General features: G+C 44.2%; 1 pseudogene; it reads right to left on the bottom strand.

The window, feature by feature from the left end:
• Positions 1 to 42,398: 42,398 nt before the first annotated feature.
• On the bottom strand, positions 42,399 to 42,454 carry LOC120934135 (annotated as a pseudogene).
• Between the last annotated feature and the right edge of the window lie 29,635 nt (positions 42,455 to 72,089).

The following is a 72,089-nucleotide window of genomic DNA, read 5'->3' as shown; positions in this document are numbered from 1 at the left end:
AAATGAGGGAGAAATGCCGATTCACATGCGTACGATTGTCCGTCGTAGGCTACGCGCGGTGCGCGTAAGCTGCTCGCCTGATCTAAAGTTACCCTTCATAAAAGCAGGGGTAACTTTGCAACGGACTTGCACAGGTCAGCTGGAGAGCAGCAACAGCAGCAGCGTGACAGAGGAGCTGAGCAACAACACTTGCAGGACAACACATCTGTGTGCCAACATGTCAGGGGCAGCCGTGGTCATAGTACTACGGCGTCTACAAGCACGCAGGAGGAGGAGGAGGGCACAGGAGAGGGTACCCCGAGATCGCATGGACCTCTTTGGCATGGTTGAATCGGAGGTGTTTCGCTTGTTGAGATTTGACACTGAAGCCATCATGGAAATAGTACGATCCCTGCAGGATGACCTCACCAGCCCAACACATCGATCACAAGCAGTGCCGCCACTGCTCAAGGTCATGGCAACCCTGCATTTTTTAGCCAGTGGATCATTTCAAAGAACCAGTGGAAATTTGGCTGGGATGTCCCAATCCACAATGAGTAGGTGCGTGCACCAGGTTGTACCCGCTATCCTGAGACGGATGTCCCACCACATTGTGAGACCCACCCAGGAGGTCCAGCAGGCGAAGGCAAGAACCGATTTCTATAAAATAGCCAGATTTCCACGCACTGTGGGGGCCATTGATTGTTCCCATGTGGCACTCCAGCCCCCCCGTGACGCTGAGCATATGTACCGTAACAGGAAGAATTGGCATTCAATTAATGTACAAGTAATAACCGATGCTCAATGCCTCATATGGCACGTCTGTGCTAAACACCCTGGGGCCACCCATGACAGCTTTATCTACCGGCAAAGCGACATCCCAGGACAATTTGAAGAGAACGTGTATGGGGACAGCTGGCTGGTTGGTGAGTGTCATGGGTGTCAGGCATGACTGTCCCCCCCATGATGCAGACATCACGAGGGGCACATGCATGACTAACCTCCTCCTGTCTTTTCCCTTCCAGGTGACTCTGGATATGCCCTGGGACCCCACCTGATGACCCCATTCCGGAACCCACAAACACCAGGAGAAAGAAGCTACAACGAGGCTCATATACGTACCCGGGGAGTGGTGGAGCGCACATTTGGCCTCCTGAAGTCACGGTTCCGATGCCTAGATAGGTCTGGGGGTACACTGTTGTATGCCCCAGACTTTGTGTGCCAGATTATCGGTGCATGTTGCATTCTGCACAATTTCGCCATGAGAAGGGGCCTGCAGGTTGAACTCCGTCATGACCTGAGCCCCGAACCAGAAATTCCCCCCCCAACCGAGGGTCCCCCGTCTGCTGAGGGAAGAGCAGTCAGGAGATGCCTCGTGGTAGGGTTATTTTCACGTGCAACACGCACATGAAACATGTCACAATGAGAAGGCACGCATGCACACCACTGTGGTCCCTAACACACCCCCCCCCAAACCACAATAAATTGGATTAGACCGAAGTACACCGTGCGGTACTTGGGAGCAGCAACGCCACGTCAAGGCTCCAATTATGTTGCTGTATCTTTCTCAGAAAATAATTTCCAAAAAATATATCCCGAATAATAATAATAAAATAAATACAACTCCAATCGAGTATCATAATAACATAATATCACTCAAATCATGAGTATCATAACAAATTAATAAGACTCATGAGATTCAAGATTTCATGAGTATCAGTTAATAACCAAAAATCATATCGAGTATAAAAAGAAAATAATCTAACTGGCACTCATCTGGCCCGACGTGGACTACGCCTAGTGCCAAGGCTCCGTGCCCTCTGTTGCCTGGGGGCAGCCGCGGGTGGGGGGGTGGCTCATTGGGAGGAGGAACATCCCCGGTCTCTCCCTGGCTGCCTGGATACCCTCTAAAGCCAGGGCTATGCGGGTGAGGACCACAGTGGTCTGATTCCCCACCGCCTCAATGGCTGCTGTATTGGCCTGTATGGCCACTCCCAGGCTCCTGACCTCTGCCACAAGGCCTGAATTTGTGTCATCCAGGTCCCTAACGCAGGTCACCAACGCAGTGCTGTTGGCACTGACCCTCCTGCACATTTTCGGTCATGGTGGCAGTGAAAGCAGCCTGGGTCTGCTGCATGGAGGCCAGGCTGGCTGCCACCCGGCGCATATCACATGCCACAGAACCCACATGGTGGGTCTGCCTGGCCAGGGTCCATAGCCAAAGTGGCTTCTAAGGCGTCAGGATCACCCCTCGTCTTCCTAGTTGCCTTCCTGGGTGCAGGTGAGGCTTGGGGACGAATGTATGGGGAGGCCCCTGAGGGCACTTCCCTTAGGGAGGATGGCTTCCCAAAAGGTCGGAGGCCCTTAGGGGGCTTCCCAAAAGGGTGGAGGCCCTTGGGGGGGATCCCACATTTGAGGGCCTTGGGGGGGTTCCCATGAAGTTTGAGTCCCTTGGGGGGGGTATCCCCTATGGAGGTGGAGGTATGGGAGGGTCCAGCGACGGTGGTCTCATCCCCCAGATATATGCCATCATCCAGATGCCCGTGCTCCTCCTCCACTTCCTCTAATGGAGAGGTGTGGACACTGGTATCCTGGGATGGGGTTGGTTGCCCAGCAGCCGAGGATGGGCCTGCTTCATCCTGCACATTTGTGGATGACACAAAACATTCACATGTTGGTGGACCCACACACTTGTCACATATTCACTTCCCCCCCCCCACATGCTAGACACCAGATAAAAGATAAAACACACTCACCTGTCCTCAAGGGCTGATCAACTGACTCGAAGCCCTCCAGGCCCTCCACCTGCTCCTTCTCCAGGCACCTGGCAATGACCTCCTCATCAGGTGTCAGTCTTATCTTCAGGGCTGGTCCACCTCCGGTGCCCCTTCTGTGTTTCTTGATCTTGGCCACCTTCTCCTTCACAAGACGCCGCAGGTCGTTGATCTTCTTGGCTATCTTGTCTGGGGACCGGTTGGCATAGCCAAGGGCACTCACCTCCGCTGCAATCTGTGCCAAGATTTGATCCTTACGGACCTTGCTGGTCGAGCCACTTTCCTTGCCGTGGAGGAACTTATTATATTTTGTCATGGCATCAATAATGACCGCCTTCTCCTCATTACTAAAGTTTTTATCCCTCCTATCTTTAGACGCAGCCTCAGACATCTTTTTGGATAAGAACAAAGCAAAAGTAGCCACACCAAACGACCAAAACCAGCAGGTGTACTTTTGCACTTGACTGGCGCATGTCTGGGCGGATTTATGCCCTGGGCGGAAACGGTGGGCTGGGTTATCGTGGGGGAATACGATAGGCGAATTGGGGCGCATGCGCAGTGGGACGTGGGGCATGCGATCACGTGACGGCGCATGCGCCGTTCGTTCGGACCTTAATTTGCATGGGGTCACGCTTCATTTAAATGGATCACGCCCACCTCCTTTCCACTTTGAATTACGTCGGGTTACGCCGTCTAAATTACGTTACGATGGCGCATCGCAGCGCGCATTTGCTTGCTGAATAGGCTGCTTGCCTCTCTAAGTTTCGACGGTGTAGTGTATCTGCGTTGCGCTACGCCCGCCTAATGATGCGCTGAGCTACGTGAATCTGGCCCTACGTCTCCAAATAGACTTCATCGTCTCGGTGTAACCTTTCCATGCCGGCGCGGCGTTGGCGCAGATTTACGCTGGTCGGATCTGGCGCGGCCATGGTTTTTGTGTTTTAAATATGCAAATGAGGTTTTTGGGCCGATTCATCAACTTAAGCTTGACCGGCGCAGGCTACTCCCGGTGCGCGGAGCTGAAATTTCCGGCGCCAAGTTACACCTCATAAAAGCAGGGGTAACTTTGCACCAAACTTGCAGAGGTCAGCTGGAGAGCAGCTAAAGCAGCAGCGTTACAAACGAACTGAGCAACAACACTTGCTGGACAACACATCTGTGTGCCAACATTCCAGGGGCAGCCACTCTGTGGCCCATAGAGGCGGTCCCCATGTTGGGAGAGGCCCTCAATAATTACAGCCCTCTCCTCTGGGCTGAAATTGGTCATCCGCCCACCTGAGGATTACTCATCAGCCATAACTGCCCCACCACAATGCAAACGACCTAGCTTGGAAAAAAAAAGCTTCAGTACATTTGCACCTGCAGGGCGGAAGTCTGGGCTGATTTATGGACTGGGCGTTGGTAGTGGGCCGGCGTAGCTCAGGGGTCACGCCAGGGCGCAGTTCTGAGCATGTGCAGATTGGGGCATTTACCCCTGGATGTCACTGAGCATGTGCGGTCTAAGATGCGCCCCGGCGTGACCCCTGCACCACGGTCGGCACTTCATTAGCATAAGGTGACTCCCATTTGGCCTTACCCCGCCTTACGCCGTCTAAAATCCCCCCCGCTGGGGCATCGTAGACAAAAAAAGTTTCTTGAATCACCTAACTGCCGCTCCGCGCTGGACCGGTGTAGTCTAAAAATGATGCACCACGCCGGTGCAAATCTGCACCATTGTACATGAATCTGGCCCAGTGTGTTTAGGATTAGGGGGGCCAAATCCTCAAAAAAACGTGCTGAACTTAACATTTCCGAGTTAAGTTACACTGCCGCAAATCTCCCAAGTTAGATGCCGATCCTCAAAGCACTTACCTGGAAATTTTCGGCAGTGCAACTTAACTCCGTTCGGCGCAGGCGTTTCCTAATACAAATGGGCGATTCCCATTTAAATTAGGCGCGCTCCCGGCGCCGAACGTACTGCGCATGCCCGTGACGTCATTTTTCCCGACGTGCATCGCATGTTTTTACGATACGCCGAGTTTTGAGGACCGCGCCTGGTTAAAAGTTGCGATTCGAAAAAAGGTATGTTTTTACAAGGTGTAAACAGTTTACACCTTGTAAAAGCAGCCCTTATTTTACGCATTCAAATGTAATACTTACGGAGAAAAAACAAAGCTGAAAGCTTTGTGGATCTTCGTAAGTCCTCATTTGCATACACGAAGCGGCATTTCGACGTGAAATGCCCCCAGCGGCGGATGCGGGTACTGCATCCATAGATCCGACAGTATAAGGCCTCGTACACACGGCCAGAGGAACTCGACGTGCCAAACACGTCGAGTTCCTCGGCGAGTTCAGCCCTGAAGCCGCCGAGGAGCTCGGCGGGCCGAGTTCTCCCATAGAACAACGAGAAAATAGAGAACATGTTCTCTATTTTCTCGACGAGTTCCTCGGCGGCTCCATCGGGCCGAAAATGTACACACGACAGAGTTTCTCGACAGAATCCGGCTCTGACCGAGTTTCTCGCTGAATTCTGCCGAGAAACTCTGTCGTGTGTACGAGGCCTGAGTCTCTTACAGATGTCGGATCTTCTTCCTATCTTTGGAAAACTGCTTCTGAGGATCAGTTCCAAAGATAGGCAACAGGGATACGCAGGTGGAACAGCAGATCCGCCTGCGTATCCCTTTTGAGGATTTGGCCCAGGGAGTCTGTGGTTATAGTTTAAATAATTATCTGAAGGAACAGGGAAATAGGGGGGGGGGAGGGATTTAAGAAATAAAATTAAGATTTCAGTAAGATAGGGACTGAAAGGTATAAGTAATACTTGGTATTTAAAAGTATTGAGAGAAGCTCTGTAACAATACCCCCCCCAAAAAAATAAAAAAATAAAAAGTGAAAAGAAAAATAGTAGCTCCTAAGTGGAGCGTGTATCCAAAGGATGGTTTAAAAAAAAATCACCAGCCAATGGATACCTAAAGTCCAAAGAGTATCCGAATACAATGTCGGGTTACTCGAGGATCAAATTGGAGGCACAGTGGGCTGTCACCGGGACTTACAACAGCCATGACTAATGTTATGTTAAACAAAAAAATAAACAAAAAAAAAAGTTATGTTAACAATATAGCAAGCGAGTCATTAGTAGTGCTATAGTTAAGAAAAAAGAGCAACAAAACAATCTAACAATTTTAAGTAAGGCAAAGAACAAATGTTACAAACTTAGTGGTTGCCCTGCAAGTGAGTTGTTAATGTTAATGTTGTAATGATCAATGCAAAGGGGCAGGGAACTGGTGGGTTGAAATAAGTGAGGCGCAATGACCAAACTCACAGCAGGAGGTTGTAGAAAGGGTTATGAGTGAAGGTTGTAATCCCTTAGTCGCAAACTTCATCCTTCCCATGCATGCAGACCAGGGTAGTAAAACCCTGCTCTGCAGGCACAGGCGAGGGCAATGAAACATATAAAAAAGGGAAGAAAAAAATAAAAGAAAAAAGAAAAACATGTAATTGTAACTAGATTTTGTGACAACTGGTAAGAGCCGGTTCCACAGGGGCGACCTGGGATCCGACTTGAAGTTGCCCAAGTAGTCCCAAGTCGTGTGGTTGAGAAAATCAATGGAAGTGAATGGAGTTGTCTTAATACACACTACTGAAGTCGCTCCGACTTCAGAAAAGGTTCCTGTACTACTTCAATCCGACTTGTAGGCAACTTGTAGGCAACTTGTACCATTGATTTCAATGGAAGTTGCCTCAGAAGTCGGATCACTGTCTTAACTGAAGCAACAATACAGGAAGATAACATACATTTCTCAGGCAAACCCCTCCCTCCCACAGAGCTGATTGTTGTTTGATTGGCCACTGAAAGCCTCCTGTCCTGGAGGCGACTTGAAGTTGCCTTGTACTGTCCTCGAGGCAACTTGAATTTGCTTGTAAGTTGCCTGATGATTCATACTCAAGTTGTGTCCAAGTTGCCTCCAAAGTTGTGCTGGAAGTCGTGTTGCCCCTGTGTGAACCGGCTCTAATGCCGCGTACACACCATACTTTATGTGATGAAAAAAAAACGACACTTTATGTGAAGTAAAAAAATGACGTTTTTGAAACTTCAATTTTCAAAGACGAGTTGCCTACACACCATTGTTTTCTCACAATGATCTTGCAAAGTGAGGTTTACGTTCCACCACGTTTTACCATTGAAGCTTGCTTCATAAGTAGCTTCTGGGCATGCGTGGATGAAAAAACGTTTTTTGCTACACACGGTCAATTTCTATGAAGTAAAAGTGCACTTTTGAAAATGACACATAAATTGAAGCATGCTTCAATTTTTTTTGGTCGTTTTTTACAAGACATAAAACGACGTTTTCCCCCACACACAGTCAATTAAAGTGACGTTTTTAAAAACGTCATTTTTTTTCATCACATAAAGTGATGGTGTGTACGCGGCATTAGGCTTGTCATTGTGTAAATATTTTCACAGTAGGTGTGAAAATAAAGAAGAGAACTAAGACTGTAGGGTCAGACATCACCTAGAAGTAAACATCAGTCCATCACTTCTTCTGGGGCTGGTGGTGGAGAGGCAAACCGACTCCTCTTGTAGGTATTTGAATGTCTTTGTGGATCAGAAATGTTCTGGTAATTCTTGGGAGAACCCAAATTTGCTTGGCGTTTGGATCCATCCATAGTTGTTTCAGGTGCTGACAAATGAAGATCCTGTATCACTTCAATAAGGTCATCTACAGTTTTTCAGTTATAAGAGGTGCCTTATAGGCAAAGTGAAGGGAATGCTCCAACGATAAGGAATGTGATGGTGGTTGAAGACTTACAGACGTAAGTGGGGTTTCATCACTTTTCTTTTCAATAGGGTTTGCTGTGAGAGATCCTTACTGGAAGGATCCTTATTGTGGTTGGCTTCCATTAACTGTTCTTTAGTGCGAAAGTAATGTACTTTTATTACTATATCCTGGGGGGGGGGGGGGGCGGGGGGGCATCATCTCTTCGGGGAGCCAGAGTTCTAAGAATCCTGTCCATTTCTAGGCGTTCTATGGGTATTGAAGGAGCCAGTTCCTGAAAAGAGCGCCTTAATGGTAGATTGGAGGTCTTCTATTGATTCGGGTATGCCACGGACCCAGAGGTTAGACCTCCTGGCCCAGTTCTCAAAGTCTTCACGACGGGAATAGAGGGTAGAATTTTCCTCCCTGAGGGCTTCCAATTCATCATTATGATTATTTGTGATAACATCAAGTTCATCCATTTTCTGTTCCAAAACAGAAGTGCAGCGTCCCACCTCACAAATCTCTTGTGAGCTTTTCAGTAATAGTGTCTGAGGCGTTTTGTAATGCTTTTTGTAGTACCTTCTCAAACTGACAGAGAAGGTCAGAGCCAGGGGGAGAATTCTGTAATGTAATAGGAGTCAACCCAAAGTCAAATTCTAGCTCACCTCTTTGTGAGGAAGGAGAAATCCTTGCTTGTGACTGTTTTCTGTCACAGGGCTGAGCAGGTGGCTGATGCTGCCGCTATTTTAATTGCAGTTTCTAGTCAGGGGGCCAGATCCCGTACAGTCTGCGCATATTTAGACAGGCGTTAGCACATCTCATTTCCGCTACGCCGGCTCAACTCAGAGAGGCAAGTACCGTATCCTCAGAGCATTTCCTGCCAACGTTGTGCCGGCGCGACGTAAATTACTAGGCGTAAGCCGGCGTAATTCAAAGAAAGAAGGGAGTGGTCATGTTCCATTGAAATGAACCGTGACCCCATGCAAAATGAAGGGCCGAACGAATGGCGCATGCGCCGTACGCTGACTATGTCCCGCGCCTCTCTGCGCATGCTCAAAACTAGGCCCGGCGTAATCCCTGAGTTACGCCCAGGGCATAAATCGCCCAGACATGTGCCCTTCGAGTGCAAAAGTACATCCGCTTGTTTCCCCCCTGAAGCAAGGTACTTTTTGCTGGTTGGTTTGGTGCTGTTTTTTTTGAGCCATGTCTGCTCCAAGTTCAGAGAAGAGGAGGAAGCTGAACTATTCTTGCCAGGAGAAGGAGGTGATCATCAGGGCCATGTCCCAGTTTGATGTCTTCCTCCATGGTGCAGAGAGTGCCAACACCACAAAGGCCAGGAGGACGGAGATCCTGGCGTAGATTGCGGCTGATGTGAATGCATTAGGATATGAGGTCAGGACCACCAATGACATTCGAAAAAAAATTAATGATCTGCATCGCCTGGTCAAAGGTAAGATGGCGAAGATGAGGGCTCATGCCAGGGGCACTGGAGGGGGACCAGCAACTACCTTGACGCTCACTCCTGAGGAGCAGGTGGTTGCCCAGTGTCTCCAGAGGCATCAAGTGGAGGGAGTGGAGGCTTTGACCTCCGTTGAGGATGCCTTGAGGACAGGTAAGTGTGTTTTATCTCCTATCTGGTGTGTAGCATGTGTGGGGGTGGAAGGGAACATGTGACAAGTGTGTGGCTCCCCAACATTGTGAATGTTTTGTGTCATCCACAGATGTGCGGAGGGTGCTGGGCCCATCTGCTGCCGGTGGCTCTTCACACCATCCCCCGGGCATCAGTCCGAGTCAGACCCCCTGGCAAGCCATGACTCATCAGTGGATGGGAGTGGCCACACCTCTCCTCAGGAGGTGGTTGAGGAGGAGGTGACCAGTGGAAACAAGGTCTGCCTCTATTTGGAGGAGTCTCCCCCTTTGGCTGGGACCAGTCAGCCCTCCATCAGGTGTAGCCCCTCCGGGTCCTCCCCCAACAGGGCTTCCCCCTCAAAGGTTCTCCCCTTCTCCACGGCCCCAAGCCTCTTCTGGCCACAGGAAGGTGTCCAGGAAGACTAGGGGGGTGTCTGATGTCCTCCCGGAACACCTCAGGAGGGACCAGGCCCGCCAGACCTGCCATCTAGGTGAGGTTGCCATGCAGATGGAGTGTGTGGCAGACATCATGGCCTCCTATGCCACCATGACGGAAGCTGTCCAGGATGTTGGCTCCAATTCTGCTGCTGTGGTCACCTGCCTGGGGGATCTGCAGGCCACCACAGCAGGCCTTGTGGATGAGGTCCACGCCCTGACAGAGGCTGTCAGGGAAAATACAGCTGCCATGCAGGCGGAGGGGAGGCAGTCAAGGCTGCTGCAGGCCGACACCAATGCGGTCCTCACCCGCATCGCCCTGGCATTGGAGGGCAGTCCGCCAGCCGTGGAGAGACCAGGGGATGCTCCTCCTCCTCCTGATTTCCCCCCCCCCCCATGAGGCTCCCATGAGGAGCCGGGGCCGTGGCAGGCGTGGGCCACGACAGCGCCGCTGATGTTTTTTTTTTGTGTTTATTTTTTATACTCAGGTTATGAGTTTTTTGTGTTTATTTTTTATACTCAGGTTATGAGTTTTTTTTTTTTTGTAGACCAAGCACACGGTCAGTAGTGCAGGCTACAGTGTGACTGGTGTTTGAATGTGGGGGTGACATTCCTGAAATGGTGAAATGGGGGTGAAATGGTTTAAGTCGTTTTTAGAGGAGAGGGAGTATAGGGTGAAACTGGGGGACTTCTACTCGGAGCCTATTAAGGTGACTTGTGGGGTGCCTAGGGGTCCCGCTTTCCCCTCTTCTCTTTAACATCTATCTTCGCCCTCTGCTGGCGGGGATCGCAAATCTGGACTTCGATTTCAGTCCTATGCGGATGACACCCAGTTGTTCTCCAGAATCTTGACCAATGAGCAGAGGCGGAGGCCAAGTTGGTTTAGAGATCATAAAAGCTGGATGGCAGCTAATCTACCTGCAGCTAAACCAGGCCAAAACCGAGGTCTGAGATCAGGCAATATTCCTGGGGACAATGGGTGTTAGCATGGCCTGATGGGGCAGGGGTGTGCCCGCGGACGGCCGACACAGGTGGGGACACTAGGGGTCCTAATTGACAGCGACTTGACGCTAATCCCCTATGTCGGTCAGGTTGTCAAGACCTGCCATTTAAGATGCGCTTCTTTACCGCATTTTGCCTTTTCTGTCAGACCTGGAAAGGATCTCGGTAGTGCGCGCTCTGGTCCTTCCACTTCTGGACTATTGTAATGGTCTCCTGGCTGGACTGCCTCAAGTCCAGATAGAGACTTCAAAAAGTCCAGAATCAGGCGGTAATGCCGCGTACACACCATCACTTTCTGCGATGAAAAAAAACGACGTTTTGAAAAACGTCAATTTAATTGATCGTGTGTGGGCAAAAACGTAGTTTTATGTCTTCTAAAAAACGACCAAAAAAAATTGAAGCATGCTTCAATTTATGTGTCGTTTTTGGCCGACGTCGCTTTCTGTGTTCTACTAGAGCGATGGGGCTTTGGCCCGAGATTCCTGGGGGTGATACAAGCTCTCTATTCCAACCCCAAGGCCCTAATCCGAATCCAAGGGTACTATTCTTCCCAATAGGACATAGCTAGGGGTACCAGCAGGGATGCCCTCTCTCCCCAATCATTTTTGCAATGGCAATTGAAACCCTGGCAATAGCTATCCGACAGAACCCTGACATTTTGGGTGTATCATGCGGAGATCAAACTCATAAATGTGGGCTCTTTGCCGATGATTTACTATTATTTCTAACCTCTCCATTACTTCCTTACCAAACCTCTACAGGGTAATTTCAGAATTCTCTAAAATCTCTGGGCTACAGGTTAATTATGCCAAATCACAAGCCTTGAATGTGTCCCTCCCACCTTCCACAGTTCCCTCCTCCAACAGTCATTCAAATTTGAATGGTGTCCCTCATCCATCAAATATCTAGGGATTTCTTAACAGCGCGTACAGAATCCCTATACACAAACAATTATCCTCCCCTATACGAAAACTTACAGCCAGACATGAATAACTGGGCCAAATATGAAACTTTCCTGGCTAGGCAGAATTAACTCGATAAGATGACTTGCTTCCTAGAATCTTATATCTATTTCGCTCCCTTCCCATCCCCATCAGAAAAGACCAGTTGCAGTCTTTACAAAGCAAAATACTCAAATTCATCTGGGCAAGTCAGGTTACAGAATCCCCAAAACACCCTATATAACCATTGGAAAAGAGGGGGGCTGGAATTACCGCATCTATATAAGTACTTCTTAGCCGCCAGGCTGGCTAACTATCAGTAGTTTACTCCAAATTTGATAAACCGGACTGGGTCCACATAGAAGAAACAGGCTGTCCCCCATCTTTTCCCTAGACTACTTACTTTGGTGCCCCCCCAAAGAGAGACCACCCATTTTGTCCCCCTCCCTCTCTCAAATCTTATGCCCTTTGGGATAGATTCCGTCACCTTCCAGCCCTGGTTTCGAAAGCGCAACTCTAGCCAATATATTTCAAAACCCAAATTTTCCACCTGGAATGGACAATAAGGCCTTCAGTTGGTGGTTGGACAAGGGCCTGTACGCATAGGACACTATTTCACAACCTAGGGCACTCTTACCTAGACCAGTGTTTAACCAAGTTGGATCTCCTGACACTGAAAAATTCAGATTCAGTCAGATATCACAATTTCTACACACTCTATGGATGGAGAGACCTCTACCTCCCAAATTCACAGACTACGAGCTCTGGTGCGGGCAGGCCATGGGACAAGGGGAGGGATATCTGTCATCTAACTCTTCCTCACTCGCCCGACCGAAAGTCTTCCTACATGATGGCATGGGAGGCCGACCTCCAACTTGAATGGACCTGGAGACCTGGCAAGCGGCTTGCTTTGATTTCATTTCTGGGTATCTTAAATACTTCCTTGATGGAAGCAAACTTAAAAGTTCTCATGAGGTGGTATATGACTCCCGCCAGACTTGCGGCCATCTACCCCATCATCAGATCCCAGTTGTTTTAGAGGATGCCAACTCCTGGGTTCGATGGTGCATGTCTGGTGGGAATGCCCCCGAATTAGACCAGTCTGAAAGAAGATTTTTAACCTCATCCTACACAGTCACTAAAGCTCGGTCCCAGGTCAGCATCTGTTGCTCTCCTAAACGCTCGGATTCCGGTATATCCAAGCCCAATCAGAAGCTGATCCGATTTATGCTCCGGGGCTAAAATACCATCGCTAGGGCTTGGAAACAACCCAGGGTTTCCATTAAGCGGTAAACCGCAAGATTTTGTGGATCATGATGCAGGAAAAGCTGGCCAGCATCCTATCTAACACGAACAAAAATTTGAAGCTGTATGGGAACCATGGGCGTTCCCACTGTGGTTTATCTCTAGATACTGGGGTACACCCTGGGCAACCTGCATCCTCCAGCTCTAGTTAGGCACATGCTCCCTTCCCTTTCTTTTTCTCTTCCCCCCACTTCTCTTTCTCTTTCCTACTCTTATCCTTTTTAAGATAGTTGTTTGACTTAAGGGTAATGTTTTATATTTGTTTTTTTTATAAAAAAAACTATTTGGCAACACTATAGGCCTAATTGAATTCGTAAGTACGAGCTAGAAGTGCACTGAAGTCAAATTCGAACCCACAAATTTTCTTACGTATGCTTTTATTGGAGGGGGTGGATTGGGGGGGGGCCTGGCCGGGGCACAGAATGATCCCATTAGGGGTGACCGGGACAGGTAGGACTCCCCTGAGCGAGTGACTACTATATTCATTTTTTTTCCTCCCCTTCCCCTGTTAGCAAGCTCGTATATTTCCTTTAATCAGCCTACAATCGGGCAATATGAAGTCGGTGAGGCCTTGTTGCTGACATTTTGCCTTATTTGTGTTTGTTTTGATGGTGTAGACACGGCCTTTGGTCATACTGTAATTGTATTCTATATTTGGAAAAATAAAAATCTATTGAAAGTAAAAACGTCAGTTTTAAGCACGCGCATGCTCAGAAGCAAGTTAGAGACGGCAGCGCTCATTCATGTAAAACGACTGTTCAGAAGAATAAGCACATTCGTTAGGTCTTTTACAGCTTATATACAAGAAAAGAAGCGCTTCTTTAACCCCGCTTTTAACTGCTACCCAAAAATGGACGTTTGTTGCGGCTGAATCTTGTTACATAGTTATGACAAGCTTTTAAGTAGTTTCTTTCTTGTTTGATAATGTTTATGATTGTGTTCTGTTATTTAGTTATATATTGGGCAACCTTTTTTTTTTTGGATTTTTATTTTGTCACCAATTTTATTGGAAATCTCTATTTTGGTTGATTTGGGAGTGTGTGAGTGGCTGCAAACAACATAATTTTTTTGTGGAACTCACCCACAAGCATGTTTTTTGACCTTTTTAATGTTTCCAAGAACTTTTCGGGGAATGGGTCTGCCCACTCACTAATGATCTCTCAAATCTACAAAAAAGAAACATGGTCAAATTTGGATGAAAACTTAAAAGTGCATTTATTCTGCACAAAAATTAACAAAAAAAATGGTGACAACCCAAAAACACAACATAATAAAAACAAAGATGCCAAGGAAGGCAGCACTTTAGAGCGTACTTGAACTTTGCTGAAAACAAGGGTCCCCGAAGCCACCAATTCAGCCTGTGAGTCAACATTAAAATTCCATCAGGGGCACCGTTTTATTTTTTGGGCTTTTTCTTCCCAGCAGCCTTCCCTGCAGTCTTCTCTGCAGTCTTCCCTGCAGCCTTCCCTGTAGCCCGAGTCCTTGGGGGCTGGGTTCCTGGAGGCGATGTAGTGCCAGGAGCCAGAGCAGCCTCATGAAGAGGAGGAGCAGGAGTAGGAGGAGCAGCAAGGACAGGAGGAGCAATCCGCACAATGTCGGTGTCGTCATCGAGCTGCCCCAGGGATGCCATGCTTATGGCTTTGAAGATGAGTTGTTCGCAGCGCACACGCTGGCTCTGCTCCAGATTGTGGAGCTTGGCTGCAATGAGCGCTGCGAACCCCTCAACTTCACTGGGTGGCTCTCGGATGGCCGCAGTAGCTTGGCGAAGCAGGCCCTGGGTCTCCTCCTCCATTTGGCGCAGACTCCTGACCCGTTTAGCGGGATTGCGGAATGGAGGGATCCGGGAGATGGTATCCCGCCGGCGTGTCTCCTGGGTCCCACTGGGGCCTGCCACCTCCTGGCTCCCAGTGGGTTCTGCCACCTCCTGCCTTGCAGTTGGCCCTGGCTCCTCCTGGCTCCCTGTGGGCCCTGGCTCCCCCTGGCTCCCTGTGGGCCCTGGCTCTTCCTGGCTCACTGTGGGCCCTGGCTCTTCCTGGCTTTGGTCTGCCTGTGTATCAAAAAAAGGAACATAGTTTATTTGTGTTTGTAATTAATCACACACATTTTTAAAATCATGAGTGATGCAAATTGAATGTCAATATATATTACACACAGGGTCGCCATCCCTAATTATGTGGCCCCTTACACACCTTCAGACATGGTCCCCCTGGAATTATGTGGGCTGTTGCAGGCCTAATTTTGGAAATAAGTGGCCTTTTCCCCAAAAAATTAAGTAGTAAATTTCGTGTCAACTAGATTGTACTCAAAAAGGGTGTTTTCCATCTGGGCCCCCTTGCAGGTGTATTGCGTTCCCCCCCCCCCCCCCTACTGGCCTCTCCGAAAATGCCACCCACTCCTTCAGAAACATTATTAATTGGCCAATTTTGGCCCCATCCTGTTTTGCCACTACTGACTATTGATCTTATCCCAAAACTTTGGAGATTCACTTAGAATTTCGAACAATAGTAACAGAAATTTAACATTATTACTAGACTTGTCATATACTAACTAAATTCATACAAAAAACACATACCATGCTCCATGGGTCACAATTGGGGTCCTCCAGGAACTCGTGCTCTTCCTCCGAGCTTGCCTGCTCTTGTCTGCAGAGAAGACTGGAGGATTGGCTGCTGGGAAGCTGGGAGCTACCTCTTGGGGGAAGGGTAGACAGGGATGCCCTGGTCTCAATGTGGTCGTCCAGGAACTGCAGCTGACTGTAGTACCACAGGGTTGGTTTGTAGATGGAGTCAGCTGCAGCCCCAGACCTCATTGAGGCCAGGACTTGGACCCGTTGGGCCCTGTAGGTGCCCCTGATGGAATTAATTTTGCTCTTCACTGTGGCTTTTGTGGCGTTGGGGACCCTTGTTTTCAGAAATTCAAGCATGCTCTCTTTTGCTTTTTCCCTGGCATCTTTGTTTTTATTGATGGTATTTTTGGTTTGCCACAGAACAGGATGTTCCTTTAATTTTTGGATAAATTCTGTCAGGAACTCTGCATCCTTGAAGGGATCCATTCTTTCTGCACATGAAACAGAAGCCAAAACCTAATGTAATTAAAGCCACTAGCTTACTTCCCCTAACTAGCCCACAAACTCATTCCCTCTTCACTATAATAAAGTCGTAAAAAAGAACTTACGTATCGTCGTTAGCAAAGATCGTGACTTCCGCCTTCTTCAACAGACTATGCACACCGTTTACAAACACGTCCGATCCCTTTTTACACTACGCACGCGTGACGCTCCGCACGACACCCCGCCCCTGACGTTCGGTATCGTCCTTTCCACGCCCCTTCTCTGTCGTTTGGTGAGGGAGAAAAGATGGACAACATGGAGGTCTATTCCAGCTCAAGCCAGGAGGCAAGCCAGGCCCAACCACGCCGCAGATTCAGATGCAGAGCCTCCAACATGTCATTCAATGAAATGGTGGAGATGGTCACCATATTGAGGAGGGAGGACTATGATGCCAAGCATGGCCCCTACATGCATCCAAATAAAGTGAAGGCAACAATAATGGAGAAGGTTATTCGTAGGCTCCAGCGGAAGTTTGGAAGACGCAGGAGCAGAGAGCACCTGCGCAAAAGGTGGTCAGATTTAAAGAAGAGGGAACCCCACCAACTTGCCAAAATAAATAGGGTGATTCGAAGATGAAGTAAGTTTTTTCCATGTGTATTAATTATTTGGGTGTGTTCTTTGTGCCATGTGTTTTTTTGCAGGTTGACCAGAATTAATATTATGAATGTGGACGCATGATTCAGTCGTCGTAGTCGTCGTTCATTCGCTGACTTTCAATAATCCAATACCATATTAGTGCGAAATGGCATCATGCTTGGTTTGCATGTGCAAAGGGGAGTTGAAGCACTGTATCATAAATAAAAACGTAATTGTAGGAATTGGGGGCGAATGAACGACGACTCCTAGGACCAATTATTCGACACAAATATGAAAGTTGTGACATTTTTTGGGCTTAAAGGTGTCTTCAATTCTGGTATTGATGTAAATGTGTTTCTGCTTATTTTTGCACAAACTTAAATACCTTGAGATACCGAAAAAGGAGCGTTTGCTCATCATTTTTTTATTGAACATGTGTACTCAGTAGCACAATTGTTTGTCACAATCACAACCTATGTTGGGTGACACACAGGGGTGAGCAGATCCAGGGGATACTTGGTTAGCTTACATATAGAAAAATACACCAATTGTACCCAGATTTTAAATTACTTTGTGAATGGATTAAATAATGGTCTATCTTCTTTGAACGCTTTTTAAAAACAACAATATTGCCCTCTTTTATTTTCTTTAAAATATTTTTGGGGCCTTTCAGGCCGCTCTAATGTTTTAGCCTCCTGTTTTCCCTTTCTTCAATCTTGTAGGGCACAATGAAGCAGCAAGGCAGGAGGCACAAGCCAACCAAGCCACACCCCCGAGGGATGTAGATGAAGGGGAACCTGCCACAACATCCGGTAAAGTAACATATACCACATTTTCAGGGAATATAGATATAGGCATACAATCTTTTAACACATGTTTTGGTTCCACATTTCAGGAGGAAATCGGGCTGGTCAGGGACTGGACACGTATAGTGCCCAGCTCCTCATCGCCGAGGTTCTGACATGCAGGGCCCAAGTCGAGGACATACGTCTGGCCTGCCGGGAAATTCGCCACAAAGCGAAGACGCTGGAACGTCAGCTCAAAAATGTTATTAATGTTTTGGGGAGGGTTTAATTGTTTGTGGTCCTTTTATTTTGTTTGGGAAAAAAAGGCTTTTAGATGTTAAAAAAAAAAAATTCTATTTTGTACTAATTTAAAAAAAGACAAAAAAATAATAAAAAGATTCTATTTTGTAATAATTAAAAAAAAGACAAAAAATTTATAAAAAGATTCTATTTTGTACTAATTAAAAAAAAGACAAAAAAATAATAAAAAGATTCTATTTTGTACTAATTAAAAAAAATTTGTACTCCAAAAAATGTGTGTGTAGTTATTGGTATCAATTCTGACTCATTAAATTACTCAGGCATATTTGTAGAGTTATTAAGATTTACACTCATGGGAATTTAGGACATCCCAAACACATGGCTGGATGAGAACCTAGGAAAAAGAAACAATACACAACATAAAAAAAAAAAAAAAAGATACAAAATAAATTTACACTGTTTAATCAAGAAAAAATAATATTTTATTATTTAATGAAGATCGGGCATTGCAATGGCCCCCCTCCCCATAAAATAGTCCACATAGGATTGACGCACTGCACGTGCGGTTTGGGGGGCCAAGCCTCTATGGCTAGCCTCACGTCCCGGCTCCGGAGCCACAACATCTGCCTCATCAGGCAATACCGTGAGGCAATTGTGGGAATGTCTTTTTAAAAAATTGTGGAGAATGCAACAACATAAAATAACGTGATTCCACTTGTATTCCGCAAGGTTGATTGCTGTTAAAAACAATCGGAATCGGCTGGCCATGATTCCAAAGGCATTCTCTACCACACGTCTTGCTCTGGCCAGCCGATAATTATAAACCCTCCTCTCATGGGTGAGGGTGCGTAGGGGAAATGGCCTCATGAGGTGGGGACCCAAAGCAAAAGCCTCATCTGCAACAAACACGAAGGGCAGACCCTCTTCGTTCTCCTCCGCAGGTGGCAAGGCAAGGTCCTCCGACTGAAGCCGTTGGGCGAACTCCGTCTCCGCAAAGACACCGCCGTCCGTCATCCGGCCATTTTTCCCAACATCCACATACATAAACTCATAGTTGGCAGAGACCACCGCCATCAAAACAACGCTGTGGAACCCCTTGTAGTTGTAGAAATGGGATCCACTATGGGGTGGGGGCACAATGCGGATGTGCTTGCCATCAATGGCTCCTCCGCAGTTCGGAAAGTTCCAACGCTGGGAGAAGTCCGCTGCCACAGTCTGCCATTCCTGTGGCGTGGTGGGGAACTGGATAGAAAGATAATAAAAAATCCATTCAAACAAACATTGTGAACAGAATATATCTACAATTTCAAGGGATCCCCCCCAAAAAATGAAAAAAAAGGTTAAGATTAAAAAATAACATGTGAACACTAAGCATATTAATCACCCCCTCTGATGTTCAAAAACTATAATTAGGGGGAGGGGGGGCCCAAGATGAGTTTGTCACCTGAGAAACCACCCCCCAAAAAAATAACCAAAAAATAATAAAACTAAATATTAGTATGTAGTCAAACAATCTGGGGGGGGGGGGGGGTTGGACAATGGAGGCCACAAATAAACGGGGATATAGGGACACACAAAATGCAGCACTACAATGGAGGCCACAAATAAACGGGGATATAGGGACACACAAAATGCAGCACTACAATGGAGGCCACAAATAAACGGGGATATAGGGACTATGCTAGGTGGGTTTGGCCACAAAATAGAATGATGGACAGGTTGGCTAAATACAATAAACATGTAGGGCTTTACAAATTGTGTAGAACAGCATACATGGAGACAAAGTGAACATTCTGAGCATATTAGAAACAGGTTAATTTTTTATTTTTGGGCCATAGTTTGACCATTGAAAGAACACCACTTACCTTAACATAGTCCTCCTGAAGAACCTGAATGATGGCCGAACAGGTATCCGGGATTATGAGGCCCAGAGCCTGGGGGGAGATGCCCGTCGAGAACTTCAAGTCCTCCAGACTTCTCCCTGTTGCAAGGTAGCGCAACGTAGCAACTAGCCTCTGCTCAGCAGTGATGGCTTCCCGCATAACGGTGTCCTGCCTGGTGATATATGGCGACACCGAAGCCAAAAGCTGCTGAAATACGGGGTCAGACATCCTAAGAAAATTCCTGAAATCATCAGGGTTATTTTCTCGGATCTCCCGCAGCAGAGGCATATGAGAGAACTGGTCCCTGCATAGCAACCAGTTCTTGGTCCACAACCTCCTCCTCACCCTGTTCATGGACCGTCGCCGGGATGCAGCACACATCCTAACAACAAGCACAGCACGATCTCTGCGACGAGTTCGTACCCGCAACATGGCTAGAAAATGGTCGTCAAATCAGATCAGACTAAAAATTACGCCCTGAAGTACAGAATGGCCTCTGAAGAACGACCTGCTAAACAGCACCGTGCACACAAAACGTAATGCCAAAACAAATACGTCCTTAGTACAAGCACTGTATCACAGATCCGACGACAAATACACAAACTGTACGACAGAAAACGAAATTTAAAGCACAAACACTGAAAATCACGAATCGTCTCTCACCAAACTTTTACTAACACGCAGCAACACGATATCAGCAAAAGAGGCCGTCTTCCGCATGGAAACGACCCTTTATAGTGACGTTGTGCGTGATTGACGGAACTGCGCTTTGCTAGAGCGTTGTGAAAAAGTGATGGTGTGTATGCTACGTCGTTGTTCAAATTGAAGTTTGAAAAATGTCGTTTTTTTCCATCACATAAACCGTCGCATTTTTTCATCGCAGAAAGTGATGGTGTGTACGCGGCATAAGGCTTGCATTAAATCTCAGAGGCCACTGCCCCACCGCGAGACATCAGGCTGCCCTGCATTGGCTGCCAGTTGGTCAGAGGGTGCGTTTTAAAATTCTAACACTTGTTTTTAAAGCGTTTCACGGGCTAGGACCCGCCTATCTATGTGAGAAATTGAATAGACATGTTACTGGCCGCTCCCTTAGATGGAGCTGCCAATTCCGTTTGGAACAGCCAAAGAGTCGGCTGAAAAAATGGGGGGGCAGGGCTTTTTCTGTCCTTGGCACGAGAGAATGCAATCTACTTCCCCTAAGTCTTAGACAGAGTCCTGACCTACCCACATTCAGGAGGGATCTAAAAACCTATCTGTGGGCAGAGGCAGATTGATAGGAAGAGTGAGGTTAGGGTCATTCTAGAGGGAAGCACTGTTAGATCTGTTTGTGTGGGGAATTGTGTGTTGTCTCTCCTTTGGTCTTATGTAATTTCTATGGTTTTTGTACTGTTTTGGTTTTATGGTGTGATATTGTTGTTTTATTAGTTGATTTTAATTGTGGTACATATTTTATATTGTTACTATGTTAATCTATGCTTGTAACACTCGGTCTTGCTGTGAATTGTTAATGTCTGGAAGCATTTTGATACCTTCGGGTGATTCTACGCTATACAAGCAATAAACAATAAACAATAATTCCTGCCAGAAAAGGGGTGTCACCCTCGGTCGTCAGGGAGAAGTGATCCCCAGGACCGTGTGAATGTGGTATGAATGGACAGCAACATAATTGGAGCCTTGACGTGGCGTTGCTGCTCCCAAGTCCTGCATGGTGGACTAATCCAATGTGATGAGGATGTGGGGTGTGTGTGCTAGGGACCACAGTGGTGTGCATGCGTGCATTCTGCTTGTGCCATGATGAATGTGTGTGTTTAACGTGCAAAGATGTCTACTGTGAGGCATCTCCTGACTGCTCTTCCCTCAGCAGACGGGGTAGCCTAGGTTAGGGGGGGAATGTCTGGTTCGGGGGTCAGGTCATCACGTATGTCAATCTCCAGGCCCTTTCTCATGGCAAAGTTGTGCAGCATGCAACATGCACCGATGATCTGGCACACAAAGTTTGGGGAATACAACAGGGTCCCCCAGGACTTATCCAGGCATCGGAAACGGGACTTCAGGAGGCCAAAGGTGCATTCCACCACTGCACGGGTACATGTGTGTGCATCATTGTGTCTTCTCTCTCCTGGGGTTTCAGGATTCCGGAATGGAGTCATGAGATGGGGCCCAAGTGCATATGCCGCGTCACCTGGGAGGGAAAAGACAGGAGGATGTTAGTCGTGCATGTGCCCCTCGTGATGTCAGCATCATGGGGTCGGACAGTCATGCCTGACTCCCATGTCACTCACCAACCAGCCAGCTGTTCCTGTACACGTTCTGTTCAAATTCTTTTGGGATGGTGCTTTGACGGTATATGTAGCTGTCGTGGCTGGACCCTGGGTGTTTGGCACGGACGTGCCATATGAGGCATTGGGCATCGGCTATCACATGTACGTTGATGGAATGCCAATGCTAACGATTGCGGTATATGTGTTCTGTGTCACAGAGGGGCCGTAGTGCCACATGTGTGCAATCAATGGCCCCCACGGTGCGTGGGAATCTTGCAATACTGTAGAAATCACGCATTGCCTTCTGCCGCAGATGCTCCTGGGTGGGTCTGACGATGTGGTGGGCCATGTGTCTGAGGATTGCGGGGACAACCTGGTGCACACATCTGCTAATGGAGGATTGTGCCATCCCAGCCACAACTCCACTTGTATGCTGGAACGAGCCACTGGCAAGGAAATGGAGTGTTGCCAGTACCTTGACCAGTGGCTCCACTGCTTGTGAGCGGTGTGTCTGGCTGGTGATGTCATCTTTCAGGGTTGTGGCTAATTCCAGGATGGTGGCAGAGCTGAATCTGAAGATGCGATACACCTCCGAATCCCCCATGCCAAAGACGTTTAGGCACGGTCGGTATATCCTCTCCCGTGCCCTCCTCCTACGCGTCTGTGAAGCCAGTAGTATAGCTATGACCATGGATGCCCCTGGCATGTTGGCATACAGATTGTTGTCCTGCAAGTGTGGGTGCTCAGTTCGTCCATAACAGTGCTGCTGAAGCTGCTCTCCAGCTGACCTGTGCATGTCTGCTGCTGACTTACCCCTGCTTTATGAGGTGTAACTTTAGGCAGGACGTACAACTTACGCACGGCGCGCGTAGCCCGCGTCGGGCGCACGTACATTCGTGGATCGCCGTATCTCCCTCATTTGCATATTTGAATAGCAAATCAATGATGCGTCCAGCGTATATATGCGCCCGCGCAGAAAAGTAACGTCGGTCGGAAAAAGCAGATTTTCAGGCGTATCTAGTTTTGTGGATACGGCGCATAGTTACACCGGCGTATATATACACTTACGCCGCGCATCTCGAGATACGCCGGCGTAAGTTCTTTGTGGATATGGCCCAGAGTGTCTAGATTCTTTCCCGGCTTAGTTTTTGTTCTTTTATATTATAATATTAAATTGTGTCCAAGAGTTCCAGTAGCAATATAGTTACCGTGTGGAAATAAAATGTCGGTTTGTGACACGCTTTATGAGGCTAACAGGTCCAGGTGTTCACGGAGCTCTTAGCAGCCATGTTCTGCTTAGTTAATGCGCCTCCGTATTTAGACCACTTTTTACAAGAAAGTGTGACTAACACTAAAGCCTATATAAAAGATACAAGGCAGTTTTTACAGCTTTTGAATAACCTTAGCATCTCGGATTGGCCAAGATTTATTTTTGGTTACAGGGGACGTAGCTTCGTTGTACACAATAATACAACACGAAGATGCGGTTTTATCTTTAACTTGGGCATTAAGCAAAAGGGAGGATTTACCATTCATCCAAAATAAATTTCATGGCAAATACTACACACAGGTCAGGGGCGTTGCAATTTGCTCGATCTCTAGCAAATCTTTTTATGAGCGCATGCTCATAAAATTCATATATGGACAATGTAAAAGAGAGCTTTTATTTTACAAAAGATTCATTGACGATCTCTTCTTCATATAGACGGGTTCAGAATCCTCCTTAGTAACGTTTGTCAATGATCTGAATGAAAATGGCAATAGCATTAAACTAGAATGCCAATGGAGTCAGGAAACCATCAACTATTTAGATGTCACAGTGATGCTCATTAACTGGCAATTGGTGACTAAGGGGGTCATTTACTATAGCACCACGCCGCTAATTAGCGCTAAAACGATATTCACTAGCGCTGGAGAGAAAATACTCCCCAAATCGAATTTACTATAGCTTCCAGAATCCAAATAGCACCCAAATCCCTAAGACCCCTTTCACACTGGGGCATTTTTCAGGCGCTTTAGAGTTAAAAAAAAGCACCTGTAAAGCGCCTGAAAGAAGCTGCATCTGCAATCCCAATGTAAAAGCCTGTGACACTCCTGACACTTTATTAATAGCAGGTACGATTTGATCTCAGCAGAAAGAGGTTTCTCAGGTTTAACCACCAGTGCACTCTCTTATGTATCAGAAAGTTAGGGGTTACATCATCACAACCTCATGTGAGTTAATTAAAGTATATGAGCTTATTCTTCTATAAGTTGAAGTATGGGGATTATATTAAAGTCCTTCAAATACAAATGTAGTCAGACTGTATTAACTTTACTACACCGTTATTATGATAAGTCTCTATGCAGCAAGTATTTAAACTCTGGCAGTCATATTGTTACTTCACAATATTTAGAGTACTTTTATCTATAGAAACAATCCCTTAGTTTGTGTGTAGAATAGAACCAAGAAGGATCAGCATTCCTTAGTAACAATCCCAACAGCTTGTATGTATTAGATATCTGGTCACAATGCAGGGAATTAATCTTAATTCAAGATACTTGCGGTTCTGCTGGTAGTTGTAGTACACAAGTGGAAGGTTGTAGTTCATAGGCGAAGGGGTCCAAGAATCCTGGAAGCTGTAGATCACTGGTCAAGCTGAGGCTGTGTGTAGTTGGGTACAGGCATGCAGCCTGTGGATCAGGGGGATAGAGATCCGAGGTGTGGAGGAAGGCTGGTGAGGAGTACTGCAGTGGTTCCAGGGCTTGGTGCTGGGAGCAAGTGCTTCTCGAGTGGCGGCAGGGATCCGACAGAATAACCGAACACCCTGCCGCCATCTCTGAGGAGTTTAAATAGCCCCGAATTCGCGGGGAAATCGGGGAAGGACGCAGAGTCGCACTTCCGCGTTCCACGCTGGAGCGCAAACGTCCGCGCACCGGAAATGACGCGGACGTCTTGCAGAACGGAGCGCAGCTGCTTGGACAAGGCTGAGCTGCGCTCGTTCTGTACAGGGAAACATCAGAGATGTTACATACTCCCCTCCTCAAGGGGGCACCAGCAGTGCTCCCAGAAAGAGAGGGGCGATTAGGATACCTAAGATGAAATTGTCTAATCAGGCGAGGAGCATGTATGTTTGAAGAATTTTCCCAAGAGTCATTAAGTTGATCATAACCTTTCCAACGTATCAGGTATTGAAGAGTGGAACCATGTTTCCTTGAATCTAGGATTCTTTCAACTTCGTATTCAATCTCACCATGTACCTCGACAGGAGGAGGAGGGTTTGGGCGCCTGTTAGGAAATGGGTTAGAAATAAAAGGTTTAATGAGAGAAACATGAAAAGAAGAATGTATTTTCCAATCTGGGGGTAAAAGTAATTTAACAGCGTTAGGATTGATCAAATGAGATATTTGGAATGGTCCAACGAATTGAGTGCCTAATTTTTTTGAAGGTATTTTAAGGTGAAGATTTCGGGTGGAAAGCCAAACCAAGTCGCCGACCTTATATTCAGGAGGTTTCGATCTGTGAGAGTCGTAGTAATGCTTTTGCCTTTGTTGGGCAAATTTTAAGTTAGTCCGTAGGATGTCCAGTGTATTGTTTAAAGTCGTGAGATATTGATTAACTGCTGGAACACTGTTTGGGGGATGATTGGTTGGCAGACTGTTGGGGTGGAAACCATAATTGACAAAAAATGGTGTAAATCGAGAAGAAGAACTGGTAGAATTGTTATAAGAAAATTCAGCAAGGGGTAGTAATTGAAACCAATCATCTTGTAGATGAGTACAGTAACATCGTAAGTATTGTTCAAGGATTTGGTTAACACGTTCAGTTTGTCCATTAGTTTGTGGGTGGTATGCAGTGGACATGCGGTGGTCAATTTGCAAAGTATTACATAAGGCCTTCCAAAATTTAGAAACAAATTGAGTTCCACGATCTGATATGATTTGAGAGGGTAGTCCATGTAATTTAAGAACATTGGAAATGAAAGCTTTTGCAGTTTCATGGGAAGTTGGTAACTTCTTCAAAGGAGTGAAGTGTGCCATTTTGGTCAAAAGGTCTACTGTGACCATGATGGTGTTAGCACCGTTTGACTTAGGGAGATCAACAATAAAGTCCATCGACACAACTTCCCACGGTCTGTTGGGCACTGGAATAGAAGTAAGTAGGCCAGAAGGGGGTTTTCTAGAATGCTTGTTACGAGCACAAATCTCACATGAATTAACATAAGTGTGGATTGTTTTTGCCATATTAGGCCACCAGTAGTCTCTCTTAACAAGATGGATGGTTTTATTGATTCCGGGATGGCCGGCTAAGGGTGAATCATGAAGATGTTTGAGAAGCGTAAGTTGTAAATTGGGCGGAACAAAAATCTTATTATTGAAAGTATATACTCCATCTGGCAATCTGGTAAGATCTTTTGGTAGACAAGAGAGATCTCTGGAGAGTGACTGTGAGATTAACTGTCTAAAAGAGGAGGAATCTCAGTGGTCTGGTCTTCATGCATGCGGGATAAAGAGTCAGCCTTGATGTTCTGTGAACCAGGTCTATATGATATGTAAAAATTAAACCTGTCAAAGAATAAACTCCACCTAACTTGACGGGCAGAGAGTGTCTTACATGTCCTTAAATGCTGTAAATTACGGTGGTCAGTAAGGATGGTAATTGGGTGTGTGCTACCCTCCAATAGGTGCCTCCAATTTTGTAGTGCATCTTTAATTGCAAGAAGCTCCTTTTCACCAATGGGGTAATTCTTCTCTGGTGAGGACAAGGTCCTAGAAAAAAAAGCTACTGGGTGTAAAGGCTCAGATAGAGTTGGACGTTGAGAAAGTATAGCTCCAAGAGCATAATGGGAGGCGTCTACTTCCACAGTGAAGTGGTATTGTGGGTTGGGTAATTGTAAGATGGGAGCAGAAGTGTAGCAGTGCTTAAGAGCGTCAAAAGAAATCTGGGCTTCCTTTGACCATGTAAAAGGTATCTTCGTGCTAGTAAGGGCACTCAATGGTTTGACAATTGCTGAAAAATCTTTGATGAATTTGCGATAGTAGTTTGAGAAACCGAGAAAACGTTGAAGGGCCTTCCTAGAGTTGGGAGTTGGCCAGGAGAGGATACACTCTACCTTAGAGGGTTCCATCTGGATGCCTTGAGGAGTAATATGGTATCCAAGGAAGGAAATACTTGACTGACTGAAAACGCATTTTTCAAGTTTGGCATATAATGAATGCGTTCTGAGCCTGGCCAAAACCCAACGGACATGTTTAGTGTGTTCCTCAAGTGTATCAGAGTAGATCAGAATGTCATCCAGGTATATTACAACACAGATGTCAAGCAGATCTCGGAAAATGTCATTTATGAACCATTGAAAAGTAGCGGGTGCGTTACACAGACCGAATGGCATTACAGTGTATTCGAAGAGACCGTAACGAGTCTTGAAAGCGGTCTTCCACTCATCACCTGGACGAATCCTGATCAGGTTGTAGGCACCCCTGAGGTCTAGTTTTGTAAAAACTTTTGAAGTTTGAAGACGTTCGATGAGTTCTGGAATGAGAGGAAGGGGGTAGCGGTTCTTAATAGTGATGCTATTGAGACAACGGTAGTCAATGATTGGACGTAGTGAGCCATCTTTATTTTTAACAAAAAACATGGCTGCACTTGCAGGAGACGTGGATGGTCTGATAAAGCCCCTTTTCAAATTTTCATCGAGGTAATCCTTCAGGTGTACAAGTTCTGGTTGGGATAGAGGATAAATACGTGCAGTTGGAACAGGACTATCAGGAATGAGATCTATAGGACAGTCGTATATACGATGGGGCGGAAGAATCTCTGCCTTGGTTTTACTAAACACATCTGAGAAATCTTGTAGATATTTAGGGAGATCTTTTGAGTCAACTGTTGCAGAGAGAATCGAAAGAATAGGGTAGCAATTCTCCTGGCAATATGTAGAATTTAGATTAAGTGAGAGGTTAGCCCAAAGGAAAGTTGGCTGATGGAGTATTAACCAAGGTAACCCAAGGACTATTGGAAATAATGGGGATGGAATGACATCAAAGACAAGAGTCTCTGTATGGTCATTCCTACAAGAGACCAGTAGGGGTGAGGTTTGAGAGGAAATAGGACCCGAAATGGAACTTGAACCGTCAATAAAAGTGACAGAGAGAGGATTTTGTTTAATCAGACATGGAATTTTATTAGACTTTACAATTCCTAAGTCAATGAAATTTCCGCAGGCGCCGGTATCCACCATCGCATCAATGCTAAGTCTTTCTTGATCCCACTGTAAGGTAAGAGTGACATAAATAAAACGATTAGTAGTATTTCCTGCTGGATTAGTCTTACTTATGTTTAAAAAATTACCTTCGGAGTTCTTCTTGAGGAGTGGGCAAGTGGAGACAATGTGGTCTGGGGCGGAACAATAGAGGCAGAGGTTATGAGCTCTGCGGCGTTGTTTCTCTGCAAATGATAAAGGAGCTCTGACAGCTCCAAGTTCCATTGGAACCTCCTTTGGGGGTGATCTAGATCTTCTGAATTGTGGGGGAAGATAAGTGTTGAAGCGTTCAGCCTTCCTTTCACGGAGACGTCGGTCAATGGTAAGGGATAAATGCATGAGGTCCTCAAGGGACGGAGGAAGCTCTACACGAGCTATTTCGTCCTTCATAGATTCGGATAGTCCTAATCTGAATTGATTACGGAGAGCAATATCTGTCCATTGCGTTTCTCTACTCCAACACTTGAATTCCGAAATATAATCTTCTACGGGTCTTTTCCCCTGTTTGAGGCTCCTGATAGTGTTCTCTGCTGTAAGCTGTTTGTTTGGATCTTCATAGAGAAGTGACATCTCATCCAAAAATGTATTAAAAGCCCCCAGTAAATCACCATGTTCTTCCACATAAGCATCAGCCCAGATTCTAGGTTCTCCTCTTAAGTAGGATATAAGAGTAAGGATACGAACCCTGTCTGAATGGTAGGTGCGAGGGCGCAAATCAAACATGAGACGGCAAGCACTAATGAATTGGCGAAAAAAATTTCGGTCCCCTGAAAAGGGTTCTGGGGGGCAGACCTTAGGCTCAGGTCTCTCCCGGGGTAATGCAAGGTTTTGGTTGCGTAAGGCGTCATTTTCAAAACGCAATTCATTCATACTAGTAGTGAGGTTATCCACTCTTTGTGAAAGTCCAACTAGGTGGTTAGCAAGCTCTGCTGGATCCATTGTTCCTAGTTTGTATGGGGTTTGGTTATTATGTGACACTCCTGACACTTTATTAATAGCAGGTACGATTTGATCTCAGCAGAAAGAGGTTTCTCAGGTTTAACCACCAGTGCACTCTCTTATGTATCAGAAAGTTAGGGGTTACATCATCACAACCTCATGTGAGTTAATTAAAGTATATGAGCTTATTCTTCTATAAGTTGAAGTATGGGGATTATATTAAAGTCCTTCAAATACAAATGTAGTCAGACTGTATTAACTTTACTACACCGTTATTATGATAAGTCTCTATGCAGCAAGTATTTAAACTCTGGCAGTCATATTGTTACTTCACAATATTTAGAGTACTTTTATCTATAGAAACAATCCCTTAGTTTGTGTGTAGAATAGAACCAAGAAGGATCAGCATTCCTTAGTAACAATCCCAACAGCTTGTATGTATTAGATATCTGGTCACAATGCAGGGAATTAATCTTAATTCAAGATACTTGCGGTTCTGCTGGTAGTTGTAGTACACAAGTGGAAGGTTGTAGTTCATAGGCGAAGGGGTCCAAGAATCCTGGAAGCTGTAGATCACTGGTCAAGCTGAGGCTGTGTGTAGTTGGGTACAGGCATGCAGCCTGTGGATCAGGGGGATAGAGATCCGAGGTGTGGAGGAAGGCTGGTGAGGAGTACTGCAGTGGTTCCAGGGCTTGGTGCTGGGAGCAAGTGCTTCTCGAGTGGCGGCAGGGATCCGACAGAATAACCGAACACCCTGCCGCCATCTCTGAGGAGTTTAAATAGCCCCGAATTCGCGGGGAAATCGGGGAAGGACGCAGAGTCGCACTTCCGTGTTCCACGCTGGAGCGCAAACGTCCGCGCACCGGAAATGACGCGGACGTCTTGCAGAACGGAGCGCAGCTGCTTGGACAAGGCTGAGCTGCGCTCGTTCTGTACAGGGAAACATCAGAGATGTTACAAAGCCCGAGTGCTTTCACACTGAGGCGCTGTGCTGGCAGGGCATCAAAAAAAGTTTCTCCAACCCAAACTTGCTCATCCATGTCTTTATGGACCTTGCTTTGTGCACTGGTGTTCAGTCATGTTGGAACAGGAAGGGGCCATCCCCAAACTGTTCCCACAAAGTTGGGAGCATGAAATTGTCTAAAATGTCTTGGTATGCTGATGCCTTAAGAGTTCCCTTCACTGGAACTAAGAGGCCAAGCCCAACCCCTGAAAAACAACCCCACATCATAATCCCCCCTCCACCAAATTATTTGGACAAGTGCACAAAGCAAAGTCCGTAAAGACATGGATGAGTGAGTTTGGGGTGCGATCTGTATTGATATCAGTGCAGATGTTTCTGAAATTCCCCCTGCAGTCAATGAAATTGTGAGTTCAACTGAACTCGCGCGATTTCCTCCTGCTGTCAATGTGAACCAGGGCTATAACTGGGCCTTGTGGCTTTGTCATTCACCTGCTGCAATCCCTTGGACACCATTTCTTATCGAACGCCCTTAAGTTTACCTTCAAATATCACATGTAGAAAAAAGTAAAAAAAAAAAATGTATTTTTTTTCAAAATTTACGCTGTTTTCTTGTTTATGGCATAAAAAAAATGCAGAGGTGATCAAATACCACCAAAAGAAAGCTCTATTTGTGGGGCATCAATTTTGTTTGGCAGCCATGTCGCACGACCACGCAATTTTCAGTTAAAGCGGCACAGTGCTGAATCGCATTAAAATGACCCGGTCATTGGGCAGCCAAATCCTCCGGGGCTGAAGTGGTTAACATGGTTTCCTATAGTACTAGTTCACATCTATGCGTTTTGCGGGCAGTGCGTTTTTGGTAATAGTCGGGGACTTTTTTCACAAGATTTGCTGGTAAAATATATTTTAATGGAACCGCACTAGAAATGTAACTGTTGCGTTTGTGATATGATTTTTGATGTGTTTTGCCGTTATTTCAACACTGTATATATGAAAAAGGTGAAGGGTTCCGCGCAACCTAGCACGCTGACATGGTGAAAGTGCTAAGTGTAAATAAATAAATAAATAAATATAAATATAAATACTGATCAATGTTACCACAAACACGAGCAAAAAACAGCTCAATCCAATCCAGTGAAGGAGTGTAAGTGTCCAAACGGAAAATACTAATTCTATATATACAATGTGCATAAAATGTAAAATATAATATGCAGTGAATATATAAAAAATGATAATAAATATATACATATAAAAATCAATATATGAATGTATATAGTGAAGTCTCTAGCCGTGAAAGAGTGTCCATTCATAAGATGAGAAATAAATATATAAATAAATCAATCTGGTGATCCCGTGCTAATATTGATGCTTCAAACAAGCAAAAGCTGCCAGAAGAGATGTGGCTGATGTGATCACAAGGTAATCCAATAGATAGTGTTGATAGATGGGTGTAATAATCCCCTCCCCGAGCTCCCGGGACTCTTTACCTCCGCACAGATAATCAAGTGCATCCACTATAATTATCTCGACCAGACCTCCGTATAACGCTCCACTAATCCTCCTTAGATCTCCTGATAGGGTCCTCTTATCCATCCAAACAGTTAGTGTGCCCAGGAGAGGAAACAGGGGAAACACAAAACAAAGGAGGGGACTCCCATCGTGAAGTAGTAAGCACAAGCTAATTATTTATTAAAGAGGGAAAAAAAGCTGCGCTTACATGTGTTCAAAAAATATACAGCAAAGGAACTTTTAAAAAACGAGCGGCGTTTCAGGCGCCTGTATACGTCACTCCAGGTGTACGTCCTCGCCGTCCAAATCCCTACGCCGTTACGACACGTGTCACGTGTCTTCATCTGGGGAATCTGATTGCGGTTGTGGTATTGTTTATGTACCCGAGCGACCGGAAGTACTGGCGTGGGCCATTTTATCGGAGTCCAAAATCTAACACATATATTGTCCATTCATTACAATGCATAGCAGAGAGCGTCACTAAATATGACGCTGCGACTTACAACTCGCTAAATTGTGGGGTCTCGTCTGCTAGCAATGCTAAAGTGGTGGATCATATTGATCCCAAAGGGAGAGAATGGAAAGCGCGTACATACACATTATATAATGTGCAGAAATAGCAATATAAAATATCGGTCCGTTGGCGGCATTTTATATTAACCTCAGGTTGAAACCTAGCGAGGAACGTCATCCATGATGGCGCTTTCATATAAGTGTCTATAATTAAACCAATAATATAAATAAGCTTCTTGCATAAATGTATATCGAAAAAACCTACATGTGCCATACATTTAAATGATTAAAAATATTTTAAAACATTATGTATATTACAGGCCGGTAACTAGGTAGAGAATAAACCCTTATAGACGTCTCTACATGGTAAAATAGATATATAGATATAGATATAGATATAGTGCCAAAAATTCATAAAGAGCAGAATAAACCACCTGGTAGGCCCAAGTAAGTGGCATAAATTCAATTTTCTCAAGATTGGGAGAATATCTGGATCAGTTCTTGAAACCTTTGGTTACCAGGGACGTTCGCACCTTAAAGATGGGACACAACTAATAGTGGAGCTTCAGAATATCAGCCATGTAGAAATATCTTTTAATGGCAACCATAGACGTTGACTCCCTCTACACCAGCATCAGACAGTCAGACGGCCTAAAGGGAGTGGAACTGGCACTACACCAACACACCACAATGAGACAGAACAAATCCTGTTTATTTGGAAGGCCTTGAGATGGCCATGAAGAACAACCATTTTTGGTATAAAGGCGACTTCTATGTTCAAAAAGAAAGGATCGCGATGGGGGCTCGCTTCGCACCAAGCGTAGCGAACCTCTTCCTGGATATGTGGGAAGCCGATTACGTGTACAGTTTGGATATACCCCAACTCAGGCTCTATAGACGTTATATAGGATGACTTGAACATTCTAATGGGAGGGAACATCTGAGTCTTTGGAAAACTTCATATCACAATTAAATGAAAATAGATTTTGGTATTACTTTTACAGGTAAATGGGATGCACAGACCATTGATTATCTTGATCTACAAATTTTCAAACATAATGGTATGTTAGCCACTAAGGACCTATTTCAAAAAAACAGATAGGAATGGCTACATACCAGTATCCAGTTTGCCATCATCCCAAATGGACAGGGAACATCCCAAAGGGTCAACTACTTCGCATTAGAAGAAACTGTCACAAAATAGAAGATTATGACCAACAGGCTGAATTACTGATTGCAAGATTTCTGGAAAAGGGTTACAAACGAGAAGTGCTAACAAAGTTAAAGATGACCATTCGCAATATGGATAGGGAAACAATGTTCCAGGCAAAACCACCAAAGCCTTCAACAGCCATGGATATGGCCTTTATTACAGGTAACAGTCAACAATACCAGGATCTGGAAAAAATCATAGAAGGAAGTACTGGCCAATCCTACGGGAGGACAGGACTTTGGCTACATTGTTGCCCCAACGTCCAAGATTCATATACCGTAAGGCACCTACCCTCAGAACACACCTTGTCCACAACGTCCTGGACCCTCCCAAACAGGTGAATATCTGTCCAGAGCTCAAAGGCTTCTATCGGTGCCAAAGGTGTTTACCCTGCAAAACTAACAGACCACAACCGCGGAGAAGAACTACTTTCAAATCTTATGTGAAGAACAAAGACTTCGTGATTAATGAGCTGATAACCTGCAATAGCACTCACGTGACTTATGTCATTGAATGCCCCTGCCGGCTTCAATATGTCGGCAGAACCACCAGACCCTTAAAAATCAGAATAAGGGAACATATTAAAAATATAAGAAAAGGTTTCCCTAAACATAGCCTCTCAAGACATTTTGATGAAAAGCACAATAATGATCCTTCATGTCTTATTTTTTACGGGATTGACATTATAAAGGACCATTGGCGAGGGGGTAACAAAAAAACATCCAGGTTTCTCAGAATGAGACTCGCTGGATACACAGGTTGGGGGCGCTAGCACCTGGGGGCCTCAACCTGGACATAGATCTAAATTGTTTCATCTCAAATTTCTAGGGAATTCAATTAATACTGTCCCAAACAAGCTAGGCATAACAGATTGGATAAGTTTCATTTTTAACATCGATACTAGCATCTGGATACTGGCAGATTAAGATTCCATCTTTTAATCGAGAACGTCCAAACTCTCCTTCACTCCAATAACCATGATAGAAGACACCTCCCAATTCATTACCATTTCTCCATATGGATTTCCCTTCTGTTTGGAAGGAACACACCCCTTCTAAATGCTAAACAAAGACGTAGCATTAACATAACCATGTTTGTAATGATTACACCTAAGATAATTCTAGGACCAATATATGATGATCATTACTATCATTACTGTTGGTATAAACCTTTGTGGTATAACACGAACAGTTGCAAACAGGTCTTTCCCTTTTCACACCAACTTTTGGAATTATATGCTCCTTCTATAGGTGTTACATCTCCAGTAATTATAAGGGAAGGATTAATTACCAAGTTATACATGTAACCAGAATCTATGGAATATATAGATGAGTGAATTCCTCTCCAACTCTGCACTCCAAATTAGGGAGATATCCCTCCCCAGACAGTACAGCAGCACCTTATAGCATCTATTGTTGTTTTATATATATTTTTTGTATATGACCCTGGGTATGTATATGATATCGGGGATATATGGATACCGTCGTCTAAGATATGGGCCTCCTTACTGTGGGTGGTGATATTCCCTCCCAGTTAGTACAGCAAAAAAATATTATTATTATTATTTTTTATTTTTTAATCATCCTCATTTTGACATTTAGAACACATCACTTAAGGCTCACTATGTATAGTTATTGGGATTCCAGTAATTATTAGCCATATGCCTCATGATCTACCTGAGGATGTAACACACAAACTTGGATGCTTTGGTTTTGGGGATTCGTAAGCCGAAGGACGCAATACAAACTAGTAATTATCTGTTGAGGAACAAAACAGACAAAATTTCCACTAATTAACCACTAGTCATAATGTTCCCCTCTTCCCTATGTTATTTCTCCATTTTTGATACATAGTGATTACCTACGGCGGTAAGCTAACCGCCTACTAGTATACACACTAAGAAATATTTCTTTTCCCCCTCGTTCTCCCTTTTCCACTATGTTAAAGAATAATTGCAACAACCAGGGGTTTGGTACTCATTGACACTAATATAGCTATTTCCACGCCAACACAATTATCTCTATCACAAGGCTTCCTGGTTTACATCAATAATGTATCTATTATATAAATGTTTTTATACATTTTTTCACTTGTACTATTATAGCTTAATCTGTACTGTCAATCAACAGAGCTTATTTAAAGTTTATAGTATATACTAGCGGCAGCATATGGTTTCCCGTCCCTCGCATTGGACATCTCCAGGGGTTAAACATTGTATCCCGGCATGATCAGGTATATCCAGCCAATTTCTTTTCCTCCGCACGGCCCGGGGGCGGGACACATATGGAGCAGCGTATATAAGGATATGAGCGTGTGTAGTAAGTTATCGCCTTTGAAAAAGTCACATGACGAAACGCGTCAGGTGACCTGCACACAGCTCATTCAGTGAGACACACGCTAACCGCCAGCACGCCTACCTGTCTCAGCTGCTTCCCCTGCTTTAGAACCGACAGCGCCGTAGGAGGATTTTTAAACGGCGCTAGCAGCAGCAGCCACACTATTTAGTGTGAGACCCATAGGCCAGTGGTGTGTGTCTCTCTACTTTGTGTTTTAATATTTTTTTATATCTTACTTATTTTTTCTTGTGCACGTATACTTTTTTTATATTGGCTCATTGGAGCCCCCCTCTGTGCAGGGCTTCCAGTGGAGGCATAATATTGCCCTTGTCATTTTTAAATAAATATAGTTTTTGGGTGTTACCCAATCAAACTTCAAAAACATATTACACTATGTGGTTCCCCTTGTGTTTTTTTCGTTTTAACCACTGAGTGACTTTGGAGGATAACTTGGACAAGGACCACATTCAACCTGCAGCCCCCGGGAAAGGAGACAGCTGAGGATCTGGGATAATAGGTCGTGACACCACAGACATCGAGGTACCACTACCATCCGCTTTTTGCCCCCTGGGGGGGAGCACAGATGTCACCGCCTTAACCAAGTGAAGCGGCACCCAATAGTCACCAGTTTAAATCTGTTAACCCGCATGCAGGAACACAGGAAGAAAATTGTTAGATAAACTCTGTTAAGTCTCTATGCAATTAGTCTGAACACTGGTCCTGATTGATCGGACTCTAAAGTGGATGCTAATTACCACACCTGCTATTATCACTGAATTATTGGGACTTGTGTCTCCCTTTATTATATATATATTTTTTAGTTATTTTCTATTTATGTTTTGTGATTTATGACACATTTTTGCTACAGTTCTTCTAGTCCCAGGAGGGACAGTAGGGCTCACACTCTCTCTTTCTTATACAATTGTTTTTTCCAAACAATTTGATTTTTAAACAAATGGTTTTGCATTGATACTCACTTACATACTTTTATACTATTTATGGTTTAGTTGCACTTAATTATAAGGCACCGGGTAGGAACTCTAACAGGATACACACTTCGGTGTGTTACACCCCTAGAACACCTCTTAGCACTCAAGGACCACTGATTGTGCACGATAGATAAACGGCGGGGGTGCACACTAAATGCACATACCCTCAATGCACTTTCACCTCAGAAATTAACACAGTGCATATATTATTGGGGATCCGTCAGGCACACACACAGGGCCAAGCCTCCAAACGGGCACCTATTAAGTTTCATTTATTTTGATATATCACTTTTTTGTTCATGCGATTTTGGCACAACATCAATCACTAATAATAGCACCCACAGGAACGCCCATAGTACTGGGGCACCAGACGAGTGCAAGGACCCAGTCAGGTTTTTTCTCCCCCTTTTTTGTTTCTCCACCCGCCACTCTAGTGGCAGCCATATATATTTTTTTGGCACCAGCAAACAGGTAACAACAATCCATTTGTGGGGGAGGTTCACCATATTGGATCTACCCCTGAACAGGATTACCAACATCCGTTACTTTGCATAGTAATCGGAACCAATTCAGTGGAATTTTATTTGCAGCGCCATTATCCTATTACCAACACTAGATATATATATATATACACAGCACAGTGTTCTATACATATATAAATAAAGGTAATAGTTATTAAAAAATATATAAAATATATAGTTAAAAGATTAATAAAAAAAGGGTATATATAATATAATATAGGGAGGTCGCACACCTAGTTTGTCGCATGATAGTCAACATCTATGCGTTATATAACATCAATATGAATAATCACAGTGGTAAATATGAAAATAAAAATATTAAAAATAGAAATAAAAAACTTCAAAATACTGTACAATATATGGAATCAGAAATTGCTTAAAGCGGGAGTTCACCCATTTAAAAAAAAAAAAAAAATCTCCCCTTAGCTTCCTGCTCGTTCGGTCTAGGGGAATCGGCTATTTATATTAAAATAGGTGCAGTACTTACCCGTTTTCGAGCTGCATCTTCTTCCGTCGCTTCCGGGTATGGGTCTTCGGGAGCGGGCGTTCCTTCTTGATTGACATTCTTCCGAGAGGCTTCCGACGGTCGCATCCATCGCGTCACTCGTAGCCGAAAGAAGCCGAACGTCGGTGCGGCTCTATACTGCGCCTGCGCACCGACGTTCGGCTTCTTTTCGGAAAATCGTGACGCGATGGATGCGACCGTCGGAAGCCTCTCGGAAACCTGTCAATCAAGGAAGGACCGCCCATTCCCGAAGCCCATACCCGGAAGCGACGGGAGAGGATGCGTCTCGTAAACGGGTAAGTACTGCACATATTTTAAAATAAATTGCCGATTCCCCTAGTAATAACGAGCAGGAAGCGAAGGGGGAAAAGTGCCCTCTAAGGGTGAACCCCCGCTTTAAGAAGCAGTTGAGGTCAAATTCAACATTCATTCCTCCTGGTACTAATGTTCGCATACGATGTATCCATTTGGATTCTTTTTGGCTGATTGTGCGAATCTTATGGCTCCCTCTCCATGAGGGGTTGTATTTCTCAACCCCCCAAAATTGGAGTTGGGTAGTGTCTCTATTATGGACCTGATCAAAGTGTCTAGAGACACTATGTTTAGGGTAGCCATTAATAATATTGTCTATGTGTTCGCCAATCCGTACCTTGAGGGCCCTTTTTGTCCTCCCTACATATTGGAGGTTACAACTACATTGCAACACATACACGACACCTTCAGTATGACATCCAATAAAGTCCCTAATCACATGATTTTCTCCTGTGTTTGTAGCTAGAAATTCAGTACGTTTTTTCTGGAATCTCTGTGCTTTACGACAAGCCTTACAATTCTTGCAAGGGTAGAAGCCTTTTCCCGAGAAAAACGTGTATCCTGGTTTCGGTGGTGGTTCAACTACCGTTTTGACAACCAGGTTTCTCAGAGTAGGTGCTCTCTTATAGACTATCCTCGGTTTCTCTGGAAGTATACATCCTAGATCTTTATCTCCTTTTAAGATGTGCCAGTGTTTCCTTATTAGTTTGGCTACATCTTTATGCTGAGAGTTATAGTCGAGGATGAGCACTGGTGCGGCTTGTTGTGAAATACTTTTGGGTTTGTTATGTAACATCTCATTCCTATCGAGTTTTCTTACCAACTCTATTTGGTCACTGATCCATGATTCTTCATATCCTTTATCCTTAAATCTAGATCCAATGATGCCCGCTTGTAGTACAAAGTCACTCTCTTTTGTGCAGTTCCTTCTCAATCTGACAAGTTGTCCTCTGGGGATATTAAAAAAGCCAAGGTTTAAAATGGCAACTGTCCAGTGAGAGGTAGCTGTTAGTATCCACGTTTTTAAAGAAATTCTTAGTAATTAACTTATCATTTCTATGCTGATGTTCAAATCTAGAAAATCTACAGATTTCTCATCGATCTTCCACACCAGGGTGATGTTCTTATCATTTCTATTGAGTCCTTCCAGGAAGTTCTCCAGACTCTCCCTACTCCCGTTCCACAGGATGATCAGGTCGTCTATATATCTTTTATAGAGAGATAATTCACTGGGGTATTCTCATAAATAGCTGATTCTTCCCATAGTGCCATAAAGGCATTTGCCACACTAGGTGCAAATTTAGCACCCATGGCAATGCCAATTGCCTGATTATAATAATTATGGTCATACCAGAAGTAGTTAGACTTGAGGCAGAAATCAAGGCATTTGATGAGAAACTTTCTCTGTTTACAAATGAGACTACTAAAATTTCGTAAAAGCCACTTAGTGGCAAAGCAGGCATCATGGTGTTGTACAATGGTGTACAAGGATGTAACATCTGCCGTGGCCAGTAGTGTTCTTCCTTCACAAACTGGCACTGTATCCAATAGTTGTAATATATGCTTCGTATCCTTCAAGTAAGCAGGTGTCGCTTGGACGGCAGGTTGGATAAAATGATCAATGTACTGACCCATCCTTGACGTTAAGGAGTCAATCCCATTGACTATGGGCCTCCCTGGTGGGTCTTCACGGATTTGTGTATCTTAGGAATGGTAATAAATTACTGGTATCCGACACATTTCTGGCAATAGAATGTGGCTTCTTCTTATTTAGGATCTCCTTTTTCTTTCCCAGATCTATAAGTAATCTCAATTCTTTTTTATATTAGATGTGGGGTTACCCAAAGCTTCACATAGGTATTGCCATCTTGTAGTTGTTTATTCAACTCACTCTGATACTGTTCTTTTGATTGTATTACAACTGCTCCGCCCTTATCTGCAGGACGGATAACAATATCACTTCTTTCTGTGAGTAGTTTAATACCTTTCCTTATATGTATCGGATCATTTCTTTTCTTTAGTTTCAGAGACTCCAGGTCTTGTAAAACTAGCTTCTTAAAAACATCAATATATTGATTATTAGAGACCTGTGGGTTGTATACAGAATTATTTCTTAAGGTGCTATGTAGTGGTCCAATCTTTGTAGTGGACGGTGCATTACTCGATGTGAAAGGGTTATTGAGAATTGCTTTCTTAATAGTGAGTTTCCTCACATATTTCTGTATTCCGATGTACGTTTCAAATTTATTGAGGTTTTTAGTTGGGGCATGTTTAAGTCCCTTATCCAGAACTGCCAATTCTTCTGCAGTAATGGATTTCCCACTGAGATTGACCACATTACTGCCGACTACTCTCTTTTTCGCTTGGAATCGCGTTCCCGCTCGATGGCCTCTCTTGATGTTATATAACGCATAGATGTTGACTATCATGCGACATACTAGGTGTGCGACCTCCCTATATTATATTATATATACCCTTTTTTTTATTAATCTTTTAACTATATATTTTATATATTTTTTAATAACTATTACCTTTATTTATATATGTATAGAACACTGTGCTGTGTATATATATATATATCTATTTTACCATGTAGAGACGTCTATAAGGGTATTATTCTCTACTAGTTACCGGCCTGTATATACATAATGTTTTAAAAATATTTTTAATCATTTAAATGTATGGCACATGTAGGTTTTTCGATATACATTTATGCAAGAAGCTTATTTATATTATTGGTTTAATTATAGACACTTATATGAAAAGCGCCATCATGGATGACGTTCCTGCTGGTTTCAACCTGAGGTTAATATAAAATGCCGCCAACGGACCGATATTTATATTGCTATTTCTGCACATTATATAATGTGTATGTACGCGCTTTCCATTCTCTCCCTTTTGGGATCAATATGATCCACCACTTTAGCATTGCTAGCAGACGAGACCCCACAATTTAGCGATTGTAAGTCGCAGCGTCATATTTAGTGACGCTCTCTGCTATGCATTGTAATGAATGGACAATATATGTGTTAGATTTTGGACTCCGATAAAATGGCCACGCCAGTACTTCCGGTCGCTCGGGTACATAAACAATACCACAACCGCCAATCAGATTCCCCAGATGAAGACACGTGACACGTGTCGTAACGCGTAGGGATTGGACGGGAGGACGTACACCTGGAGTGACGTATACAGGCGCCTGAAACGCCGCTCGTTTTTTAAAAGTTCCTTGCTGTATATTTTTTGAACACATGTAAGCGCAGCTTTTTTCCCTCTTTAATAAATAATTAGCTTGTGCTTACTACTTCACGATTGGAGTCCCCTCCTTTGTTTTTGTTTCCCCTGTTTCCTCTCCTGGGCACACTAACTGTTTGGATGGATAAGAGGACCCTATCATGGAGATCTAAGGAGGATTAGTGGAGCGTATACACGGAGGTCTGGTCGAGATAATTATAGTGGATGCACTTGATTATCTGTGCGGAGGTAAGAGTCCCGGGAGCTCGGGGAGGGATTATTACACCCATCTATCAACACTATCTATTGGATTACCTTGTGATCACATCAGCCACATCTCTTCTGGCAGCTTTTGCTTGTTTGAAGCATCAATATTAGCACGGGATCACCAGATTGATTTATTTATATATTTATTTCTCATCTTATGAATGGACACTCTTTCACGGCTAGAGACTTCACTATATACATTCATATATTGATTTTTATATGTATATATTTATTATCATTTTTTATATATTCACTGCATATTATATTTTACATTTTATGCACATTGTATATATAGAATTAGTATTTTCCGTTTGGACACTTACACTCCTTCACTGGATTGGATTGAGCTGTTTTTTGCTCGTGTTTGTGGTAACATTGATCAGTATTTATATTTATATTTATTTATTTATTTATTTACACTTAGCACTTTCACCATGTCCGCGTGCTAGGTTGCGCGGAACCCTTCACCTTTTTCATTTATATATTTGTGTATTGTAAACACTTTAGGTTTTGCAGCAATTTATTGATACACTTTGTTTAGGGTTTATTCATTGAGTGTCTATAGTAGCGCATAAGCACTGTCACTTTTTTCAACACTGTATATAGCTGGTTGCTAAGGAGGGGGCCGCCGTGTCCTTAACAATTGATGAGTCATCAGTTGTCAGCAGGCTTCCCGCTGAATGTAAAGAAAAAAGAATTGCTGGCTAAATTTTTTTTTTAGAAAAAAGACGGCGTGGGGTCCCCCCACAGGTTCATGCCAGGCCCTTGGGTCTAGTATGGATCTGGAGGGGGGCCCACACACCAAAATATATAGCAAGGGGGTCCCCCCAAAATCCATACCAGACTCTTATCCGAGCATGCAGCCCAGCAGGTCGCAGGAAAAGAGGGGGGATGAGAGAGCGCCCCCCCTCCTGAACCGTACCAGGTCACATGCCCTCAACATGGGGAGGGTGCTTTGGGGTCCCCCCATTTTTTTTTTGGCGTGGAGTCCCTCTAATATCCATACCAGACTGGAAGGACCTGGTATGGAATGGTAGGGGGAACCTACGCCGTTTTATTTATTTTTATTTTTACTCTATATTGCTGGGAACCAGCTATTCATTATAGCTGCAAGCAATTTTAAATGCCAATTTTTCCTTTAGAATTGTCATTTTACTGCAGTACAGTAAAAAACAGGTTGCTAATCTTCTCTGTATCGTTCCAATTTTAGTATATGTGCTGCCGAAGCGAGCACAGGTTTAAAGCACCGCCCAAAGTGATTATATACCGTGGGCTCTTCTTCTGTCTGCATCTTAGGGAAAGTGGCGCATGAGCTTCCAATCTGATTGTGGAGCAGCAAGTCTTTATCCAAATAGGTTTTTACCCAAAATTGAGTTTACCGGTGGGAAATTACAGGATTTTCCCTGAGCTGGTTCTCCATTAGCACCAAAAGGCAAATCAATTATGCTGATTCGTTCATGGAAGGCAGACGACTTCCTGTTGGGCAGGAGAGTTCAGGAAGTGAACGCAGCTGCGGTCGAACTACCAAGTCAGCTGATTTCATGATAGAAGGGAAAATGGGCAAAACATTATTTTTTTTTCTGAAGGTCAAAGAAAAGCGAGAGATGTGTAGCAAGGAAGGTTGACAAAGAACACTGCTGCCTAGCTCCTGAAATGAAGATACGTCATCCCAGCAGATCCTGTTGCAGCATGAAGCTTTCAAGCCTCACCGTCAAAAGGTAAGTTCCTGAAATCAAGATGCGTCATCCCAGCAGATCCTGTTGCAGCATGAAGCTTTTCAGGCCTCACAGTCAAAGGACAAGTTACGGAGTTTCTGCAGTTCCTGACGGAGCAGGGAGACGTCTATCTTTACCTCCTCAATTTTGCCCATCAGGGTGCTCTTGCAGTCGGATATAGCCTCCAGCACCCTGGCATCCCAGTCTGCAGGGGGAGAGAAGTCTGTGCCATTTTCCTCCTCGGCCTCCTTCACCAGGTGCTGATATTTGGCCAGCTTTGCGGAAGCATCCGACTTTGTTTTCGGCAGTGACATGTTCCCTGCGGAGGTAGGGTACAATGTAGCCCGATGGAAGGTAGCTAGTGAGCAGAATTAGCCCTAGGATATGTGAAAACAGATATATGGCAAGCGGAGCTCCCATTCAGCACTCCTCACACCATGCCGGTCCAGGCCACGCCCCGGCAAGCTGGGTTTTTTCTTCCCCCATGTGAACTGTGTTACTTTATGCTGGATCAATCTAAGAAAATAAGCAGGAATGGAAATTGGTAGGGTTCAAAATAGATATAAAAACTTGGGGAGTATAGCCATTTTTATTATGTTGATTTTCCCAAACCAGGAAATCGGTAAAGAAGACCAGTCGGATAACAATCTAGTGACACTTTTCAGTAAGGGAGGGTAGTTGGCGGTAAATAATTCGGAGGCATTAGCTGTAAGGTGTATACCCAGATATGGTATACTACGGTCTGCCCATTTAAAGGGCAGTGAGGACTGTAAATTTTGTTTCACCGTGTCACTGAGTGAAATATTCAGTGCCAGGGATTTTTGGTTATTAACTGTGAGGCCGGAAATGTGGGAGAATTCGTGAAGTACCCGCATTAGATTAGGGGCAGATATCTGCGGTGAGGATAAAAATAAGAGTATAATAATGTTTCTTTCTTATATCTCAACAATGTATTAGTTGTTCATAGAGACCCTATAAATACATATATAGATTGTTGCGATGGGGGTTGCAGACAGTGTATTCTATTGGTGAGGGTATTCATGAATAACTGTTATGCCGCGTACACATGTTCATTTTTCGGCATGAAAAAAAACAAAGTTTTTAAAAACATCATTTAAAATGATCATGTGTGGGCTTCACATCGTTTTTCGGCTTCTGAAAAACGACAAAGAAAAATTCTAACATGCTGCATTTTTTAACGTCGTTTTTAAAAAAAACGTTTTTCGGGTTGTAAAAAGTGATCGTGTGTGGGCTAAAACAACTCAGAAGCAAGTTATGAGACGGGAGCGCTCGTTCAGGTAAAACTACCGTTTATAATGGAGTAAGCACATTCATCACGCTGTAACAGACAGAAAAGCGTGAATCGTCTTTTACTAACACGGAATCAGCTAAAGCAGCCCAAAGGCGAATAGAACTTCCCCTTTAGAGTGCCGTTGTACGTGTTGTACGTCACCGCGCTTTGTTTTTTTAAAACGATGGTGTGTGGGCAACGTCGTTTTTAATGATGAAGTTGGAAAAACTTCGTTTTTTTGGACATGCTGAAAAACAACATTTTTTTCATGCCGAAAAATGATCGTGTGTACGCGGCATAAGGCTTAGAGTTAAATTCCAATGACTTTAGTTTCAAGGAATTTAACTACTGGCTTAAATATATGGGCTAAGAAAGTCTACCCCACATAATTCAGCTGAGGCTAACGGCAGAATGTCTGGAGGAAACTGACAGTTTTTGACAATTAATGGTGTCTTACTAAGCCAAGGGCAGAAGGTCATGAAAATAACATTAGAATTAATTTCTTATACAACACTACCCCTAGAGGAGAACATAGTAATTATTCAATATGGCCGCACACTTGGTTGTCATGGTAACATACAAAAACATATCATATGACATCAATTACAGTAATGACACACCCACCCACTTTTGGAGGGAGATAAAAAGTAGTTACAGAGGACAGAGAGGGAGCTTGGGTCTCTCTCTCTCTCTCTCTCTCTCTCTCTCTCTCTCTCTCTCTCCTCATAACTGAAGCTTCTCAAAATGACTGAATTCCTAAAGTCCTGGTAAAATATTAATCTTTTCATGTGTACCTTTTTGGCAATTGAACTGTTTTTGCATATACATTACTAAAACCATTTAAATATATATGGCAGAGCAAATTGGAGTTGTATTATTTTTAACTGCAGTATGAAATAATTATATTCCAAATATTAAGAGACATACACAGTTTTGTCTGTCAGTTTTGTCTGTCTGCGGCCACAGGGTGGCTCTGAATCTCTGACAGGACGCATATATGCGTCCTGCTCTTTTCTCGTTCCCCGAGCGCGCAGCGGGGAACTTCTGTACTGGTCGTGTCCCCTGGACACAGCCAATCACAGATTGCGCTAAATAGCCAATCACAGTGGCTATTTACAGCGTGATCTGTGTGGCCAATGGGAGATGATCTCAAATGTAAACATATTAGTGCCCATCTGTAACGCCTCATCAGTGCCCATCTGTGCCGCCAGCCTCAACGCACATCTGAGCCGCCTCATTAGTGCTACCTGTGCCACCTCATTAGTGCCACCTGTGCCGCCTCATCAGTGCCACCTGTGCCGCCTCATCAGTGCCACCTGTGCCGCCTCATCAGTGCCACCTGTGCCGCCTCATCAGTGCCACCTGTGCCGCCTCATCAGTGCCACCTGTGCAATCAGTACACATCTGTGCTGCCTCATCGGTGTACATCTGTTCCGCCACCTCAGTACCCATCTCTGCCACCTCAGTACCCATCTCTGCCACCTCAGTACCCATCTCTGCCCATCTGTGCCGACCTCAGTGCACATCTGTGCCACACACCTGTGAAGTCGCTAGCAACCATGTCGAAACGTCTCTTTTCCGCCGAGCAGGCATATCAAATTATTTCCGCGGCTGACGAGAGCAACGGGGAGCTCTCTTTTTTCGATTCCCATTTGGAGTCTCATTCGGATGTAGACTATGAGCCAGTCTACAGCAGTGGAACAGAGACAGGCTCAGAGGGGGAAGATAGGCAGCCCGCCAAAAGAAGGCGCTCTGGTGAGGAGGCAATGGCATCCACCAGCACCGTCATGCCATCCACCAGCCCCGTCATGCCATCCACCAGCCCCATCATGCCATCCACCAGCCCCGTCGTGCCATCCACCAGCCCCGTCGTGCCATCCACCAGCACCGAAGTGCCATCCACAAATACAGAAGTGCCATCCACCAGCACCGCAGTACCTCGGCAACAAAGGCCAAGGACCCATGCAAGCCTTCCCTATGCCCTTCAGTACCCCTTGTGGCTTCCTCCAAATTCCGGAGAAGCCAACATTCCCCCTTTCACTGCCCAGCCAGGAGTCCAGGTGAACACGGACAATTTTTCCCCAATTAATTTTTTTGATTTATTTTTTACTGAGGAACTGCTATCTAGCATTGTGGCCCAGTGCAACTTATATGCCCAGCAATTTATTACCAACAGTCCAACATCGTCATATGCCCGTCCCTTCCATTGGAGAGACCTTACAGTGGAGGAGTTTAGGATTTTTTTAGGCCTCACATTTTGCATGGGACTCAACCCAAAAAATGAGAAGCATTCCTTTTGGTCAAAACACCCCATTAACCACATGCCAATTTTCTCTGCAACAATGCCCAGGTCCCGATATTTTATAATCATGAGGTTCCTCCACTTCAATGATAATACCCAGTGCCTTCCCCGAAATCACCCAAATTTTGACAGGCTTTTCGAAATTCGCCCCTTATTAAATATTTTTTCGGAATTATTCCCCCAAATATATACCCCGGAACAAAACATATGTGTTAAATTTTGTGGCCGACTGAAAATAAAACAGTTTATCCCCAGCAAAAGAGCCCGCTATGGGGTGAAGATTTACAAACTTTGTGAACGAGCCACAGGGTACCTGTATTCCTTCTTGGTCTACGAAGGGAAGGACACCCAGCTGAACCCCCCCAATTGCCCAGACTACTTGGGGTCAAGTGGAAAAGTTGTCTGGCAACTCATCAACCCCCTACTGGATAAAGGATACCACTTGTACGTGGACAACTTTTATACCTCTCTTCCCCTGTTCCACAACCTGCACCGGAAGCAGACGCCAGCATGTGGCACCGCCAGAAAGAACTGGAAAGGCTTTCCTCAAAGCCTTGTGAATAAGAAGCTGAGGAAAGGGGAATCGGCAAGTCTGCGCAACAAGGAGGTTCTGGCAGTGAAGTGGAGGGACAGAAGAGACATATACATGTTGTCCTCCATCCACAACAATTCCTTTGTGGAAACCTGCAGAAGGCGTGGCCCACCATCCAAAAGCCCACCTGCAACTGGGACTACAATTCGTTCATGGGGGGAGTCGACTTAAACGACCAAATGTTGGAACCATACCTTGCCACAATGCGCACGTACCATTGGTACAAAAAAGTAGCAATTAATTTTTTTCATTTGGCCGTCTACAACTCCCATATTATTTACCGCAAGTTTACCCAAAACACCCTACCCTTCCTTGGCTACCTGGAGGAAATTACCACTACCCTGATATTCCAGACTGACCTACCCCAAAACATCCGATCAGATGTTCTAAGTCGACTCTCCGAACGGCACTTCCCAGATAAAGTCCCTCCCACAGCATCAGGCGGAATAGGTAAAAAAAAATGTAAAGTGTGTGCCAGTGAAGGAGTCAGACGAGATACAGTTTATTATTGTGCCGAGTGTCCTTCACAACCAGGCCTCTGTGTAACTGGCTGTTTTCGCCGTTACCATACTAAACTAAATTATTAGTTTAGTATGGTAAACGTAATCCTCCGTTCCTGCCTTCACACACCTTCACACCCCTTATGCCACTGCCTGCTTTGTAACTGACCCCGGCTTGTTATTGGACCACGCTTCTGCCTAACGATTTTGTAATACCTCTGCCTGATCTAGAATTGACCCTGGACTGTTTTTCGACCACTCTTCTGCCTAACGATTCTGATCTTGTACCCTGCTACTGGACTAGTGGGATTCAACACAGGAGTCTCACATATGTGAGGGGCTCCAGAAAAGTTTTTCTGGATGAAGAAAACATTTTTTTTTGTTTTCTCATCCTAGATTAGAGTCTGGTTGCCCGGAGGCTTCAAAGAGATTTGGGTGGGAGAAGCCTCTACCCCTGTCCCCATTCTGTCCTGAACGAGGCCCTACTTCTGCCTGCTGCCTGTAGGACCTATGCCATCATGCCTCTGCCTGTTGCATGAACTGACCACCTGCACTAACCCTGACGGGACAGTATCCCTGCCTGGACGTTGCTGACCATGTCCCTGCCTGCTGCCTGGACCAGTGCTATCCTGCTGTGTAGAACTGCGCTACTATTACCACAGGTAATCTTTTGTTTACGCTTTGCTCATTATAATGTATTTTGGGGTGTAATTCTTGGTTTGTGCATGCTATGTGTCTCTGGAACCCCTGACGGTGTTCCTTGCATGTTGGATCTCTGTATGTGGTCAGGCTGTGTAGAAGTCTCACACATGGGGTATCGTTTTACTCAGGAGGAGTAGCAGAATGTATTTTGGGGTGTCATTTTTGCTATGTACATGCTATGTGTTGGAAATATCTTATCCATGGACAACTTTGTGTAAAAAAAAATGCGTTTTCATTTTTTTCCCACATATTCCAAAAACTTCTGGAAAAAAATGAACTGTTCAAAAGACTCATTATGCCTCATAGATTATACGTTGGGGTGTTAGCTTTCCAAAATGGGGTCACTTTGTGGGTAATTCCATTGTCCTGGTGTTCCAGGACCTTCAAAAGTGTAATAGGTAGTCAACTAGTTAGATGTGCAATTTATGCTCCTAAAACCCCTGATGGTGCTCACTGCATGTTGGGCCTCTGTATGTGGCCAGGCAGTGAACAAGTCTCACACATGGGGTATCATTTTACTCAGGAGGAGTAGCAGGATGTATTTTGGGGTGTCATTTTTGCTATGTACATGCTATGTGTTGGAAATATCTTATCAATTGACATCTTTGTGTAAAAAAAATGCGTTTTCGTTTTTTTCCCACATATTCCAAAAACTTCTGGAAAAAAATGTACCGTTCAAAAGACTCATTATGCCTCATAGATTATATGTTGGTGTGTAAGCTTTCCAAAATGGGGTCACTTTGTGGGTAATTCCATTGTCCTGGTGTTCCAGGGCCTTTAAAATTGTAATAGGTAGTCAACTAGTTAGATGTGCAATTTATGCTCCTAAAACCCCTAATGGCGCTCCCTGCATGTTGGACCTCTGTATGTGGCCAAGCAGTAAAAAAGTCTCACACATGGGGTATCGTTTTACTCAGGAGGAGTAGCAGAATGTATTTTGGGGTGTCATTTGTGGTATGCACATGCCATGTGAGAGAAATAAGCTATTACAATAAAAATTGTGAGACATTTTTAAAATAAAAAATAAAAATCTTAATTTTGAAAAGTATTGTGGGAAAAAATTACAACTTCAAATAACTCACCATGCCTCTTACTAAATACCTTGGAATGTCTACTTTCCAAAAAGGGGTTATTTGGGGGGCATTTGTACTTTCCTGGCTTGTTAGGGTCTCAAGAAATGAGATAGGCCTTCAGTACATCAGGTGTGATCATATGTGATAATTTTTTATGATTCGCACTATAGCTTGTAGTCTCTAAAACTTTCACACAGACCAAATAATTTCCAAAAATGTTGGGTTATTTTTATCAAAGACATGTAGAAGTATAAATTGTGGCCAAAATTTATGAAGTAAAATTAATAATTTGCCAAATTTTATCACAGAAACTAAGAAAAAACATTTTTTTTCAAAATTTTCGGTCTTTTTTCATTAATAGCGCAAAAAATAAAAAACCCAGAGGTGATCAAATACCACCAAAGGAAAGCTCTATTTGTGGGAAAAAAATGACAAAAATTTCATTTGGTTACAGTGTTGTATGACTGAGTTATTGTCATTCAAAATGTGAGAGCCCTGAAAGCTGAAAATTGGTCTGGTCAGCAGGGTGTTTAAGTGCCCAGTAAGGAAGTGGTTAAAAAGCTAAAGTCAACGTTTATATAATGGTTTTGTCATGAGTGTATAGATTCCTTCTAAATTTAACATAAGTCTTGAACAAATGATCAAGCTGTTGTAGTAGTGTGGTACCCCAGGGGTGTGGTGACCCAGGGTTTTCAATTGGACTGGTTGAGGAGCTCCAGGGAGCTTGCAGTTTACAGAGGAAACTGGCATTTAAGTTTCCTCAATGGTTAATAAAATCCCCAGTCCTGGGTTTAGGCTTTAGAGCTGATCAGCACACTGATTGTGCAGGTGTGTGTGTGGGCCTGATAGGAGACTCAGGACCAGCATTCTGGGCTCCACCCTCCCGAGGAGTCCAGGCTTGCAAGGGAGAACTCAGAGAGTGCAGGTGTGCACTGTGAAGTGGCTAGAGAGCTGGAGAGTGCAGGCTGCACTGTGAAACCCCAGAGACCTGAGTCTAAGGTTGCTGACAGGAGTCAGGAGAGCTCCATGCTGGAGCCTGAGCAGTTGTGCTACTGCTGACAAGAGCCAGATGGCTTGGTATTTTCTTTGGCACGTATAAGCCAGGAGGCTGAAGGTACCGTTCTGTGTGGACAGTGAAAACCCCCTGCGTGGGAAACCTATGTTTGGATTTTTGTTTATTTTTGCCTTTTCAATAAAAGTGGGCCAACAAGCCCTTAAACATAGTTCCGGACTGGCGTGAATCGCTTAAAATCGCATATCCCACTTGAGCTAACAACCCCCAATATTACACTGTGCACAATATAACATTTTGTTTGTGCATTTTAGAGTGTGATTAGAAGGTATGTTTGTTTTGAGAAGGCATCACACCTATTAAGGTAAACAACAATTGTTTACACAAGTTCACGAAGTCACGGAAGCTATTTACTAAGAGTTACCAAGTCTTAGGGCTCTTTCACACGGGCGGCCCTTTCAGGTCTGCCTGCCAGTTTTTTAGGCGGACCTGAACGGGCGCTCCGTGCTCCTCTATGGAGCCGCGGATGTCAGCGGTGACATGCGACCCGCTCCGATCCGCCAAAGTGTGATGGAGGAAAAACCTATTTTTCCATCCGTCTGCCAGATCGGATCGGGTGAACACGGACAGACGGTCCGTGTTCATCCGATCCCCCCAAAGGGGAGAGCGGAGAAAAGACAGGGCGGTCCCTGCACAGTGTGCGGGGACCGCCCTGTCATCCGCCGGCTCAGCAGGGATCGACGGAACGATCCCCGCTGAGCAAGCGGAGGTTCACGGGGCGGATCATTACTGATCCGCCCCGTGTGAAAGGGGTCTAAAATGTACAAGTATCATTCAAAAATTGAAATGTGATATTTTGTAATACGAGCTTGTGTAGAAAATGTGAATATTATCTGTATCAGCAGTAAGTATATCCATTTACTTTTATTATCACTAAATATACCTGATATTAATTTGTACTGCATTTTTAGTTAATATATATTTTTAAGCAAATCATTTGTGTCATTTGTCTTAACAATTGCATGGATAAACAAATTTACATTTCTTGTTGGTATTTATGGAAAAGGTAAATCTCCCAAAACCAAGATTTGCATAATTTCATAAATACAATACTGTTTTATTTTTTCAGTATAAACATTGGGGCAGATCCACGTACATCGGCGTATATATACACCGGCGTAGCGCATCTCTTTTCCGTTACGCCGGCTCAACTTAGAGAGGCAAGTACAGTATCCTCATAGTATTTGCGCCCAAATTTGCGCCGGCGCGACGTAAATTCCGAGGCGTAAGCCGGCGTAATTGAAAGTGGGAAGGACGTGGGCGTGTTCCATTGAAATGAGCCGTGACCCCATGCAAATGAAGGGCCGGCCGGACTACGCATGCGCACGACGCTGACTATGGTCAGCGCCTCTCTGCGCATGCTCAGAACTCGGCCCAGCGTAATCAGTGAGATAGGAACTAGGCCCGGCGTACTTAGTGAGATACGACCAGGGCATAAATAGGCCCAGACATACGCCCTTCCATTGCAAAAGTACATCCATTTGTTTCCCCCCCTGAAGCAAGGTGCTTTTGTTCCGTTGTCTGTTGCTGTTTGTTGGTTTGTATCGTGTCGGTGTGTTTTTTGTATCGTGTGGTTTTTGAAAGATGACAGAGAGGAAGAGGAAGTTGAACTTCTCTCTGCAGGAGAAGAAGATCATTGTGAGGGCCATTACCCAATTTGGTCGTTTTTTGCATGGGTCTGAGAGTGTCAACACCACCCCTGCCAGGAGGAGGCAGATCCTACAAGACATCGCAGATGATGTCAATGAGTTGGGGGGTGAGACCAGGACCCGCAGTGGGATCCAAAAAAAGATCAATGATCTCAGGCGCGTGGTCCGTGGGAAGCTGGCAAAGATTTCAGCTCATGCCAGGGGCACTGGAGGGGGACCTGCATGCAATATCAGGCTCACTGCTGAGGAGCGTGCAGTGGCCCAGTGCTTCCACAGGCAGCAAGTGGAGGGGCTGCCTGGCTTTGACTCCATTGAGGAGGTCTTGAGGACAGATAAGTGTTTTTTTTTCTATCTGGTGTGTAGCATGTGTGGGGGGGGAAGGGAATATGTGACAAGTGTGTGGACCCTCCAATCTGTGTATGTTTTGTGTCATCCACAGATGTGCAGGAGGGTGCTGGGCCATCTGGTCAGTCCGCAGCCTCCACTGGACATGAGTCTGAGGAAGACCCCCAGGCAAGCCGGGAGTCCTCTGTGCAGGGGAGTGGCCCCAGCTCACCTCATGAGGAGGTTGAGGAGGAAGAGGTGATGTTGGGGAATGAAGTACTTCTCCATTTGGAGGAGGCTCCCCCTGTGGCTGGCAGCAGTCAGGCCTCCATCAGGGGTAGCCCCTCCCACTCCTCCCCCAACAGGGCTCCCCCCAGGGGTCTCCCCTACTCCCAGGCCACAAGCCTCATCAGGAGGCAGGAAGGCGACCCGCAAGACAAGGGGGGTGGCAGAGGTTCTGCCGGAAAATCTCAGGAGGGACCAGGCCCGTCAGACCCGCCATCTGGGTCAGGTCACCCAGACTTTGGACCGGATGGAGGAGAGCCTGGCCTCCATCAAGGATTCTGTGCAGGACATGAGTTGCAACACCCTGGCTGTGATTACCTGCCTCAATGATATGCAGACCGCCACAGCAAGCGTGGTTCAGGAGGTGCGTGCCCTGACTCAGGCTGTCCAGGCCAACACGGCAACCCTCAATGTGGCCCTCACGCGCATAGCCGTGGCCTTGGAGGGCAGGCCGCCAGGTGGGCAGAGACCAGGGGATGCTCCTCCTTCCCCTGATTCCCGCCTCCCCATGAGTCTCCCCTGAGGAGCCAGGGCCGTGGCCGCCCCAGGCGTTAGGTTTTTTTTTGTTTGTTTATTCAGTGTTTTATGTTTATTTGTTTTTTTCTACTGTGATTATGATTTGTGTTTTTTTTTGTGAATGATGTTTGATTGTGGGGGCTAAATTCCTGCCGGAAAAGGGGTGTCACCCTCAGTTGTGGTGGAGAAGGGTTCCCCAGGACCAGGGAGAAGTGATCCCAGGTCCGTGTGAATGGTGTATGAATGTACAGTGACATAATTGGAGCCTTGGCGTGGCGTTGCTGCTCCCAAGTCCTGCATGGTGGGCTTGTGCTAATCCAATTTGATGAGGATGTGGGGTGTGTGTGCTAGGGACCACAGTGGTGTGCATTCATGCATTCTCCTTGTGCCATGATTAATGTGTGTGTTTAACGTGCAAAGATGCCTACTGCGAGGCATCTCCTGACTGCTGCTCCCTCAGAAGATGGGATAGCCTCGGTTATGGGGGGGGATTGTCTGGTTCGGGGGTCAGGTCATCACGTATGTCAATCTCCAGGCCCCTTCTCACGGCGAAGTTGTGCAGCATGCAACATGCAACATGCACCGAAGATCTGGCACACAAAGTTTGGGGAATACAACAGGGTACTCCCAGACTTATCCAGGCATCGGAAACGGGACTTCAGGAGGCAAAAGGTGCATTCCACCACTGCACGGGTACGTGTGTGTGCATCATTGTATCTTTGCTCTCCTGGGGATTCCGGTATGGAGTCATGAGATGGGGTCCAAGTGCATATGCATAAGACAGGAGGATGTTAGTCATGCATGTGGCCCTCGTGATGTCTGCATCATGGGGGGGGGGGACAGTCATGCCTGACACCCATGTCACTCACCAACCAGCCAGCTGTCTCCATACATGTTCTGTTCAAATTCCATTGGGATGGGGCTCTGACGGTATATGTAGCTGTCATGGCTGGACCCTGGGAGTTTGGCACGGACGTGCCATATGAGGCATTGGGCATCGGCTATCACCTGTACGTTGATGGAATGCTTCCGATTGCAGTTTAGGTGCTCTGTCTCACGGGGAGGCCGTAGTGCCACATGTGTGCAATCAATGGCCCCCACGGTGCGTGGGAATCTGGCAATTCTGTAAAAATCACGCATTGCCTTCACCCGCAGGTCCTCCTGGGTGAGTCTGATGATTTGGTTGGCCATGCGTCTCAGGATTGCGGGGATAACCTGGTGCACACATCTGCTAATGGAGGATTGTGCCATCCCATCCCACCACTCCACTTGTACGCTGAAAAGAGCCACTGGCAAGGAAATGGAGTGTTGCCAGTACCTTGACCAGTGGCTCCACTGCATGTGAGCGTTTTGTCTGGCTGGTGATGTCATCTTTCAGGGTTGTGGTTAATTCCAGGATGACAGCAGGGCTGAATCTGAAGATGCGATACACCTCAGAATCACACATGCCAAAGACGTTTATGCGCGGTCGGTATATCCTCTCCCGTGCCCTCCTCCATCCGTTCCCTCCTCCTTCTGCGCGCATCTAAAGCCAGTAGTATAGCTATGACCATGGATGCCCCTGGCATGTTGGCATACAGATTGTTGTCCTGCAAGTGTGTGTGCTCAGCTCGTCCCTAACTGTGTGGCTTTAGCTGACCTGCACACGTCTGGTGCAAAGTTAAAGCTGCTTTTATGAGGGGTAACTTTAGACAGGACGTACAGCTGATGCACACCGCGCGTAGTTTTGTGGATCGCCCGTATCTCCCTCATTTGCATAGCAAAACAATGGTGCGTCTAGCATATTTTTGCGCCCACGATGCGCCAGTGTAGAAAGATTACGTCGGTCGAAAAAATCTGGTTTTCAGGCGTATCTCGTTTTGGGGATATGGCGCATTGATACGCCGGCGCATATTTACACTTAGGCCGCGCATCTCGAGATACGCCGGCGTAAGTGCTTTGTGGATCTGCCCCATTCTGACAATGTCATATAAGACACCAGTAGCTACAGCATAGTCAAGTACATGCCAAGTCATGTCCATGTATAAGCTATCATGTGTCTCACAGTAGGCAATAAAGATCTGTGGTAGGGGTGCCATGATAAAGTGGGAGCAATTGTGCACCTATAGAGGGTTGTATAAATGGCAGACTTTCCAGATACAATAGCCAAAAAAAATACATATGCTGGCAGCGGTCAAATAAGAAATCTAATATGTGATATAGCGGTATTGTAAACCAGGCAAGCAGACAATGTGGATCCTGAAACCACTGCCTGTGGGAGGGAATTTCACATCCTTGCTGCTCCTACAGTAAAGAACCCTCTGCGTAGTTTAAGGTTAAACCTTTTTTTCTTCTAATTTTAATGAGTGGCTGCGTGCAGGGCCGGCCTTTGCGGTGTGCGGGTTGTGCGACCGCACAGAGCGCCATGACAACGGGGGCGCTGTGCGGCCGTCACAGCTCGCAATCATTTTAAATAAATAAATGATGTGTGCCGGGAGGCCGCCGTCCGGGTCCCTGCTCAGCAGGCAGCCAGCACGGCACCCGGCGCTGCAGAGGGGGGGAGGCGCCGACGCGCCCGAAGTGTCTGACAAGAAACTCACTGGTCCCCCCTGCTGGCTGGCACGCCCTCCGTTCCTCCCTCCTCCTCCTCCTCTCCTCCGCGTCTTGTCTCAGGTCAGGTGGTACTGTCCTGGGTAGTGCGGCGCCGTTGCGTGCATGCGTAATGCATGCAGTTCAAAGTCTAACGGCGGGACCAGAACAGGACAGGACTGAAGAAAAGTAATGGTAAGGCCGCCCGTCCCCTCCACCTTATCTAGAAGGCTGATAGGTGTCATCCCTCCTCCCACCTCACCTGTTTCCCAGGCACCAGATGTGAGCCAGTTTTTTAAAAAAAACGTAAAAAAAAAAAATGGTCTTTTGTTGGGGAAAAAAAAAAAGGAAAAAAATAAAACACAGAGGTGATCAAAAACCACCCGCAGTTGTCAGCTTAGGTAATGCAGTGCACATATACAAAATGGCCTGCCATGAAGGGGGGCGTAAATCACTGATTAACCACGTGACCTCTGGAAGATTTACCCCCCCCCCCTTCATGACAGGCCATTTTTTGCAATGTGCACTGTGTAACTTACGCTGACAACCGCACGGTCATGCGACGCTGTACACAAATAACATTTGTATTTTTTTTTCTTGTGGTATTTGATCACCTCTGCGTTATTTTATTTTTTCCTTGTTTTTTTATTTTATATATTTTTTTTTAAGACCAAATTTGAAAAAAAAGAAAAAGAAAATGTTACTTTCTGCTATATAACTTGGGCCCCTTTCACACGGGGCGGATCAGTAATGATCCGCCTCCGTGTGTCCGTACAGCTCAGCGGGGATCCTTCGTAAAATCCCCGCTGAGCTGGCAACTGACAGGGCGGTCCCCGCACACTGTGCAGGGACCGCCCTGTCTTTCCTCCGCTCTCCCCTATAGGGGATCGGATGAATACGGACCGTATGTCCGTGTTCATCCGATCCGGCAGACGGAAGAAAAATAGGATTTCTTCCGTCCAATTTTGCGGAGGCGGACAAATTACGGGTGTCGCTGACACCCGTAATCACATAGGGACCCATGTATGTCCCGTTTTCATCCGCAACGGACAGATGAAAATGCGGACATACGGTCCGCACGTGTGAAAGGGGCCTTGTTCAATTTTTTTTTTGTGCTTCAGGAGGGCCATTTGGAGTACAAAATGTCCTGATGTCAGTGGGGAAAAAACAATGCTCCATCTTTGGTGTCAATGGGAGAAATTGTGCCCCATAATTGGTGTCATTAAGAGATATTGTGTCCCATCATTGATGTCAATGGGAGTAATGGTTGCCCTATAATCGGTGTTGTCAGGAGAAATTGTGTCCCGTCATTGGTGTAATTGGGAGAAATTGTGCCCCATTATCGGTGTCATTGGATGAATTGTGTCCCATCATTGGTGGCAGTAGGAGGAATTGTACCCAAGGGCTGAAATAAAAGCAAGCAAAGGCCCACATCTGGCCCCCGGGCTGCATTTTGGAGACCATTTTGGAGATTTAGGCCAATGTTTTTGGTACAAAATATCCTAATAAGTGTCTACAAACTATTGGATATATTTATGGAATTTCTTTTTTTTTCTAGTAATGGAGGAGATCAGTGACTTATAGCGGGGCTGCGATATTGCGACGGACAATCTGACACTTTGTGGGAACCAGTGACGCATTAAACAATGCCACATTTTGTGGTGTCAGTGAGAGGAGTAATAACCCATCGTTGGTGTAATTGGGAGGAACTGTGCCCCTTTGTTGGTGTTATTAGAAGGAAATTGTTCCTCATTGTTGGTGTCATTAGGAGGAATTGTGCCCCATTGTTGGTGTCATTAGGAGGAATTGTGCCCCATTGTTGGTGTCATTAGGAGGAATTGTGCCTTATTGTTGGTGTCATTAGGAGGAATTGTGCCCCATTGTTGGTGTCATTAGGAGGAATTGTGCCTTATTGTTGGTGTCATTAGGAGGAATTGTGCCCCATTTTGTATGTCAGAAGATGAAATATTGCCCCAAGGGCCAGATAAAAGCAAGTAAAGGGCCACATCTGGCCCCCACGCCGCAGTTTTGAGACCCCTGATCTAGGGCAATTAAAGGCTTAACTGTGTTGCCTAACAAGTGCTTTATGTGTTTTTGCAGTGCCTCAGTGTGAAAGGGGCCTAAGGCATTTTTACAGAGAGGGGCGTTTTTGTAGCGTTTTTTTTAGCGGCCAAAAGCTGCTCCAAAGATGCTGCTTGCAGGACTCAGTGTGAAAGGGTCCATAGAGATGCATGGATTGTTTGCACATGCACTAAAATTGTCTGTTTATTAAAACAAATTATTTGTTACAAATATTTTTGTCCTCTTTGTGTATGTTTAGGTGACGAGGGGGTGAAGATGGGGGGGGCGCCACGGGATTAGCTCGCACAGGGCGCCTGAACACCTAAGGCCGGCCCTGGCTGCGTGTCTTGTTAAACTCCCTTATGTGATTTTTTTTTATTCCTATTGTGGGGTCACTAGTATGGTATTTGTAAATTTAAATCATATCCCCTCTCAAGCGTTTCTTCTCCAGAAAGAATAAGTTCAGTGCTCACAACCTTTCTTCATAATTAATGTCCTCCAGACCCTTATTTAGCTTTGTTGCCCTTCTTTGTACTTGCTCCATTTCCAGTACATCCTTCCTGAGGACTAGTGCCCAGAACTGGACAGCATACTTCAGGTGCGGCCAGACCAGAGTCTTGTAGAGTGGGAGCATTATCAATTTATCCCTGGAGTTAATCCCTTTTTTAATGCATGCCAATATTCTGTTTGCTTTGTTAGCAGCAGCTTGGCATTGCATGCCATTGCTGAGCCCATCATCTACTAAGACCCCCAGATCCTTTTCCATCCTAGAGTTTCCCAGAGGTTTTCCCCCTAGTGTATATGTAGCGCCCCCCTTTACTTTCAGTAAGGGCACTACGCTAAAGTTAGTGGGGGAATGAGAGATATAATTTGCTCTCAATCTGAATTATGTCAAATTTGGCTGTCACCAAATATGGATTGTTCTGTGTGCTAGACTGCGTTCTAGGGATGCGGTACCATCCCTGGGCGGCAGGTGGCACCAGAGAGGTCCAGGCGGAGCCGCTTTTCCTCATCGCATCCGCATCGCGTGGGTCCCAGTAGGCGTCCATGGATGTTTTGCGTCTGACCTGGGGAGTCGGTGAGTCAAATGTTGTCCCTGTTCCACTCACCACCCCTGTGCCCCTTGTTGCTCCCATGTTAAAAAGGGCACCGGATGCTATTGTGCTGCCGGGACGAGGGGACCCACGTACTTTGCCTAATTTGGCTCGCCTGCAGCGTGTGATGGTACAGAGAGTTGCCACCGCATACGGGTATGAATACCCATATGTGCCACCCCTTCTCCTTAACCAGATTGACCGGGAGAGAGAGGGATGGTGCCATGATGCTGTTTGGGGCGTTTGAATGTCCCGCAAAAGGAGCGCGAGACCCCTTATGCCTTTGTTTGTGTAGGGAAACAATTCGAGGACTGTCTCCGTAACTGGAGTTACGGCCGGCATATCTACAGCGACCGGGTCGTGCTGAAATCTCCTGGGAGAGAGGACCAGGTGTTTTCAACCACTACAACCACAGCGGATGGTACCATTATTATCCTGCCGGACCCGCGCTACTACAAGTGAGCTGCATGTCTGCTTTGTCCAGCATAAGTACTTTAAAGAAGTTTTGGACAAGGGTTCTCACCCCCACTCAAGTTGTTTTTCTCCCGTTTCCCCTTTCCCCCTGGCCTCTCCGGATCCACATCACGACTTATGTGAAGAACTTTGGAGGGGTTGGGTTCAGTCAGTTAGAGGGGGTCCTTGCCAACTTCTCCACAGCAGTACAGGAAGATTCAGCAAGAAAATAAATGTTTTGGGGTAGATTCAAAGAGCAATTGTGTCTGCGTAACCATAGTTACGCAGCGCAATTGCTTATCTGCGCCGGCCTTACGAATGCTCCTGATTCAGGAACCTTGTTACGCCGACTGCAGCCTAAGAAATGACTGGCATAAGGCTCCTTATGCCGTCATATCTTAGGCTGCATTCTTACGCAGGCCGCTAGGTGGCGTTCCCGTTGTGGTCAGCGTATAGTATGCAAATTGCATACTAACGCCGATTCACAACCCTACGCGAGCCCTGCGTACGCCCCCTACGGGATCATTTAAATTGCGCGCGCTTACGCCGGGCATTTTGCCGGAGCACCCAAGCAATTTACGGAGCTACTGCTCCATGAATCAAGGGTAGCGCAGATAATTTGCGGGGGCGCAGGACAAAAACGGTGCCCTGCGCCTACGTAAAAACTGCGCAAATCTACCTGAATCTACCCCTTTATCTTTTTACTTCCCTTTTGCTGCTATTTCTTTGCAATTGAATTTGGACTGCCGCAGTACCAGCGCACTGACCGCTAGGGGCAGTGTTCTGCAACATTCTCATTGCAGGACAGAATTGTATATATATATATGTTGACGTTTTGGGGTAAGTGGCGCTGCTGGTCTGGTGATGGGCTATCTATCTTTAAGTGATATGCAAGTATATAGGCAAATAATGAATGTTGGGTTCCTTCCTTTGGTTTAGCTTAAATATATAGCCACCATTAGGATGTGAGGTCCCCCTTTTTATTGATTGGCAGTGTATTTCCACTCTCAATTGATGAATGGTTCCTGTGTATCCACCAAGGACATTAAAAAGTGTTTAAGAAAGAGGCTCAAATTATATATAAAGAAACGATACGTTAGAGAAAGGGATATTAGTTGGTGTCCCCTAGACCCAGTGTAATATTGGTAGGTAATATCAATTATATTTGGACTGGGAAATTTTCAGTAATCCAATGTGCAAGCTTCTGTTGGTAATCAGTTCACTAAAAAATATATATAATAAAAAAGTATATGTAAGTTGGCCAAAAAAAAAAAAAAATATATATATATATAAAGATGGCCCCCAAGTGAAAAACTCTTATTCCGTGATAAACGCTAGTTATCTGAATCATATATAAAGTGTGTATCCAATATCAATGATCAATCCAACAGAAAAAAAGGGGAAAAAGAAAAAATTGCAAAAAATGTAAAAAATCCTTTGCAATGCAAGCTATTATAGCTTCAAACTGTGCCCATTTAAAGTGCTATGTGCTGCTCAAAATTGAGTAATAATAAATGTGTCCTCAGATAAAAATAATGCAAGTTGAAAAAGGAAAAAATGATGTGAAGAAAATATATATATATAGTTCACTAGATTCCACATTGGGCTATGAGCCCCGCAATTAGTGATTAGTTGCACTTTGGATTATTAATGTGTTAGTATCCAAAAGTTTCTACTGCGATCAGTTGTATAGATGTTTAGAACGTATTATTCACAATTTCATTCAAAAGATTCCAAAGCCAAAGTAAGAAGAATAAAAACCAAAAACATCAGGTGTTCCTTAATGGGGGTTAATTGAGCAATATGATCCCCAACATGATTAAACAGATAATCCTTATTCTGCTCTCATCAATTTTCCTCTATTCACACTTTGATTTGGCTGGCGATCCCCCCTGTTGTCTCCCCACTCACCGGACAGATGTCCCCTCGAGGGGGTGTAGGGCTTGTCTGAAATAAGCTTCAGTGAGCTATCAGATGATTACCTCTCCTCCTTATTTCAGTCTGGTGCGGGGCAGCTTTCTCCCAGGGTGCCGTGTCTTTTCTCATAAGTTTTCGATAGTATGAAAGATAAAGGAAATCCACATAGAGTAGTAGATTCTAGACTTGATGATCAGCTTTACTAAAAGGTGATCACATCAAGTACATAAAAGGTTTTAAAATTGCTACAAGCCAGGCAAGAAAAAACGAGTAACACAAATAAAAAATATAAAATAAAATAAAATAAACCCGTTCTTGTGCTGGCAGCAGCTGTAAGACTAAGTCCCAGTCCTCCAACTAGTTTGTACACTCGCCCGGTGCGTTAGGTTAGCCCAGCGGTATCTCGCAGCTCGTGTCGCGGCTGATGCTCCACGGCTCTGAAGTCCGTACCCGGAAGTAACTAGTAGCGGTGCGTACGTGTGAGGTAACAGACGCTGAATGTCACCTGACTAGTTTCGTCTATGGACGTTTTCAAAGGTGATAGACGTCTGTCACTTCACACTCATTTTTGTATGATATTCGGCAGCCAATTCCCTCCTATCAGGGAGGGGCCAAACCCCTTTGATCAAATCGAGGGTTTCAGATGCAATACGGGAGGCGTGTTTGCTAAATATATGTAAAGAATATGATCTGCTCAATCACCCAGTGGAATTGAGTAATTTAACCCCTATGGGGATAAACCAAAAAATGGGAATATATGGAATTGAGGATATTAAATATTTATACATATAAACCTAAACTTAGGTTGTAGCAGATATGCTTTTTATAGAGCAGGAAATTGGGTACCGTTTTACATACCATTTAATTGATCAACTTTAACTTAAAGATATATGTTACATCATATTAGTCCCTCTATAAATCTGATAGTTAATGTTTAGTAAATTTCACCGTTATGTTATAAATTAGTGTGGTGACTATAATGTATCGGGGGCTATATTTTATTAATGAATCCAATAGAAGGTTGATATTAATAGTCTTTGTGTGTGAGAACATATCACTTAGATGAAAATAGATTTAGTTTTTATGTGAGCCCCTTAACCATTTGTGCCCTGGATGTAAATTGACCTAAATTGGGTATTGTATCAATTACCATTATATATTAGGTTAAATGTTCCTACATAAGTTCAAGGATTTGGAGGAACCATGGTCTCTAAAGGGAACAGTGGAAGGGTTGTGTACCATGCTTTCAGGATTGTCCCAGGTAGTGTGAAATCAAAATAAAAGGTTACTATGGCTGGGCTATTCGGTTATATAGTATTTCTTTGTCTTCCCTTATTTTCTGTTATATTTTATATATTTGTATATATTACTCCCCTTCATTAAGGGAATGAGTTTAAGAGGGTTGGTGTGGTAATTCCAGATGGGAATAGTTGCAACTGATAAGGACTGCATCCAAAGACTTATTTCACCTTATTGTATCCCAAAACTTGTATGTTGTATAATTTATGTTATATCTCCCAGTGATAACATCAAATTACTTATTATAGGATCATTTCCTGGGTTTAGGAGTTAGTAGTTGGATATGTAACAGTTAAGATCAATGTCTATGTTCATTCCTTTTGGTGCCAAAGTCCCCATCCTATAAATCCACTCAGTTTCGTTTTGTGAAATTTGTATTTTTCTATTTCCTCCTCTCCAGTGATCTTGTACTGTGTCTATGCCATAGAATATCATTTGGGAAGGGTCATTGTTATGTACTTCACTAAAATGTTTCGACAAACTGTGGTATGGGAACCCTTTGCGGATGTTTTTTATATGTTCCCTTATTCTGACTTTTAGAGGCCTTGTGGTTCTGCCTATGTATTGCAATTTGCAGGGACATTCAACCACATATGTCACATGCGTGGTATTACAGGTTATGAGTTTTCTAATACGATATTCTTTATGGTAAGTGTTCGATGAGAAGGTGAGGCGTCTTCGCGTTTGTTTTTTGCTTTTTTTACATGGGAGGCATCTCTGACACCTGTAGAACCCTTTTAATTCCGGGCACAATTCAACTGGTTTTGGTGGATTCACCACATTGTGTACTAGTTGTTTCCTCAAGGTCGGTGCCTTCCGGTAAATGAAGTGTGGTTTGTTAGGTAGAATTTTTGCTAATGAAATGTCCTCTTTGAGAATAGGCCAATATTTTTTCATAATTTTTTCTAATTGCCGATATTGATTGCTATATTCTGTTATGAAGGCTGTATCATACGTGTTTCCCTTTGGTCTTAGATTTGTATTTAGTAATAGTGCTCTATCCATATTTCGTATGTTTTCTTTTAATTTTAGTAATGGTAGATGTTGGTAGCCTTTCTCTTCAAATCTATTAAGTAACAGGTCCGCTTGTGTGTCAAAGTCCTCAATTCTGTGGCAATTCCTCCTTATTCTAAGGAGTTGGCCTTTTGGAATATTTGATATCCATTTACTGTGATGGCAACTAATTGTGGGTATATACCCATTTCTGTCTGTTTGCTTGAAGTATGTCTTAGTACACAATGATCCTTCATGGTGGAACAAGAAATAAAACAGATTGAAAATAAAGGAAAGAAACACACAAGAAATATCTGGAAAACCATTAAAGAAATCTCTAAGAAGAAGGGAGTGGTCTTCAGACCAGCAGACAAAGGGGGGGGTCTCGTGATTTTAAATATTAAAGACTATGAACAAGAAATGGAAAATTTACTGAAGGTGGAAGGAACATATAAGAAATTAAAAGGAAACCCTAAGTTCCAGTATGAGAAATTACTCAGGACGTATGTTAAGAAAGGCCGAGATATGCAGATCCTGACTAAAAAGGAATCGGACTATTTGGTAACTGAAGCAAGTAAGACTCCTGTAATATACCAAGTACCAAAAATTCACAAACGACAAGTCAATCCGCCTGGTAGACCCATCATTAGCGGTATAAATTCAGTCTTTTCTAGACTAGGTGAATACCTTGACCAGTACTTGAAACCAATAGTATCCCAGGGGAGATCACATCTGAAAGATGGCACACAATTGATTAAAGAGCTTCAAAACTTTGACAACACAGAAAATCTTTTGCTTGCCACCATAGATGTAGAATCATTGTACACCAGCATAAATCAAACTGATGGCCTTAAAGGAGTAGAAGAAGCGCTACATGAAAAATCGGATATGAGACAGGAACAAATCCATTACATTTTAGAGGGACTCCAACTAGCAATGCAACACAACCATTTCTGGTACAATAAAGAATATTACGTGCAAACAAGGGGAGTAGCGATGGGGGCTCGCTATGCCCCAAGCGTCGCAAATCTATTCATGGATATGTGGGAACAACAGTACATCTATAATCAACACATACCACAAATGAAACTATACAGGCGATATATAGATGATATTATCATCTTATGGGAAGGATCATCTGATACACTTGAACTCTTTATGCAAAAACTTAATCAGAACCGTTTTAACATCAGATTCACGGGTAAATGGCATAAAGAAATTATTGAATATCTAGATCTGGAGATCTTCAAGCATGAAGGATCATTGTGTACTAAGACATACTTCAAGCAAACAGACAGAAATGGGTATATACCCACAATTAGTTGCCATCACAGTAAATGGATATCAAAATATTCCAAAAGGCCAACTCCTTAGAATAAGGAGGAATTGCCACAGAATTGAGGACTTTGACACACAAGCGGACCTGTTACTTAATAGATTTGAAGAGAAAGGCTACCAACATCTACCATTACTAAAATTAAAAGAAAACATACGAAATATGGATAGAGCACTATTACTAAATACAAATCTAAGACCAAAGGGAAACACGTATGATACAGCCTTCATAACAGAATATAGCAATCAATATCGGCAATTAGAAAAAATTATGAAAAAATATTGGCCTATTCTCAAAGAGGACATTTCATTAGCAAAAATTCTACCTAACAAACCACACTTCATTTACCGGAAGGCACCGACCTTGAGGAAACAACTAGTACACAATGTGGTGAATCCACCAAAACCAGTTGAATTGTGCCCGGAATTAAAAGGGTTCTACAGGTGTCAGAGATGCCTCCCATGTAAAAAAAGCAAAAAACAAACGCGAAGACGCCTCACCTTCTCATCGAACACTTACCATAAAGAATATCGTATTAGAAAACTCATAACCTGTAATACCACGCATGTGACATATGTGGTTGAATGTCCCTGCAAATTGCAATACATAGGCAGAACCACAAGGCCTCTAAAAGTCAGAATAAGGGAACATATAAAAAACATCCGCAAAGGGTTCCCATACCACAGTTTGTCGAAACATTTTAGTGAAGTACATAACAATGACCCTTCCCAAATGATATTCTATGGCATAGACACAGTACAAGATCACTGGAGAGGAGGAAATAGAAAAATACAAATTTCACAAAACGAAACTGAGTGGATTTATAGGATGGGGACTTTGGCACCAAAAGGAATGAACATAGACATTGATCTTAACTGTTACATATCCAACTACTAACTCCTAAACCCAGGAAATGATCCTATAATAAGTAATTTGATGTTATCACTGGGAGATATAACATAAATTATACAACATACAAGTTTTGGGATACAATAAGGTGAAATAAGTCTTTGGATGCAGTCCTTATCAGTTGCAACTATTCCCATCTGGAATTACCACACCAACCCTCTTAAACTCATTCCCTTAATGAAGGGGAGTAATATATACAAATATATAAAATATAACAGAGAATAAGGGAAGACAAAGAAATACTATATAACCGAATAGCCCAGCCATAGTAACCTTTTATTTTGATTTCACACTACCTGGGACAATCCTGAAAGCATGGTACACAACCCTTCCACTGTTCCCTTTAGAGACCATGGTTCCTCCAAATCCTTGAACTTATGTAGGAACATTTAACCTAATATATAATGGTAATTGATACAATACCCAATTTAGGTCAATTTACATCCAGGGCACAAATGGTTAAGGGGCTCACATAAAAACTAAATCTATTTTCATCTAAGTGATATGTTCTCACACACAAAGACTATTAATATCAACCTTCTATTGGATTCATTAATAAAATATAGCCCCCGATACATTATAGTCACCACACTAATTTATAACATAACGGTGAAATTTACTAAACATTAACTATCAGATTTATAGAGGGACTAATATGATGTAACATATATCTTTAAGTTAAAGTTGATCAATTAAATGGTATGTAAAACGGTACCCAATTTCCTGCTCTATAAAAAGCATATCTGCTACAACCTAAGTTTAGGTTTATATGTATAAATATTTAATATCCTCAATTCCATATATTCCCATTTTTTGGTTTATCCCCATAGGGGTTAAATTACTCAATTCCACTGGGTGATTGAGCAGATCATATTCTTTACATATATTTAGCAAACACGCCTCCCGTATTGCATCTGAAACCCTCGATTTGATCAAAGGGGTTTGGCCCCTCCCTGATAGGAGGGAATTGGCTGCCGAATATCATACAAAAATGAGTGTGAAGTGACAGACGTCTATCACCTTTGAAAACGTCCATAGACGAAACTAGTCAGGTGACATTCAGCGTCTGTTACCTCACACGTACGCACCGCTACTAGTTACTTCCGGGTACGGACTTCAGAGCCGTGGAGCATCAGCCGCGACACGAGCTGCGAGATACCGCTGGGCTAACCTAACGCACCGGGCGAGTGTACAAACTAGTTGGAGGACTGGGACTTAGTCTTACAGCTGCTGCCAGCACAAGAACGGGTTTATTTTATTTTATTTTATATTTTTTATTTGTGTTACTCGTTTTTTCTTGCCTGGCTTGTAGCAATTTTAAAACCTTTTATGTACTTGATGTGATCACCTTTTAGTAAAGCTGATCATCAAGTCTAGAATCTACTACTCTATGTGGATTTCCTTTATCTTTCATACTATCGAAAACTTATGAGAAAAGACACGGCACCCTGGGAGAAAGCTGCCCCGCACCAGACTGAAATAAGGAGGAGAGGTAATCATCTGATAGCTCACTGAAGCTTATTTCAGACAAGCCCTACACCCCCTCGAGGGGACATCTGTCCGGTGAGTGGGGAGACAACAGGGGGGATCGCCAGCCAAATCAAAGTGTGAATAGAGGAAAATTGATGAGAGCAGAATAAGGATTATCTGTTTAACCACTTACCCCCCGGACCATATTGCTGCCCAAAGACCAGAGTACTTTTTGCGATTCGGGACTGCGTCGCTTTAACAGACAATTGCGCGGTCGTGCGATGTGGCTCCCAAACAAAATTGGCGTCCTTTTTTTCCCACAAATAGAGCTTTCTTTTGGTGGTATTTGATCACCTCTGCGTTTTTTATTTTTTGCGCTATAAACAAAAATAGAACGACAATTTTGAAAAAAATGAATATTTTTTACTTTTTGCTGTAATAAATATCCCCCAAAAATATATAGAAAAACATTTTTTTTCCTCAGTTTAGGCCGATACGTATTCTTCTACATATTTTTCGTAAAAAAAAATCGCAATAAGCGTTTATTGATTGGTTTGCGCAAAAGTTATAGCGTTTACAAAATAGGGGGTATTTTTATGGCATTTTTATTAATATTTTTTTTACTAGTAATGGCGGCGATCAGCGATTTTTTTTTCGGTATTGCGACATTATGGCGGACACTTCGGACATTTTTGACACATTTTTGGGACCATTGGCATTTTTATAGCGATCAGTGCTATAAAAATGCATTAGATTACTATAAAAATGCCACTGGCAGTGAAGGGGTTAACACTAGGGGGCGGGGAAGGGGTTAAGTATGCCTGGGTGTGTTCTTACTGTGGGGGGGGGGGGTGGCCTCACTAGGGGAAACACTGATTTTCTGTTCATACAATGTATGAACAGAAAATCAGCATTTCCCCTGCTGACAGGAACGAGAGCTGTGTGTTTACACACACAGCTCCCGTTCCCCGCTCTGTACCGAGCGATCGCGTGTGCCCGGCGGCGATCGCGCCCGCCGGGCACACGCACGGGAGTCGGGGGCGAGCGGGGGGCGCGCGCGCGCGCCTCCGGCGGCGCGCGTGCGCCCCTAGTGGCGGCTAATAGGCAGGACGTCCATTTACGTGGTCTCGCCTAGGAGAGCCACCTTGTGGACGTATTTCGGCGGTGCAGCGACGGCAAGTGGTTAATCATGTTGGGGATCATATTGCTCAATTAACCCCCATTAAGGAACACCTGATGTTTTTGTTTTTTATTCTTCTTACTTTGGCTTTGGAATCTTTTGAATGAAATTGTGAATAATACGTTCTAAACATCTATACAACTGATCGCAGTAGAAACTTTTGGATACTAACACATTAATAATCCAAAGTGCAACTAATCACTAATTGCGGGGCTCATAGCCCAATGTGGAATCTAGTGAACTATATATATATATTTTCTTCACATCATTTTTTCCTTTTTCAACTTGCATTATTTTTATCTGAGGACACATTTATTATTACTCAATTTTGAGCAGCACATAGCACTTTAAATGGGCACAGTTTGAAGCTATAATAGCTTGCATTGCAAAGGATTTTTTACATTTTTTGCAATTTTTTCTTTTTCCCCTTTTTTTCTGTTGGATTGATCATTGATATTGGATACACACTTTATATATGATTCAGATAACTAGCGTTTATCACGGAATAAGAGTTTTTCACTTGGGGGCCATCTTTATATATATATATTTTTTTTATTTTTTTTGGCCAACTTACATATACTTTTTTATTATATATATTTTTTAGTGAACTGATTACCAACAGAAGCTTGCACATTGGATTACTGAAAATTTCTCAGTCCAAATATAATTGATATTACCTACCAATATTACACTGGGTCTAGGGGACACCAACTAATATCCCTTTCTCTAACGTATCGTTTCTTTATATATAATTTGAGCCTCTTTCTTAAACACTTTTTAATGTCCTTGGTGGATACACAGGAACCATTCATCAATTGAGAGTGGAAATACACTGCCAATCAATAAAAAGGGGGACCTCACATCCTAATGGTGGCTATATATTTAAGCTAAACCAAAGGAAGGAACCCAACATTCATTATTTGCCTATATACTTGCATATCACTTAAAGATAGATAGCCCATCACCAGACCAGCAGCGCCACTTACCCCAAAACGTCAACATATATATTTATTAACTCTCATTTGAGGGTACTTAAGGGGAGGCAGCAGCATTCATAACTTAGTCCTAGCGCGGAAAAACCAAACTACAGAATTGTATATATGGTTTTATATTTTTTGCAACAGAGTAAAAGTAAATTCTTCTCAGCACTTACACTCCCTGGGAGAAAAGGGAGATTTCGCGTTCGGGCCCGAGCGAGCAGTCTCACTTCTGACCTTGGAGAATTGTATATAGAAATGTTCTCAAAATATTAGGATGTATATTTTTTGTATGCTCTTTTATATTTTTTTTATGCAGGTTCTGGACCCACCTACTATCAACACTGCAGAGAATGGGCAGCATATATAGATAGGGCTGTGTATGTGTGTAATGTCATATGTTATTTTAATTGCCAATATTGTAATTTAATGTTTACAATTTTGTTTTCTCTTCTTTTTCCTACTTTTCTATACTGTTTAGCAGGTATCAGGCTGGCATTCAGGCTTGAATGCCTTAGGACACTGGGGACAGTGTAATTTCAAGTGGGGGGATTATATAGCGCCCCCTTTACTTTCAGTAAGGGCACTACGCTAAAGTTAGTGGGAGAATGAGAGATATAATTTGCTCTCATTCTGAATTATGTCAAATTTGGCTGTCACCAAATCTGGATTGTTCTGTGTGCTAGACTGCGTTCTAGGGATGCGGTACCATCCCTGGGCGGCAGGTGGCACCAGAGAGGTCCAGGCGGAGCCGCTTTTCCTCAGCAGCCAATTAGAGGAGTTTTCCCTCGCGGGGCATTAATTTGTTAAGATCGTCTTGCAAGGTTCCCACATCCTGCGTAGACGTTATTGCCCTGCTTAGCTTAGTATCGCCTGCAAATACAGAGATTGAACTGTTTACCCCATCCTCCAGGTTGTTTATGCAAAAATTAAATAGGATTGGTCCCAGCAGAGAACCCTGTGGGACCCCACTACCCACCCCTGACCATTCTGAGTATTCCCCATTTATCACCACCCTCTGAACTCGCCCTTGTAGTCAGTTTTCAATCCATGTACTCACCCTATAGTCTATGCCAATTGACCTTATTTTGTACAGTAAATGTTTATGGGGAACTGTGTCAAATGTTTTTGCAAAATCCCGATACAATTCCTCTACGGGCCTTCCTTTTTCTAGATGGCAACTTACCTCCTCATAGAAGGTTAATAGATTGGTTTAGCAAGAACGATTCTTCATGAATCCATGCTGATTACTGCTAATGATACCGTTTTCATTACTAAAATCTTGTATATAGTCCCTTATCATCCCCTCCAAGACTTTGCATACTACTGATGTTAGGCTAACTGGTCTGTAATTCCCAGGGATGTATTTTGGGCCCTTTTGAACCACTTCAGCGCCTGAGGATTTGGCTGCCCAATGACCGGGCCATTTTTTGTGATTCGGCACTGCGTCGCTTTAACTGATAATTGCGCGGAATTGCGATGTTGCACCCAAACAAAATTGAAGTCCTTTTTTTCCCACAAATAGAGCTTACTTTTGGTGGTATTTGATCACCTCTGCATTTTTTATTTTTTGCACTATAAACAAAAAAAAAACGCCAATTTTTTTAAAAAAAAGCAATATTTTTAGCTTTTTGCTATAATAAATATCCCTAACAAATATCAAAGAACATTTTTTTTCCTCAGTTTAGGCTGATATGTATTCTTCTACATATTTTTGGTAAAAAAAAAAAAGAAAAAAAGAAAATAAAGCGTACATTGATTGGATTTGCAAACGTTTTAGCGTCTTTACTAGTAATGGCAGCGATCTGCAAATTTTATTGTGACTGCGATATTGCAGTGGACACATTGGACACTTTTGACACTATTTTGGGACCATTGTCATTTATACAGCAATCAGTGCTATAAAAATGCACCGATTACTGTGTAAATGACACTGGCAGTGAGGGGGTTAACCTGTAGGGGGCGAGGAAGTTTGTCATAGGGAGTGATTCTAACTGTGAGGGGGCTGGGCTACCAGTGACACAACAGTGATCACTGCTCCCAGTAGATCACTGTCCTGTCACTAGGCAGAACAGAGAAATGCATTGTTTACAAAGGCATCTCCCCGTTCTGCCTCTCCGTGACAAGAATCGCGGGACAACGGCGGACATTGAGGCCGCATGCCCGCTAGGCGGCAGATTCAAAGCAAAGTACCTGTACGTTGCTTTGCCTGCCTGTGCCATTCTGCCGACGTATATGTATGTGAGGCAGACAGCAAGTGGTTAAATATGCTACATTGGCTTTTCTCCAATACGCTAGTACCATTCCAGTCAGTAAAAATTGGAAAGCATGGTCGGGCAATTACTTGACTGAGTTTTCCAAGTACCCTTGGGTGGAAGCCATCCGGTCCCGGTGTTTTATTAATGTTAAGTTTCCAAAGTCTAATTCTGTCCTCCGTTAGCCATGAGGGTGCTTCCTGTGATGCGTCACGAGGATAAACATTGAAGTTTTGGTTACTGAGGCCCCCCCGATTCCCTTGTGAAGACTGAGAAGAATAAATTCAATATTATGTAGCCTTTGTATCCAGATGTCCTTTCTCATTCTTTATGGGG

Source organism: Rana temporaria, chromosome 3, assembly GCF_905171775.1.
Source record: "Rana temporaria chromosome 3, aRanTem1.1, whole genome shotgun sequence".
Taxonomy (NCBI): domain Eukaryota; kingdom Metazoa; phylum Chordata; class Amphibia; order Anura; family Ranidae; genus Rana; species Rana temporaria.
The sequence above is the reverse complement of the archived record's forward strand: the minus strand, read 5'-3'. Positions and strand labels throughout refer to the sequence as shown.